Source organism: Biomphalaria glabrata, chromosome 10 (assembly GCF_947242115.1).
Source record: "Biomphalaria glabrata chromosome 10, xgBioGlab47.1, whole genome shotgun sequence".
In the NCBI taxonomy this organism is placed as follows: Eukaryota; Metazoa; Mollusca; class Gastropoda; family Planorbidae; genus Biomphalaria; species Biomphalaria glabrata.
Genome location: NC_074720.1, coordinates 28,118,957 through 28,191,045, shown reverse-complemented (window position 1 = coordinate 28,191,045; position 72,089 = coordinate 28,118,957). Strand labels below are relative to the sequence as shown.

The following is a 72,089-nucleotide window of genomic DNA, read 5'->3' as shown; positions in this document are numbered from 1 at the left end:
TGTCAATATAACTATTGTATTCAGTATCAGCCCTTGTTGGTGTGTCCCCTAATTCTAATTATGCTACATTGTAAAAAGAAATGTAATATTTATAAGAGTACTTTAAATGTTTGAGCCACTGCCTTCCATCCACACATCCTTATAATCTCTCTCTGTTTTGATCAGGGGAAACACTTCACCTTCTTTCTTTTTCAAATGGTTTGTAAAACTTGTGGCATATTTTAAAATGATTTTAACTTCTATTGCAGTGTTTTGTTTCACAATTCTGAAGGCAGCCAAAATAACAGCAACATTGATAACAAAGGCCATAGTGAGTTTTGATTTTCATTTTATCTTAAACACTGGCAATTGTTTGAGGCATAGACATACAGCTTCCCATGCAGTCATAGATATACAGCTTCCCATGCAGTCATAGACATACAGCTTCCCATGCAGTCATAGACATACAGCTTCCCATGCAGTCATAGACATACAGCTTCCCATGCAGTCATAGATATACAGCTTCCCATGCAGTCATAGACATACAGCTTCCCATGCAGTCATAGACATACAGCTTCCCATGCAGTCATAGATATACAGCTTCCCATGCAGTCATAGACATACAGCTTCCCATGCAGTCATAGACATACAGCTTCCCATGCAGTCATGATGTAATGTAGAGTAGGGGACACAGTTGTACAGCCTTGATATTTGTATACAAAAAAACCCAACTCTGTCCATTCTTATATCCCAATTGAAATCAGTTTGTTTTCCTATTCTTAACTTGTATCTAGACATTCTAGTTTACAATTGGCAGAAACTGCTGATATTTTAAGGTGTATTTAATAATTGTGAAAGACTTATGGGTATGTGAGCAAGATAACTAAAACATTTTTTTCATCTTTGAAAGAATATTTGTAATTGATAAGATAAAAGTTACAAATGTTAAACAAATAAACATATTGACAGAATGTGAGTCCTTATCAAAACTCTAAATGGTTTTCTTGTATACATAAACAGTTTTATTGATATACTCATAAAATAATCATCAGCATTTTCATCATTGTAAGAAGAACTGAATTGAGACTGCAGGTTGAGTCTCTTGTATAAAAGTTGGTAGATCTTGTCATGTCATGTTTCTTTTCTTAGTCCCTTTGAGTCATTCCAAAAGTGCAGTAGAGTCTGGAGGGAAAGAACTTGGCAGCAAACCTGGTGGCAACAAGGGCAGAAGGAGGCGGGACTCAAGCCCAGATGGTAAATGACTTTAATAATAAACTTACTAGATCATTTCTTGGCCTAATTGTGTTCACTTTAGGCATTTCTTGGCCAAATTGTGTTCACTTTAGGCATTTCTTGGCCAAATTGTGTTCACTTTAGGCATTTCTTGGCCAAACTTTGCTTTTTCTTCTTTAAAAATAAAGGGGGGGGGGGAGCTTATCTTTCAATGAATAATGTTCCTCTTTTTTTGTTGTTGTTGTCTACAGTGTTTGCTATGGATGAACTGGAGTTTGATGAAGAAGAAGAATTGGTTAGATCTGGTATGATTATTCATTTAACGCCATAAATACTATTGTGTTTCTTGCCTACATTTTCTGGGTTTGGGAGTTGTTCACAACAAACTCTTAATTTCTTGTCATTTTAAAATGGGCCCTTACCCTCAGTTTCACATGTGGGGTCAGCAACTGTGATAACATGTGTCAAGTTTGTAAATGAGTTCCAAAAGTTTCTGGACATATCTCTTGGATCTGAGAATATTCCTTAATTTAAAAATAATAGAATGCTTAAAAGTTGTTATGAAAATTAAAAAGGAGTTAAGTTTACACTACACACAACAATCTGGGGCCTTCAGACCTCACAGAATGAACTAAAACTCATAAATAAAAATTCATACAATACTTCTGATTTATTTCTTTAAAATTATGAATTTTTTTCAAAAGAAATAGAATTGTAATATATTATTAGAAAATGTATAGACTTTTTGTTTAGTGGAATGTTTTATACTTAGAACATTTAATAAATTATAAATATTTAATTTATAAGTGTGTGTGTGTTTCCTTCAGAAAATGATCAGAACAGTTCTAATAGTGAAAGTTTTGGCCGCAACAGAAGTTCTCATCTGGATTCAAGTGATGAAAACAATTCAGAAAATGACAAGGCACCAAGAATGTCAACCTCAGTGCCCATTTCTATGCCAATGCATGCTCGTAGTGTCAGAACTCTGTCATATCTAGATGATGACATTGAGGTTAGTCTTTAACATGAATGTGCATGCTCGTCATGTCAGAAGATTTTCTTACCCTAATGATGACACTCGTGTAACCTTATGACCTTGTCAGTGTATGTTCCTAGCCTCACAATCCTGGCTAAACTCAACAATATTATTTGGTTAGTCCATGTCTTTCCATTACATCTTAAGAACTGCTTAAATTCTCAGAACCATTTCAAAATGATACTGAGTTATATCCATGGCAACCTCTTTGACCTGGAATACATGTACTTAGTCTCCCAACCCTGACACAGAATTAAAAATCTGATCAGTTTTAAAAGCTTCATACTGATCTCTTTCTCTGCCAGTATCTTCAGTGATTTGTGTAGATCTTTGCATCTAGGGTAGAACTGTTTAACAAGTTCATTCTTTATCTACTAATCTTTTTTTTTTTTATTTTTTAAACACTGCAGACAATAACTTTCAAGATAAATTCAAGTCAGATTGATTTATTAAACAAAATTTGCAACAGAAAACTAAATCTGCTTCAAAAATTAAAAAAACAAAAGAAGAAAAAAAAATTAAAAATTTGAAACTCACTTCCATTTCAACTCTTGAGTGAATCGCCCTGAAACTCACTTCCATTTCATCTCTTGAGTGAATTGTCCTGAAACTCACTTTTATTTCTTGAGTGAATCTTCCTGAAACTCACTTTTATTTCAACTCTTGAGTGAATCGTCCTGAAACTCACTTTCATATCATCTCTTGAGTGAATCGTCCTGAAACTCACTTTCATATCATCTCTTGAGTGAATCGTCCTGAAACTCACTTCCATTTCATCTCTTGAGTGAATCGTCCTGAAACTCACTTTTATTTCAACTCTTGAGTGAATCTTCCTGAAACTCACTTTTATTTCAACTCTTGAGTGAAACTTCCTGAAACTCACTTTTATTTCAACTCTTGAGTGAATCTTCCTGAAACTCACTTCCATTGATAAACTAACAAAAGTGGGGAATTGATTTTGATAAGAAAGTAAGGTATCCCTTTCAAACTTTGCAATCTGTGGGGACAGATTATGTAGAGCACATGTTTCTATAGCATCTGGTTAATGAGGGTGTAATAGAGCCAGCACAATGACTAACAGCCAACATATGTCAGGTACCCATTAGTGTTGGATGGACTCAGGGGTGTCCTGAAATCTTGACAGAGATGTGACCTCAAGACACCTGAGTTCTGAAGCCCAGCATTTGACCACTCAACTTGCATGCCCCTATAGTTGGATAAATTCAATAAATTTAACATCCTGATTAGATCTAGATAGTTTCTCTAGAAAGATCTAAGGTTAGGTTAAATAATATGAAATAAAAAAGAACATTTATGTGAATCTCTCAAAAGATGTATATTTATGTAAATCTATTTCACAGGAAACTGCAGAGTTTGCAGATATTCCTAGGAACATGCAAGCTCTTTCAGAGAGTATTCAGGAGCGTGACAGATACATTTTTGGTGATCGGCCCCGCCAAAGAGTCCACACTGGAGACTTTACTCAAGTGAATTGGCACTGAACCAGGATTTTTCGTTGTTTCTCTTGAAATGGGACAATGTCATTACTTTAGTTAATGGAACTGATTTTTTTCTTCCTGACATACAGAAGCCATTAATTGTGGCTCTCTTAAGGTTGGAATAACCCCCGAATCCTATTGATGGTGTATACAGACAAAGAATCTTTAAGATTTTCTGAAATGAGAAAAACTTCCTGTCCAGAAAACTTTAGTCACTGCTCTTGCCTTTATGTTTCATGTTCTTGTAAGATAGGTTGTTGTTTTTTTTTTCATAAGATTATAACTTCAATGCAAAAAAAAATTATTTTTTTTTTTTGAGGACCCATTCAAAATTAAAAATGATTTAAAAAAAAAAAAAAAAAAAAAATATCTATATATCGATACATATATTAATACCATGGAGGATTAGTTTGGTTTGATGTAATGAAAGTCTGGAACATTTTCTTGAAGGCATTCTCTTGGTAGCTACTATTCATTCATAATAAGATTGTGTGATTGTTTATCAGTGTGATTGCTTAGTGACTGAAACAGTCTCAATTTTGGTAAAACTGCCAGGTTGGCTCTTATAGACCAAAGAAGGATTTAAGTAAAATCTTTACTGTAAAGTAGGCTACGCCATTGAGTCAACACAAGTAAATTTCTGAAAGTGGAAAGTTTGGTCTATAACAAGAGCACTCAATGATATCATAAAACATAAGTATTACTGTTATTTTGTTATTAGGATGGGTTACAAAACAATTAGCTAGTGTAACTTTTGAACCTACCTGAAAGATGCAATGAAATTATGTATAAAAGTAAACAAGTAAGGGCATTTTGACTTTAATATATTGATGTATTTGTTCTTGATTATTCTTGTATGTTTTACAGCTAGACATATTAACATTACCTTGTTTGTTAGTTTGTTTTGTTTTTACTTTGCTATGTAAAAAGATTTTACTGTGTATGTTTTTGTTACATGAAACTGTTTCCTTGTTATCTTGGTACGAGTCCTAGGCATTTGAAACCTTTAAAGCATCTTATAATATAATTAATAATAAATACCATTTAGGTTATAATAATAACATAATAATAATAATAATAATATGATAATAATAAAATTAGAATAATTAGCAGAAATGTAACAAAATATCATTTCCAGTTTGTCATTGAGAAAAAATGTATACCTGTTTCTTATAAAAGTATTTTTTTGTGTAACAAAGATTCTGTCAATACATTGTGTTCAAAGCACAAAGTGCTAAACTATAGGAATTTTTCATGGGTTTAATCGAGACCTATCGTTATAGATGACCCAAACACTGCCTACAGGTTGCTACATCACAAATCAGTGTTCAGGCCTTCTTTATTGATTGGTCTTGGTTTTACTCATCCATTACTGACCTATATATTACTGGCTTTGAGTAACCCTAGTTCCAAAGTGTCACTTATTCACCTATTCCTGGCCATTGTTTTTTTTTAGTGCTAGATAGCACCTTTTTTTTTCTTTTAAAGAATATATTTTGCAACTTTATTTAATTTTTTTTTTTTTTTTTTTGATAAAATTAATTATATCACAGAGATCATTATATATTTTGAAAAAAAAATAGATTTCTACTCGAATTCAAAGTTTGTAAAATACATCAAGGTGTTTATACAGTTATAAATGTTTTAGGTAAGGTACTGGAAGGATTAAATCGTTTTTTTAAAGGATTTAGAAAATGATTAAATTTCATATTTTAAACATTGACATGTTCAAAATATGTTAAGAAAGCACATTAGAGCTAAAAATACTTTCAGACAGTAGTCCCATTGTATGTGTAGATTTTCTTTTTTTTTTAGCTTTTACCCTAAAGATGTACATACTCTAGCTTTTATTGTTAAATTTTTGTTTGTTTGTGTAAATGCCTTATCATAATTATTTCTATGTACAAATTATATCAGGAGGGAAAACATTAAAAATAGTCTTTCTGTCAATTCTTTGTGTGTTATGAAATAGTCACAGTTGCAAATTATGGCTCAAGATAAAGCAAAAAAAAAAACTACTCATAATTGGGGGAGAAAAAAACTTAAATGACAGTGTATATATGTATACTGTCAAATATGGTAAATCAGAAAAGTTGCTTATTTAGACTGACTTATTAAGTGTTGCAACACTTCTAAAGCACAGATTAATGTTTGTGTAATTAGACCTTTCGGTTATGAGAACCAAAATGATTTTGCTTCATTGTGGTCCAATGAACCGAAATCAAGTGTATATATATTAATGGGGGTTTTCAAATGCTTTACTAAATCTTTAAAAAAAATAAAACTTAATTCAGTGAAATAAACTGTATAGAATATTTTGATTTTAAATGTCTGCTCATGACTCGGGACATAATATTGTTATGGAGTTTTTAATTTTGTTGCTAGTTTTTTATTAAAACTTCATAAAACTGAATAGGAAATATTTCATTCATTTCTCTTTACTTTCCAATATTTGTTCTCTAATTCGAATGGTACAGTCTAGCATGTCGAATCCCTTTGTTGTGTTAGGTTAAAGCATATCTGCAATACTTTGTGGCCATGTTAGTTACTTTGCGTCACATTGCCTCAGCTTGTTATGTCATTAACAGACAGATTTGCATTTTAAAGTTTAGTTTTTCTAGAAATGAATAGTTTGTAGCTTTGAGTTTGTATAGGTTTTCTGTGCGTGCATACTGTAGATAATTATTAGAAGAAGACTAATAGGGCTTCCATAAATCTTTATTAGATGTAACTTACAAGTATGTATTGATTGAATTAAGAATAAAGTATATAAACATTTTATGTTGGACCAGTATGCTTTTGTAAGATACTGTCAATGATTTGTCATATGTAAAATTAGCTGGGAAATAGCAAAAATTGAAAGAATGAAAAATATATAATGATTCTTTTTTTCTCTTGTAAATATTTGTAGACACAAAAATGTTACCTATTGTCTGGAAAAAAAATTGTGTTTACATTTAGCTGTGAAAGTTTTGTTATTGTATTTCAATTTTGCTGTTTGATAAATGGCAGTAATTGATCTTTTTACATTTAGAATATTTTAAAGAAATTAATAAATTTTTTTTAGTTGTGATCTATTAAAATGTAAGGTGTCCCACTACTATTTTTTTCCTATGTACAGATTTTTGTTTGTTCATTTAAAAGTGTGACCATCCACCAACAAATGTTTCTTATTGCATCTTTGTTTGTTTTGGTTTCGTCTAGCTGTGTGTGCCTACTTATTCATCCACACGTTGCAGATGTTAGTTGTTAAAAAGTGTTAAGTCTAAGACATTGTGTCTTTGGTTAAAAGTAATACTTCAAACAAAAACAGTCTCATTTAAATCCCATCTGTAGAGACACTAGTTCACTCAGAAACTGAATAATAATCAAATCAAAATGACTTACAGGTGCAATATGTCTCATTTTGTGGTGGAGAGTTATACATCTACATGTCCTTGTAGGATTGGTTGAGGACTTTAAAGTTAGGATTGAAATAGTTTGTGCACTAAGTGGATTGCTACCATAATGAATTCTAAAACTGAGTCCTGATTGGTTGGAATGAAGAAATGATACTTTGGTGTGGTGACCTGATTTACAATGTATGGTTGTTGTTTTTTATTATTATTTTAAAGATGGGCTGGTTTAAAGTTAAATTAGTGCTCATCAATGAACAGAAAAAAAAAAATAGCCTGCATATTGTGATGGGGAAAAAAAAAAAGCAGTATTCTTGTCATTGCTGCTATAAGCCTTCTGCTGACTGATGTGCTCATATAGCAGCAGGCAGTAGGGGGGTCAAGGTTTCGTTCATGTGTATGTATTTTTTATTGGTCAATACATAGTAAATAAATACATATAATAAACAGATTATTAGTCAACTTTGAAATTTGCAATATTAAAAAAAATATTCTTCACAGAAAATTTAAGACAATTTGAAATAAGATTTTTAAATTAGCAAAATTTTATTTTTAAATCAGACATCTTGTCAAATAAATCTTTTTAATGTAAAACACATTGTGGTAACAATAGCATATTAGACATCTTGTTTCACTTTTTTTTTTCCAAAGGACAATTTAATTCAACTATGAATAAATAACATCTGATTGAAATTCTATCTTAACGTGTTTGACTCCAGACTTTTCTGTTGAGTGGGTGTCAGGACTTTTGTTATGTGTTATTAGATATTTTGAATGTCTAGGTAGCTAAGTATAATTTGAAATACAATGATAGTATGTTTGTTTTAAAGAGAATTATTTGTCTTTTTGTGTTGTAATTCTATTAGTGCTTAGGTTCAGCCTAACAGACACACCATACATACATAGGGTAATGCATAGGGGTTACAAAACTATGTGATGGTGATTTTAAAATAAATATGAATTTAATATTATATTTATACAATATTGAAATGAATAGTGTGAACGTTAAGTCATAAAAATTAAATATGAAGATAATAAATCATAATTGCATTCATAGTAAATACTTAAATATTAATATAATTATAATATTCATATAATTAATATAATCGACTCTAAATATGCGAAAATGCCACTGATCTATCACGAGATCTTTTAACCTATCCGCATCAAATTTCGTACACAGCTTCCGTTTACCTCGTAGGTGCTCATTCAGAACGCTTTTTGACAGATACGCAACCTGACCGACGCAATTTGCGAAGAAAACGCAGGCTCTATCAAACCTTTGAATTGTATTTCACCTCTTGGCTAGTATTTTTCTTAATGGCGTGATTAGTGTCAAGTTGAGGGACTTGGCTGAATAAGCAAGTTTTACTTTGTCTTTGAGGTGTTTTTTTTAAACTTTGACTTGACCCGAATGTTACACCTTGTACCAGTGTCAATTTGGAAACTTAATGTCTTGCTATGTATGACTAGTTCTACAGTCCACTTGTCTTCAACAACATTGACGTTCTCAATTTTACCCTTTTTATACTGGATACTTGCAGTGCTTCTTGTTCTTCATTCTCATTTTACATGTCGGCGGGCTCAGATATATATCTGAGATGAATGGCGCAGTGGTTTCCAGATCAGGCAGTTCTTCCCATTTTTTAAAATCTATAACAGGGGTCTCAAACACGCGGCCCGCGAAACTGTTTTGTGCGGCCCACGACCACGTCCTCGAATGAAAAAAAAAAAAAGATAAAATTTACAATGACCACATATAAGCCGTGAAATAATTTACAACTGCACAAATCAGTAAATGAGCTGTCACTTTCGCCCACCGACCGCTAAGGCTTTCAGCAGAAGCTGGGTGAACGGTGGCCTGATTCTAACCGCTGGCCGCTAACCAGTGGCGGACTGGGTATCAAAATCGGCCCGGGCATTACCATATAAACCGGCCCACAAATGTCTTGTCATATATTTTCGGTGTGTGTGGGGGGGGGGGGATTTTAAACCTCTCCGCAATTTATATATATATATATATATATATATATATATATATTAGTGTGTGTCTATATGTAATTAATCTTCATTACATTCTGATCTTTCATTCTTTCAAACGTTTCTTCTACCCTAGAATACTCTCTTCCTATAATTAGTGAAAGGCAGTACACATCGCCAAGGAACAGCTAGGGAGTCTGGGGGAGCGCTGTAAGCTCCCCCAGTCGCCCCGGACCCAGCATTATTTTCATTATTTTAAGCTTTAAAAAATGCATATTTTGAGGTATCTACAGTGCAATTAGCCTGCTACTCTTCCGCTAAAAAAATAAAAATCTAAATCTTCTATTCAGTGGAGTCCAGCGACTGGTAGAAAAAAGGTAAAATGCTTTAGTTTTGTATTGGAGGTGGAAGGGAGACCACAAAACCCCTTTTGGCTACGCTCATGAAATTTGGTGACTGTAGTTTGCTTAAGTTGGCTGCACTGGGGAAGTAAGTAAATTTTCCCTTTCAGACAATGAGATCTGAGGCCGCTGATGGTTTGAACTCCTCCCCTCTCGGCTACGCCCATGTATTTTATCATAGGTGTAAGCCTAATTCTATTCAAAATATATAAAGTTTGATAACGCATCGAAAACTGGATGTATGCTTTCGTAGGCTTACATAATGTATTCTATTTATACATGTATGTAGTCTGAAAACTATAAACACTACAATAGCAGCCTTAATGAGTTTCAAACTTTTTGGTATTACTTATAGATTACAGACGTTTCTTCAAAAAAAAAATTAAAATAATTAGGTCCTACGCATTTCACGTGTCAGTCTAGTCATGCATGTTGATCTGTGACTTAGGGTTAGGGTTAGGAATGTCAAATGGCAAGACAAAAAAACAAATACTGAAGTCCTTCAAAGAGCGGGTCTGCAAAGCGTCCACACAATCCTGATGCAGTCCCAGCTGCAATGGGCAGGACACGTATGCAGAATGGAAGACCACCGCATCCCTAAACGACTCTTGTATGGCCAACTAAGCGAAGGAAAGCGCTCACAAGGTGGTCAAAGAAAGCGCTCCAGGGACACCCTCAAAGCTTCTCTGAAGACGTTCAGCATAGACCCAGCCACCTGGGAGACAGAGGCACATGACAAAGCATCATGGCGTCGCGCTGTGAAAACTGGCGCACAGGTTTCTGAGGAAAAGAGAACCAAGCTGGCAGAAGAAAAACGCCAGAGAAGAAAAGCAAAGCCAATGACACTAGCTCCAGCTGGAATAACCTGCCTAGTGTGCGGCCGAACATTCCGGGCTCACATAGGTCTCACCAGCCACACGAGGAGACATAAAACCCGAGTGCAGAGCCCTCAGCCCCCTGGATGACAAAGTGGTCATAATCGAACTACGATGGACGAACTATATATATATATATATATATATATATATATATATATATATATATATATATATATATATATATATATATATATATATATATATATATATATATATATATATATATATTCCTTTACCAGATAAGAGAAAGCATAACGGTTAGAGAGGTACTTCTAAATGTGAAAAGCTCTTGCTTCGTCCTAGTACATTATCAAAAACGCGATTTGTATATGAATATATTATTTAAAATATAAATGATTCTAAATCTCCTTTCATTAAATATCGGATATGACAGCGCTATATAAATTATTGCAATTATTGTAATAATTTTCATTATTAATGACTTCATACTAAGCATAAGTTTGCCATTAATCATAACGGTACAAATATTGATTTCGATCTAGATTTATGTTTTAATTATATATTTTTTTTTTGTAAGCCTTAAGTGTAGTATTTTTAGATCTATGTTATTACAAATAAACAACAAGACACTTACTTTTTTCTTTTCAAATCGCAGAAACTAGAACCTTATACCCATAATGAGCTATGAATAAGTTGGGTGGTTTGCAATTTCGCGGCTGTGTATGTGTTCAAGTTAACTTCTATTAAGTTTTGGTAAAGAGCTAATTGTCTCCCCTTTCGCCGCGTTATATTAATGTTTTCTAACTTAACCTCTCCCATCCCTCTTTTTCGTTAACTTTCAATGGAACCATCAAAAGACGGGGGAGGAAAGGAGCAAAACAAAAATAGAAGTGCCATCAAAGGCCCATGCCGACCAGCAAAATGATCAGGCCAAACACAGTCTTGAAGACATCAAAGTAGTGTTGAAGGCCATGCCGCTTGTGCATAGCAGAAAGTACGGTCTAACGTTTTACATATGATAACACGTACAGTGTATAGTGTACTTCTTGAATTTTATTCTTGTTTAATTTCAAACAAAATTAATTGTAATAATTTAAAAAAAAAAAACAACAACAAGAAAACGTGTTCGGGCCTTTGTGTCTTGCTGCTGTCACTTTTTTTTTTAAGTTGTCTGCATTTAATTTTTTTTTCTTTGGTCGCGACCTGATACAGATGTCCTGAAGGTCCGAGAACGTCCAGTTCCCTATTAAAGGACCTCTTGACCAAGGAAAGGCTTTTATCCATGGCCAGGATGAGGCATCGGCTCTTCACCAATCCCTCTGTCCGAAATCCCGCCTTATCCGAAACGATCATATATTCACGTCCGGTAAGTCGCTGGACACGACCCCCTTGAGCCCCGCACGAGTATCCCCCTCTCGTGCGAGGCCGGAGGCCGAGCCGAGTGGGGGCCTTTCGTATGCCTATAATGTCCCACCGAACCCGTGCGAGGGTCCATCACAGCGCGTATGGCCCCCGATGGGGAACGAATCGGTGGGGGGTTGGACGGGTTAGCGAGCCTTTGTTACATCCCTACCACGTGCAGTGTACAATCTCTCGACCGTACATGTGGTAGCCCACTGAGAGCTATGTGTGCTACCGTTCTTAGCCTATCCGCATCCCCTAGCGGACGTATCCACGGAGACGCCACGCTGAGGCGACGGTAGCTGGAATTTCCTCCGTTGGTCGCGACCAGACCGGCCCATTTGGTACTGGCCCACCGGGCATTTGCCCGTTTGCCCATATAGCCAGTCCGCCCCTGCCGCTAACCATGCGGTTACCGCTAACAAGAGAACGGAATCAGCTCAGCTTGGCGGGACCTTTTGCAGCTATACACTGCTTTCTGCACCAAGAAGCACTCTGTGGCAAAAGTCTACAAATGAAGAACGTGATGGATGCTGTCCTGAAGACGGTGATTTTTATACGTGCACGTGGTCTCAACCACAGACAGTGTGTGTCATTTCTAGCTGATTTAGAAACGGAATACGGAGGGTTGATGTATCATACGGAAGTCAGATGGTTAAGTCGTGGAAAAGTGCTGCAGAGATATTTTTTGAACTGAGACGGGAAATAGCATTGTTCATGGCAATGAAAGACAGACATACCTCAGCTCAGTGACCCAATGTTTTTGTTGGATCTTGCTTTTCTTACTGACATCACGCAACATCTCAATACACTCAATTCACAACTACAGGGCACAAAGCAGCTGATTACCGTGATGTTTGACCGCATCAAATCATTCAGATGCAAGCTGACTTTGTGGGCCACTCAGCTGGCAGATGGAAACCTGGCTCATTTCTCTTTTCTACAGAGCATAACGGTTGAACCACAGCGCCTGAAAGACTGCGTAGACATCTTCTCCAGACTACTGGAAGATTTTGAACATAGCTTTCAGCAATTCACTGCTCTCGAACCACAGTTTTTCCTTGTTGCCACTCCGTTCGCAGTTGACGTGAAAAACGTTCCAGAGGGAGTCCAGATGGAACTGCTGGACCTGCAGTATGATACTGTTCTGAAGCAAAAATACGCTGATGTTGGCGTTCCAGATTTCTACCAGTTTCTTCCCAGAGAGAAGTTTCCAAACTTATTCTGCGCAGCTGCTAGAATTCTAGCGATGTTTGGGAGTACTTACGTTTGTGAGCAGTTTTTTCCAGAATGAAGAACAACAAAACAACATTACGATCAAGACTGACTGATGAGCATCTGAGAGCAACCTTGCGGCTTGCCACTACACGCGACTTCAGGCCTAACGTCGATGGTCTGGTCTCTGGCAAACGCTCTCAGCTGAGTGGACAGGAACATGAGTGACGAGCCATCTGCAGTAGGCCTAGTAATTATAGTTTTACTACAGTTTCTGCTTTTTTATTAGTGACAGAGACAACGTCAACTTATTTTAGTAAACTAAACTGCCTGTGCATGTAATAAACTACACTAAATGTAATTAATAATTATAAAAACTTTATTATAGCATTTCACTGCAGTGACAATAGTAAAATTTAATCAAAAAACATTCTCTTTTCGTGGTGCGGCCCGCTGACTGGTTGTTACTTTCCACTGTGGCCCACATGTTGATATGAGTTTGAGACCCCTGATCTATAGGAAGGTTTTGGGGCCAGAGTCTTGTTCGGGCCTCTTGATATTGTATGTAGCTTTGAAGGACATGGTCAGCATTCTCTGGCGATGCTCCACAAGGGCAGGTTTCGCTAGTATCGACTTTTAGCTTCCGGAACATTTGTTGTCTCATTTTGTTGTGTCCGGTTCTGAGTCGAAAAATTATGCGTGGGTCATGTCGAGAGGACTTGTGGTAGGCATCCTTTTTCTTGTAATTGGGATGTGAGCATTTTCATCATTTCTTCTGGGTAGAGAGGGATTTTCATTTCTTTGTTCGTCGCCATATTTGACTGTTCTGCAATAAAACGTCATGTTTTCGTCGGGGCCGGTAGAATGGAAACGATTAGACCCTACCATGTAAGAGTCCAATCTCCTTTTTATCATTTGGGCATTACAAAATAGGGCCTGGGAAGTGCTAACAGGTAGGCCTACAATATTTTCCTCATAGTGGCTGTCATCTTCTACCAGATTGACGTTGTCTTTTTCTGCACATTTGAAACCAGTGATTCCTCTTTCTGCAGAAATTGCATGTGGTTCCTATTGCTGGACATTTTCCCTGTTCGTGGTTCTTGCCTCATTTACTACATAATTTATCTGAATTGTTTTTAACATTAGACTTCTGCTTGAGTAGGCCTACATTGTGTGACTCTCTTGATTGCAAACACTTGTCCTTTTAACAAGTTCACTTGGCTTTGCGAGATTTCATATTGTTGTCCTATTTCTATAGCCTTGTTAAGGGTCAACTTCTGTCCCTGATCAAGTGGTCGCTAATGATCAAATCAATAAGCATATCATCTGGATGTCATACTTACAGTCCATACTGAGAAGCTTTAGCCACTTTAGGTCTTTAACAAAGTTATCAAAACTTTCTCTTTCTACATGATTTCTCTGATGTGCTCTTTAATCTAGACACTCTTTTATTTTGTCTTGGCCTTGTGTAGTCTTCTATTTTCTTTAATAACCATTGTGGATTTCCTTCTTCACTATCATTAGATTAATAAAAAAAAAACTTTTGTCTGCACAGCTTTTTAAATTTGATTATTATGACACCATAGAGAATAGGTGTGTTTATACAAAAAACAAACAAACAAATGTTTAAAATGGAAGACATTTCTTCTTCTTCTTCTTGAAACTGTAAGGTAGAGTTGAGCCTTCAGCTCTTGGAACTTCAAGCCAGCAAAAGTGAACAAGAGCTCCCTCTCACTGGCCTGAAAGAGAACAGTGTATACTGTTCTGTCTGACGGGTGGGTCAGACTCGTGGCAAGAGGCCGCGTACATTAAGACACCCGCCATTTTCCTTTTCTATACAGGCTAACCGTGCGGGACACGCCATTTATGTAACGGCCCCTTGAGGAGCAGCGCCTGGATTGTGACAAGGTTGTGGGAGCTTTTTTTACAACTCCGCACAGTGCAATGAGGATGCTCTCGCACCCCCTTAGGCACCCCCACGGGAGTCTTGTTTTGCTACCCTTTAGCCTAATCGTTTCCTCTTACGATCGTTTCCACCCGGGCGCCACTATGAGGCAGGGTAGCATGCCCGGGAAGAGGGAAGGCATATAGAGGGTCTCCGTTTATTACGTACACACAAACCGTGTTGCACCGACGCGCTAGTGCGCAAAGGTACACATAAATGTACATAAGGCAAGTTGGTGCCTAAGCTGGTCTTTGAGGCGTTACGTTACGTCGACCACCTTTTAGCTCATCAAAAAAGACAGCCTTTGGCATACGTTCGTCCCCGTACGGGACACGTGCTCTGTCGGACCATAAGAAGTCCCTCTATAGTCCAGTGGTTCCCAAACTTTTTTGTCTCGTAGACCCTTGGCATGTTTTCTGGGTTTTGGTAGACCCCCTTCTTAATTTGTATTGCATTTTTTGCCAATTCATCAACATTTTGTTTTAAACTTATTTCTAACTTTAGTAAACTGAAGAGTAAAAAGTAATTTAAAGTTACAAATCAAAGTTATACAGATCTTTTTTAGTGATAACATTCAAATTTAAACTAATTAAAGTAACAAAAAATATGTATTGCTGGAATCATCAAACACAATGGAATTTTTTTTTCCGGGTATATCATCCGTTGCTACGGAGATTATGTTTCATATAGGAATTTGTTGTTCTATGAAGTAGTCCTTCAAATATTAAATATTAATTAATTTGCCTTAAGTACATTGTAAAAGTTTTCGCAAAGAGCAGTTTCTTGTTTATTTCTTAATCTTTCACGTGTGGCACAAAGATTGAGTCGCGGAACTGTAAAAGTCAAGACCTGCTTAAATGAAATCCATTATCGTAGATCCTCGTGGACATGTCATAGACCCCCAATTTATTTTTTCCCTTTCGTAGACCCCTTGGAAGTCTTCGTAGACCCCTAGAGGTCTATATAGACCACTTTGGGAATCACTGCTCTATACTGTCCATACCGGCGTTCGTAAAGACATCGCTGTTTGATGTAGTGCTGTCTTGCTACCGTATGTCCATTATAGAGCACAAGCATCTTTGGTGAAAGTGCTCAAGTAGTCTTGGTTGCTTTCTGTATAGTACCCAGTCTCAGATCCATATAGTTGGGTTGAGAATTGATACAGTTTAGCAAATAGCATGTCAAAAAAGGTAGTTAAACAGTAATTTCAGGTTGCCTCCAAGAATGGACTCATTCAATGTATTTTTCCAGGTCCCTATCAACACTAGCGCTATATGGTGATGTAATCAAGCTACTAGTGAGTGTGACGAACCGTTTTAGCTCACTCAAGGTATGACTCAGGTCTAAGCATTTAATTAATTTATTTGCACGCTATTAATCATAATCATCAATTTTACTAATTTAGCGATCAAGCGCTAAAAACACAGCCATCACCCCTCCAATTCAACCCCACCCCTTTGGCATCGATGTCACATTTTACTATCCCCACCTTGACACGTGCCACACTAGACTCTTGACAAGAGTACGCTCCCCTGTTCTTATCTTGGCAAACATCCGTTGCCCCCCCCCCTTTTTTTTTTGTGGGGAGCGGCTGGTCACTTCAAAGTGCCCATTCAACTCAACGCCTCGGGCAACGCTGTTCGTCTAGCACTAGCCATTATCAAGGTATAATCTCCCTTGATCCGGCCGAGCTTTGATAATCCCCCCCCCTTTTTTTATATCCTCTGACCACCTGGGCTGATTTCCTGGCCTTCGCGCAATGTCTATCTCCCGGACACTCTCGTCACGGTCAAGCGGGGATCCCTTTGTCAAAAGACGCCAGATAGTCCAGACCACCTTTGCACTTATCTCCCGCCACTCCACGTGTATATGGACAAAACTTCATCGTCCGATCTCATTCTCGCTGGAGAGCTGACAGGGAGCACATCTATCTCTTGCTTGGGCTCTGGACTATTTTTATTCCCTTATTTCACTTTGGATTGGTGGTATGTAACTTTGTAAAGTGCTTGAGAACCATTTTACTTAGTAATATATATATATATATATTTGTGCATTTATTACTACATTATTTGTGTACATATTTGTGCATTCTTATCATGGATAATGTAAGTAGATTACTGTCTACTATGTTTTATATCATGACTTTTGTGGTTAAATGTTCAAGCCATCTGGACTAGAATTTATTAACAATTCTTACCAGATGTATTTAGCTCTTTAACTGTTATTGATTTAAAAGAATATAATAGAAAATAGCTATAAAATAAAATTTGTTTGATATTGATAAATCTTTACAATTTATTAAACTTCTATTATTTTTTCCCTAATGTAATTAAAGGAACAATATATACTTTATAGGTTATTTTACTATAGAATTGTTAGGTCATATTTTTGTTAAATCTTTGAGCTGAATATTTGTAATAGCTATAAGATAAATAAAATATATTTATTCACTGTTTTTGTTTTCATTTCATTCCTGGTCACATCATCTCCAATTAATTTTTTTTTTTGACTTGGCTTTGACTTAAGCACTCAATTCAACATTTTTTTTAGGCCTATATACTGCTTGTTGATATTTTTTGACATGTGTTTACAATGTTCCCTCTCCCATCTCATTATAAAACTTAGTGCATTGAGGATGACTATAATAAAAAAGAGGAACTATCAAAACTAGGCAGAGGGATAAAAATGTAATTGGGGAGAATGGGGTTTAAAGTTTGTTGCAAAGCAATAGCATGTGTAGACACATAGTAAAATGCTATGTATATTGTAATGCTGAGAGTTTTTTTCATTTATGTTGATTCTATTCAATATAGAATAGGGGATATCAAAGTTTATTGTTCTCACTAAGGTGAAATAGGGGAGGCAGGTGGGTAGGATATATCCTACACAGGATTTTATAATCTAAGGCCAAGTTGTGGTGGAAGTAGTGGATGGATATCTTTGAGAGATAGTACCGCAATAAGAATCAATGGATCATGTTCTATACCTATGATCATTATCCAACCAATCTTAGCACCATTTCAACAAATAAATATTTCTCTCATTTGATGTCAGTAATATACTTGTATGATTTCTAGGTTTGAAATTTTATAAAATTGAAAACATACACATTACTTTGTACTTTGTTTTTTAAACAATTCATATACAGTGCAATGGGACTTTTTTTTTTTTGACGGTGCGATCCGATACGGTATACGATACCGGCACCTTTTTAAATGTGGGGAAAAATTCCCTTCCCCTGTACTTGCTATTCACCGTGATTGGTGAACGTCACTTATATTACTTATCATGTATCACTTATTACTATTTGTTATTTCCATTTATGGGAGTCCCCATTATTATTGTTATCTCCCTTGAAGGGACACTCATAGACATTAATAAATATAGACTGAAAAAGGAAATAACTTCATGTAACTTGAAAACATGTATATCTATTGTATTCGGATTTCCGAATTCTGAAAAATTGAAAAATTGCATGATCTTCAGTCTTAGAGATTAAACAAAACTCCTAGACATAAATAAAGTACACAGAAATGCAAGTCACAAATTTTCGTTTCATAAAACTCTATTATCGGCCAGTCAATATTTATTTATGTCTATGGGGACACTATATTCACTTGTTAGTTCCCTTTGATAGTTATGAAACTAGCTTATAGTTTCTCTACATCAGTCTGAAGATGTCCTTCACGGAAAGGCATCTACCTCCCCGTGTTATCATTGTGGCTAAACCGACGTATACATTATATCGTTGCAGCTTTTATCTATAGGCAACATCCGCCTGAAATCTTAGCAACCTAAAGCTGATAACAGATTGTTGGCACCAGATCTGTAGACATCAGTCCCACTCATCCTTCAAGAGTCCAAGTAACAACGCTAGCCACAGACTCGTCACTGGCTTGACTGAATGGTAGACGCAGCTTAGCTCTGCAACCATATAACGTTGGACTGCACCCGGAGGCTGGATCCACTACGCCAGCCCACCAGCAGACAGCATCAGTACCAGCCACACCCGTCTCATCAGTGCAGCACCGGACCAAAAGCTAAGCAACCAGCCTAATGACACTCAGACCACTTGGTTCTCAAAACTAATGATGATAGACCCCCACATGTAAATACGCTAGACCCCATTCTACATCTAAATATAGTATTTGTTGCCTGCATTATAACGCTGTGCTTGTAGATTATATGTTCAAGTGTGGGTTCTCAAACTATAAAATCTCCTAGACACCCAAAACGGCCAAATTTCAATCCAACTTGTCACAGTGAGATTGATAGTAATTAGGTTAAATAACACAGCTGGGTCCTAACACGTTACAGCACTAGACTCCAACACTGGGTTCTCCACACAGCACTACAGACTCCAGCACTGGGTCCTAACAACGTACAGCTCTAGACTCCAACACTGGGTCCTCCACACAGCACTACAGACTCCAACACTATCTAACACACAGCACTATAGACTGTTACACTGGGCCCTAACACACTACAGCTCTACAGGCTCTTACACTTGGTCTTAACACACACACGCTTATTAGTAACTTATTACACAGCTAATTACGACGTGTCTAAAATGTTACGAAGATTTTAATTTCAATTTAATTTTAAAATTAACGCAGAAAAAAAAAGGGGGGGGGGGCGGCGACTACCAAAAGTTTGGACAATTAATTCCCCAGATTAAGTAGGCCTACAGCGAAATTGCTTTCAATTGGCAACCGTGTATCTTTCAAAGTGCTGATTTTTTTGCTAATGTCTATGGTTCTACTATAATAATAATAATAATTAATAAGGTATTTATTTGAAGTTTTTTTTTTTAAATACGGAACTTTATAAGCTTTTCATTGAAAACAGCTCTATATCTAAATATAGATCTAGATATTTATAGATTCTAAATTATAATAAATGGATTTTATTTTTCGGGTAAAAAAATATTTTTGTTAATAGTAAAATCATGGTAAAATGTTTGACGTATGTTTGTTATTATTAGTCTATATCTTGAAATTCTTGAACTAATTTTTTTTTTTTATGTAACGAATCTAACATGTTAATAACTAGACTAGATTCTAGATCTATATATCTCAGGCCAAATATTGCTAGAACTAGAGAAAAAAAAATCTTAAAAGATAAATATATATGTATAATTAAAAATTAATCATCAGCCATAAATGACTTAACATGTTTAATGTACCTGGCAAACTTTTTTTTAACGCTGACTGCTAGCGATTTCTGTTTTTCTAATATCGATACAGAAGTCTTCTAGAAACGCAGTGTAGTCATTTAACTTAATCGAAAATGTGTTCTATTTCATTCATTAAGTGGAAAGGATTGTTTATTACAACGTATTGATATAACGTAGACTTAGATCTAAGTCTATTCGTCGAATAAGCCATGGATTTTAACGAGTTGATGAATTTGGCTGCTTCAAAGCACGAGAATTTAAATAAAAATGTAAGATTAAACTTAAAGAAATGATAAAGAAGTAAAGAAGAATAAACTAACTGGTGATTAAACTAGAATCTAGGTCTAAGTCTAGTATTCTAGTCTAGATCTATAAAAATTATAAAGAATGTCACAAGTCAAGATTCAAGTCACTCACTGACTCAGTATCCAACACCAAGTCTCAGTCTGTAAAAAAACGTACTACGTCTAGTCTAGAGTCTAGATATAGATCTAGTCACTAGTCATTCTAGAATCTATAGAATCTATTTTACATTTAAATTTTAGACATGGTGATTGATTTTGATCTCTCTAGAATAATTATAGTCTAGACTTAGAGTATTGTAGTAGAGCATCTCTATCAGAGTCTATCTAGAACCTAGATCTAAGTATTCTGTAAAGTAACTAGCTAAATCTAGTTACTTTACAGAATACTTAGATCTAGGTTCTAGATAGACTCTGATAGAGATGCTCTACTACAATACTCTAAGTCTAGACTATAATTATTCTAGAGAGATCAAAATCAATCACCATGAAAGATTAGGCACAGTACTAATGACAGTACCATTGACCCTCTCATTATTAAAGTAGTGACTAGAAAAAGTAGGTCTAGATTGATTCTTGATCAACTCTAGGTCTAGACTCTAGACTGAATACTCTTCTGCTATTGGCCTGCCTATAAAATACATTTTTGCTGCTTGATATTTCTATGATTATAAAAAAAAAAGAATAAAAATTTTCTTGTGGTGGGACTGCATGCATTTTTGAACTGTAAATTGTCACAGCATCTAAATCAATATAATTTTCAAATTCTTTCCTTAAAGCCATTTTCTTTGACAACAGATTTTAAAGACAATCATCACATTGTCACTTTTTCCACAGCTCACTAGCCTTTCTTTGTTTGTAATTGATGTCTCACCCTCTCCCAACTAGTTCACACTTATTTTTGTCCCCCCCCCCCCCCCCATATTATTCTTGTTGCTGCTGCCATTTTTTTCTTAGCTTCTCAATAATGACTATGGTCTTACCTATTGATCCTATTTGAGCTTTGTTAGTAGGCCAAGTGGTAGATCAACTCAGCCATATACCAAGGTCACTGAAATAGTAAGCCTACCTGTATCTGGTCAGTCACTCTTCCACCCTCCCTCTTCTCTCTAGTGGCAGTCTCTTGTATTACATAGAAAGGGAAGAGGGCTGATCCCGCCACTACCCATCTTTTTCACTTTTCACCCCCCCCCCCCCCAATCAGTTGTACCACTTGGCTAAATGTTTGCTGATTTATAACTTTACACACACTAACATGGGCTGCGCTGGGATCACTGTTAAAACATTTATATTTATAAATTTATTTGTATATATATTTATAGATTTATTTGTATATATATTTATAGATTTATTTGTATATATTTTAGAATTATTTATATATTAGGGCACGACATTGCCTAAATTGTGCCGATGTGCAAAAAACCCAAAACTCAAACAAACTCAATAAGGAGATATGGATGAAAGAAAATATAGTGAGATGTCTATGAACCCATAGATAATAGATTATTTATGTAGAATTCTAGAGAGAAGTTTAAAAAAAGTGCCGGTACACTGTACTGGTGCTTACCGTCACAAAAAAAAAAAGCCCTGTGTATTTATATATATGTATATATATATATTAAATTATTAATTAATGCTTGATGAACATAAACTGAAGGAGCTGAAACAAGAACTCAGATAGCGAGGATTGAAATGCAGCTTTGAAAAGTACACAGAAACTCTTTAAAGCACATCTTTGGTAGGCTCTGATAGAGGAAGAAGAAGACCTGGACACATGCCTATTAGAAATTAAACCTGGTATTGGAGAACTCATGAAAAAATGCAGAAACAAATGATAAGTTAAGGTCTAAAACATTCAGATCCAATTCATATCTAAATTTTCTTGATGAGCACTTAAGCTTATCCTAATGGTGTCTGTTTTTTTTTGTTTTTTTTTTAATTTATTAAATTTGCACAGAAGTAGAATTCCCCTTTTATTTTACAATGGACAGCATTGCTCTGAAATGTGCATGTTTCTGTTTCTATTTTTAAGACAATCCCCTATTGGTTGTGCATCATTTTATCTCCAAGGACAAAGAGAAGGACAGTATTGTACATCAATGAAATCTGCACCTTCCACAAATTTTGGGAAAAACACAAGCACTTAAAAATATAAATATATATATGTATATATTATATTACTAACTATATAAGTCTTCACTGTCAAATGTCAAAATAATCATACTCAGCTAAACTGCACATTTGACTAACCTAATTAAGAAGGTCAACCAAACAAGGTTCCATATTCAACAGAACTAAAAATAAGCTGTAGACACAATTACACCACCTTGCCCAAGACTCTCTTCTTAAGTTACTAGACAAGAATTAGACGTTCCATCTCGCTTCACGAAGTACCTTTGTGTAAACCATTCATTCTTCTCACAGATCATTTGCAAACAGTTGTTGAACATGTTGAATTTTATTTTTAACTGATATTAGTTAAGGCTAAAACAGGAAAAATGAATGTGTAAGCAGATCAGATACTCTTCCAAGATGTACTTAGATTGTATTATTGCACTATTTGTTACTTCATACTGTCAATGCCATTTTTTTTTTAACTTTCTGTTGATATTGATTATAATTTAATTCATAAAAATAATATAAACTATGCATTACTTAATGTTGACACATTCAATAAAGTTATTAAATAATTCTTTGTGAGCTATAAATTTGCATCATTTATGTCACAATTAAAAGATATTAAAATTTACTTTTCTTTTCACTTTGTAACTTATGTACTTTCCTGTACATTTCTGTAATAATCAAAAGAGATTCTTATTAACAAACAAAGTGTTTTTCACTATAACATATTTTGTTTTTGTAACTTTAATATTTTCTGGCTTTACATGGCAACTGATACTTGTACAATGAAAATATCTCGATATTATACATATTTTGTTTTGTAACTTGAACATTTTCTGTAATGTAGGTCTAGTTGCTAATATGTGTGTTACTCAATAGTACAAGTGGGATAGTGTCACTTTCCAAAACTTAAGTCAGCTAGTAGCTATTGAGATGGGTCTGTGATTTTTGTCTGTGTGGAGGATCAGGTCCTTCCAATATTAATTAATGTTATCAACTAGGCAGAGCATTGAATGACAAAAAGTTGTAAGGGTCAAGAACTGTGCAACAATCCACAAAAGCCTTACCTATTGCCTATATATAGGAAAACAAAGCTAGCTTTATTTATCAGTCAGGTTACTCTACTATTCAAAATATTTGTATGGTACTCTAGAGTGATTTATGTTTTATGTGAATTAGTCCATTGATTTAATAATTGTCGATTTGAATTTGAAGATATTAAACTTTAGAAAAATATTTTTAGTGTGTATTGAGACACCTTCAAACCTGTGGATGATATATTAGCTATAATTTATATTGTAGGCAGCATAAATTTCAAACAAATCGGGACTATATTTATGGCATTTTACGTCTCGAGAGAACATCTTTCCCTTTCCAAATTATTGTTTGACTAAACTGGCAAATCCTTGATTCACAGCTTTGGTCATAGGTTGGGCATATGTTATTATACCAATACTAATGTTGATTATATATATATATATATATATATAATCAACATTAGTATTGGTAGGTTCATTATGGAATGTGAAGTCCTTAATGTATTGCAAGAAAAAAAAATTCAAATAAGCTTTTATGTACCGTAATCTTAATATATACTGGTAAACATACTGGACTGGATGTGTTGAATCAGGCCAAAGCCCTCCACGGGCTGCAGCATCACTGGGATGGATGTAGGGATTCATTCACTGACCTATCAAGAGAACTATATAATATATTTACATGATATTTCATACACACGTTTCTTTTGCAACTTATGTGCTTGCTAAGAAACATTTTTGAAGGATTCGTAGTCTGAAGGCTGTAATTCCCCAAAAATCTCAAGCTTTCTATTAAACATATGTATTTTTTTTTTTTATATTTCCCCCAATTGCAGCAGTCTATGTATAAAGCATAAATACAAATGTTTAATAACACAAAATAGACTTTTGTTTTTATCTTTTTTTCAAATATACTTTTGAGCATATTCTAGTTTTTTCCCCTAAATAGCAGTGTGAATGTATTTGTACTAAATTTATAAAAACAAAATGAAATAAAAAATTCTTTGGTGCATGACTCACTATTGTTGACACTTAATACAGTTAACTAACTAAACCAAATTAGTATTTTCTTTTTTTTTTTCTCCTCAAGAACACCAATTATCTTGAGGGTCTATTAGATTAAAAGTGTATGTTTTGAGTAGGACATTTTGTTTATTACAGTTTGTTGAATGTGGAAAAAAATGCAAAATATCTTTTAAAATATTTTGATATTGAATTGCTAAGTCCAGAAATAGTTAGAGATTGTATTTAAGACTTTGATGGGAGGGTTTGGGGAGTGATATTTACTGGCGAAAAATATGTGCACATTTGAGGGGGGCATTATAAAGTGGGCCATTTAATCTTCAGCTTATGCCACCACTTCAGTCCTTTACAATTTCTTTCCCTTGTTCTAGATACCCAACAAAATAATTATTTACCAATAATTAATTAACTAATTGTTGTTTTTTTTTATTGATTCTTGTGTTGTAAAAGAAATAATTGTGCAAAATTTCAGCTTGATCTGAGATTGGGTGAGGGAGAAATAATGTGTACAAACTTTTTACCAGACAGAGTGAGTTGATATAAGCTTTGTAAAAAGGGGGTAGGACCAGAGAAAGAAAAGAAGACTATATAGGCGAGCATTAAGATGCACAGGGTGCAAAAGAAAATGGGGGAGGGTTGTCCAGAGAGAAAGGGAAAAGGAAAAAAAGATATGGAGACAAAGAGAGAAATAGTGTGCTGTTCAGTTCACTGTAACAGATTCTACAATTCACAAGCTTAAAAGTATAGTAGAGGGGATCTTTAAAAAGTGGACTGTTTTATTGGAAATGCAAAAAAAAAAAAAAAAAAAAAAAAAGCTGACATAATAAACTATACACAAACTCTGAACAAATCCACTAGCATAGCCAGTATTTAATGCTAGTGTCATAGATGGCAAGTCAGTACAAAGGTGATAATATTATTTTGTTCTATATTTCAGAAAAATGTCTCTCGCTACAGTCTGGATCTTCCTGCACCTAGGAAGGAAGATAAAGTCAAACCCAAATCTCTAGTCATACAAAACTTGTTGAAGGAAAAAGAAAGAGAAAAAGGTATGTCAAGAAAGGAGTGTAAATAAACCAGCATGAAGTGCTGATTAAATATATGCTTTTTACGTCAGGCCTACTTAGTAACAAACATTTTTAATACTTGAATTATAAACTTAATCAGTGACTTTTGTAGCTCCAAATGTTCCTACTGTAATTGTTGTATAGAATAGAGGGAGTCCTTGAAGGACTAAAGGAACAACATGGCCTAAATTGTGCAGATGTACCCTAGAATCTAAACCTAGACAGGTGAGTTAAAGACCATCTCTTCAGCAGACTCCTAGTTTGAAAGCTTCCATGAGTTTGGCCTATATCATGTCTGTAACTTTAAACTCACAGATGACAAACGTTTATCTTACAATTTTATAAAAAGCTATATTCTTCTTTATTTCTTCTTGAGCTTAGTTCCTCACAATGTTTTTTTAAAAGGTTTCTTACAAGTGGAATTGTGTTATTGACAGTTGTTGACTTGTAGCACCAAACTGCTGGTAGACAACTAAACCGCTGTAGGCGTTTTGTATTCTAACTAATAAAACTTGAAATAATTTGAATAACTTTGTTGTGAACAATTCTAAATATAACTTTTATTATAATATTGACTAAACTAACTAGACTTTAGTAATATTTTTTAACAAAATCTAACTCACTACAAAACAACCTTTCCGTCTCACATTCCGGAGTCTCTGTCCTAAGACCAATGACGATAATGCCACCTATCTTGCATCATTCACAACTAATCACTAACATCTTTCCACTGTCACCATAGAAACACCCCCCCCCCCCCTAAAAACTTGGCTACTGCACCTAGAGTTACTTATCTACACCATTTTGTGTTGTGCATTGTCACATACCTGAATTTTTGATGGAAGGGAAGGCAATGGTCATCAAGTTTTTGTTTTAATCATTGCCTAGAAATATTTTTACTAGTTTTAAAAACTGTCCTAAATGTCTGCAGCTAGGGACATGGGTTACAGTTTACACACTTGTATTCTATTCTTGGCATGTCAAGTCTTAAAGAGCTACTTTTCAGATGGGTTTTTACAAATATTAGGTTATTTCTAACAATTCTATGAGTCTTTTAACAAATATAGAAAAGTGCAAGGACCCATAATAGCTTGTGGGAAGTTGCTTTGAGGTTGAAAACAACACATTTTGAAAGTGTATATACATACAGGGAGTCAGACATGCAAATTTTGATCTGCTTGGGGTAACAGGCTGGTTTAAAGCTAACTATGAATATGGATAAATAAAAAACACATCACTAGGTTGTTCAGAACTATACACTGTAGTGAATATTGATTTAAAAAAACATCACTAATTTGTTTAGAAATGAATCCTTGTGAAAAGGATGAAATTATTAGTTTGAAATAATAGTTCTTGTACCCATCATTACTGTGATTTCAACACATAGGTCATGAAATTTAAAAGTCATACAGTATTTTTGGTTTCTGTTTATCCCACAGAGACTGCAGAGAGAGCTAAGAGAGAAAGACAGGAAGAAGAGAATAAGAAAAACAAATTCAAAATCCCTAAAAAGAAACCCGAATTGCCCATCATAGACAAAGAATCTTTAATTAACTCTTTGTTTGATGATGGTGATGGTGCTAAAAATGACATTCCTGGTGTACCTCCTAGTGCTATCAACAAACATTCATCTAAACACAAAACCCAAGATTCACTTTCCACTTCAGGGAAAGTACATAGTGACATAGTACATAGTGACAAAAAAACAGAAAATACTCAAAACAAATCATCAACAGAAAATTCTCTTAGAAAGCATGACAAGCATCACTCTAGTTCTGCTGATCCAGTTGGTGCTAACAACAAGCTGAAATCTCAGAACCAATCCAAACCTGAAACAAAATCCTCTCATTTACCTAGCTCTAGTTCAAAACATGGATCAGTTCCCAATGGAGATGCATCTGTCAACAAAGCAAAGTCACACAACCATACATCTGAAACCAAGTCCTCTCACCCATCCTCTAGCTCAACAACAAAAAGTGGCTCTATCTCTAATGGCCTTGATAAGAAAAAGCCAGCCGATTCATCAGCTAAACAAAGTGAACAGAAACCCTCAGAAATGACAGAAAGGGAAAAAATCCTAGCCAAGCTGCAGGCAATCAAGCAGAGGACACTTGAGGCTATTCAACAGGAGAATGCTGCTAAGGGCAGACGTGTGAGAGGGGAGAAGTCTCACAGAAAGTCCAAGTCTGATGAAAAACAAGATGAAAAACTGAAGTCAGTTGAAATAATTAAAGATAGAGATGATTCTGAGGATGATAATGAAGTCAGTAACATTCCATCTGCTTTGGACATAATGCTTTCTGAACACAATGCCAAGCTGGAGAAAGAAAAAATTTCTCGCTTGGCTAAACAAGCCTGGGAAAGGGCCACGAAGAAATCCTCAGACACAGAAGAGAAAGTGAAGAAAAAAAGTCTTAAGTCTGCCAGCAAAGGGTCCCATTCTTCAAGCCACAAACACAAATCTAGTCACAAAGATAAGAAAAGTAGCTCTCGCTCAACCGATTCACACATTGCCAAAGTGAAACATAAAACAAAGATAATCAAATCTTCCGCTAGTGCACCTCCTCCCCTGGACTTTAAAGCTATTCTTGCCATGGCAGAGGAAAAGCAGAAGGCTCCGCCTAAACCACTGTTGCAGATTCCAAAAAAGAAAAAGGAAGAGGAGGAGAGGCCATTAACTCAGGAAGAGAAGGACAGAAAGGAGAGACAGAAATCCAGAGAGTACCAGGAATGGCTAAAGAAAGGGGGTCAGAGGCCAGGTACCAAAGACAATGCAGACCCTGTAAAAGCTTCTTCAGCAGTCCCGACCAAAGCTAAAACTGTTGCCAGCACTAGCTCATCTACCTTGCCTAAACATTCCCAAGCCAAGCCACCCCAATCTTCTATGAACAACAAGGCCAGGAGCCCACCTGTTAATGAAAACATTTTAATCTGTGGTCCAGAGGCAGAGAGTGAGGAAGAAGAGAATCCAGCAATGAGAGGCTCCAGTAATCCATTTGATAAAATTGTGCAGCAAGTTCATAAAAAGAGACAAGGCCCAAAGGAGAATTCAGGTAAGACAATAGCTTTACTTCTTCAGCACATTTTCATTTTTTTGGGGGTTTTTATGGCGGCTCTCTAATTATGCAGTTTTACCTGACATAAATTGGAAAACACTAACCATAGATAAACACCAAAACCTTTAGGACATAAATGAGCTTTTCATAGAAACTTTACACAACCTAAGTTTAGATCAAATCATTAAAAAGCCAACTAGATTAAACAACACATTAGATCTCTTCTTAACCAACAGACCTGAATTAGTAGTTGATTATGATATTAGCCCTGGTCTATCAGACCATGAGATCATAAAAATACAGTCAGATAAAAGCAGTAGCCAATACAAAACCCAAAATAAAAATCTTACTCTGGAATAAATGTAACCTAACACAACTACACCAAGCTGCATTAAACTTTCAACAAACATTCTTATTAGAAAAAGATATTAACCAACCAGTCGATGACCTCTGGAATTTCATTAAAAACCATCTTAAAAGCATTATAGAAAATTATATACCAACTAAATACACATCAAACAAAATAAATAAATGCTGGTTTAATAATAGACTAAAGAAGCTTTGTAAACAGAAGGAAAACCTATATAGAAAATTTAAAGAAACTAAGGCAGAAAGAGTTTACAAAAAGTATATAAAAATTAAACACTTACCCAAAAGTAAGCAGACAGCTGCAGAGTGAATACATAAACAATGTAATATCTAAAGATAACAACAAAAACCTATGGTCATACATTAAGTCTAAGAAAATGGAAACATAAATGAACATAACATAATACATAATGATAATGAAACTAAAGCAAACATTCTAAACAAATACTTTGCATCAGCTTTCTCAGCCCCAGGAGACAAAGACATATTACTTAATTTGAACCAAGTAGACAACATAGAAGATATAGTAGTACAAGAAAATGGAATCCAAAAACTATTAGCCAACACCAAACCAAATAAAGCGTCTGGACCTGATGGTATTCCAACTAGATTACTCAAAGAACTAAACAATGAGCTAGCCCCAGTGTTCAAAATACTCTTTCAGGCATTGCTTAACCAGGGCAGAGTACCAAAGGACTGGAAAGTAGCTAATGTCACCCCCCTATTTAAAAAAGGAGAAAAATCTGACCCAGGAAACTACAGACCAGTATCACTTACCAGCATCACATGTAAAATCCTTTAACACATAATATGTAGCAACATCATAAATCACTTAGACAAACATAATGTCCTCACCCCATATCAACATGGCTTTAGGAAATATAGATCATGTGAAACACAACTAATAGGACTAATTGATGACTTTTCAAAAGGTTTAGATAATAGTGAACAAATAGATGCTATCTTACTAGATTTTTCCAAGGCTTTTGACAAAGTTCACCACCATAGTTTGCTTAAAAAATTAAAATATTTCTGCATTAATGGTCCATTGCATCAGTGGATTAAAGATTTTCTGATAGGGAGAGAACAAACTGTAATAATAAATGGCTCTAAATCAACACCGATAACAGTAAACTCAGGTGTACCTCAAGGAACTGTCTTAGGTCCACTACTATTCTTAATTTACATAAATGATTTACCAAATTGCATTACCTCAGGAACAAAAGTCAGATTATTTGCAGACGATTGCATAATATATAGAACAATAAAAACAACACAAGACACAGGTATTTTACAAAGAGAATTTGATGAATTACAGAAATGGGAATCAAATTGGAGCATGTCTTTCCACCAAAAAAAATGTCAGTTGTTAAAAGAGTAACAAAAAAACTAAAACAAATTAATTCCACTTATCTTATTCATGGCAAACCAGTAACACAGATTAAAAACGCAAAATACCTAGGTGTTATAATAAATGAAAAACTGTCATGGAATCCACATATTGATGAAACTATAAAAAATCAAACAAAGCATTAGGATTTATTAAAAGAAATTTCTATAAATCAAATAAGAACATAAAACTAAAATGTGATTTAACCTTGGTTAGGCCAATAATAGAATATGCATCCTCCGTTTGGGACCCCTCAACTCAAGATAACATTAAGAAACTGGAACAGACACAAAATAGAGCAGTGAGATTCATAACAAACGAATATTCACACTTAACCAGAGTAACACCTTTAGTAAAATCACTAAATTTAGAAAGCCTTCAGGACAGAAGACTCAAAAGTAAAGTAGCAATTATACATAAAACATTGAACCATAATCTTCAAATACAAAAACAAAATTTAATAAAATACTCTGAAAGACACAAAGATAAAGGCACATTCCTCGTCCCATATGCTAGGACAAATTTGTACAAAAATGCTCCTTCTTCCCTAGTGCTATTAGAGCATGGAATGGGTTGCCTGAGCTAGCCAGGAAAACCAGTGACTTGGCAGAATTTAAGTCAATGGCTAATATGCATGACTAAATGCATGACGCGTAGGACGTAATCATCTTCTTTTTTGAAGTAACGTCTGTATTATATAAGATAAGATAATTATACTGGGGTGGTCTGGCCTAACATTGAAACTTTTCTATATAGAATCTATATATAAATATGATTTTATTACTGACTGACCATTAAAGTCATTGTTTTTGAATATATTTATATATAATATATATATATTTATATATGGGGTCATATAAAATATGATATAAAAAATTGTTGATTTTGGAATATATTTATATAAATAGTTTTATACATTAATGTGCATCAGTCTTCATTATAATTAAATTCTTTAATCTAGAAATATTGATGTTAAAACTTTTTGGCATTACTAACTAGGGATCCCCTCAAAGAAACGCATTATTGACTCCGAAGAGGAAGAGGACTCTGACATGGACAGTTTTATTGATGATGGTGATTGTGAACTGGACTACTCTAGTGAGATACAGAAAATGTTTGGCTACAATAAAAACAAGTAAGTATTTTTTTTATTTGGATTCAACACTAACATAAATAAATAAATAATAATGAGCTTTTTGTGAACTCATTCAAAGAGTTCAAATTAAGTTTTTCTAATCTATGGTACCACGTACATCTAAGGAATGTTCCAAGAAAAAAAAGGCAAAAAAAAAACAAACCCATTTTAACTTCTGCCTTTATATTACTTTATTTCAACAATGTGTACTGTTACCATTGCTTGAGTGTAATGTACTTAGCGTGTCTTCTCTTAAAGAAACATTCCATACTTAGATGCAGTATGTCTCTAATTCAAAGTAGAATCTTAAAGAAAAGCATCATGTATATTATTTGTTCACAGACCAACACATGCACATGAATCAGTGATGTAGACAGCTCAGTATGTCTAACATTTAAGTTTTGCCTGTTATAAAGCCCAATTTAAAAAGATACAAGAAAATTTAAAAAAAAAAAAAACCTCTAGGATTTTATTTGCAAGAAATCTATTAACTCTTTCTCTCCGTAATTATTTACCACATTCTGATGGAATCAATGTTCGTATCGTCGGTTAGGAGAGAAAGAGTTAAGAATGTTGGTAGCAACATTCTACATAAATTTATCTTTATAAATTGGATGTGTTGGCAATCTTTTTTTTTTTATTTGATTCGTTTCTTCAAAAGTAATGTTATTAAATGTAGTTGTATTGTTGAAGCAGCATTGATTTCAACATTGTTTTCTTACACGTTTTTTATCATAACTAATTAGATAATTAAGAAGCTAATTAGCCGACAGCAATAAACAATCATCCTTTGTGTAGCTGTGAAATTGTAATAGTATTTCCATTGCACTGTGTGCTGGTAGTCAACCATCTTTTGTCTTCTCAGGTACAAGGATGAAGATGAAGGTGGCCTGTCAGACATGGAAGCTGATTTTAAAACTGTCATGATGGAGGAGAAGCGTAGCGCCAAACTTGGTCTGCTGGAAGATCTGGAGGACATCAAGAGGGAGCAGGAAGAGTTACGAATGAAAGCTTTGAAGAAGAAAATGATGAAAAAAGGAAGATAATTAAAGAGGATCACATTTTAATCCTAGCAAACAGACTCTGCCTTAATTCTTAGGCCAACATTGAAAGGTTGACTTTGTGATATATCAAGACTGCATTGGTCTTGGTGAAATGAATTCATAATTATTTACTACTCTGCATTCTCATCTTCAAAACAAAAATCTCAGACTATTGGTCCAGTCAGCAGAATGAATTGTTTGAATGTTCTAATTTATTTTTTGTTCACTGACACTTTTGTGATGTCTTTCATGTAATGCAACGTTTATTCACTTCATTGTTTGAATGTGGAATTCTTTTACTTTTATTTGAATAGAAATTGTATTTTCTTAATAAAAGTCTTTTAAACAAGTAAGGTCATTTTAGAACAATTGGTCTAACATAGTTAAGTGTTCTCAAGTAGGAAACTTGGCTTGAGTTGTACAGGTTAACATAATGTCTTGACTGTTGTATTTGCATCACACTTATAGTCTCAAAAGTTTATAGAGACTTACAAATATTTGAATCCAGTAGTTACAACACAAATCCACCAGTTTTGTAAAGTTTGTCTTGTCAAGATTTTTACTCCTGGATGCTTGACATGTTGCTTGCAGCTCTCACTTTCTTCCTATGTAGGTGACTTGTTTAGTAACTACTGAGTGAAGAGAGTTTAATATGTCATTTTCTGTGCTGAGGATCTCACCTGGAGTTCCTGACTATACTCTGTGTTGACATTAATTAGACATGTCTAGAAACTTGGTGATTGCACTAGCAAAAGAAAATCCTTGGATATGATTGGCTGAAGGAAAATTTCTAATACTGTAATAATGCTTAGGTGTTTTGATATATTTGGACTTAGTAGTCTTTTTTTTCTTAAATTTACAAGCATAATATTTTATTTCAAGCTATGCACTTGATTGCTTCAACAAAGTGAAAAGAACATTATTTCTGAACAAAAAAAAAAAGGAATTGAGTGGCTCATCCAAGTTTCATTCATAAGACAATTGGTTTTTAAAAAATGTACAGAGGAATCATTTTAGTCTTTTCAAAAACAATCTGTAAACATTAGATGCTTCTATGGCAGTGTGGTATTTCCCTCCACTTTTCTTGATTTAATTTGTATGCTGCAATATTTTTTGTTGTTTTTACAATGAGATCATTGGTATCTAATAACTGTAGTCATCTGTGGTTGTGGTTTTTATCAAACTTAATTACCACTTGCTTTACTCCATGAGTTGATAGCCACTGTCACTATATGGTAATAGCTGTAATGTTTACATTTCAGCTTGAAAGAAATAGTTCATTTTTCTGTTTTACAAATAGGGTTTTAAATTTAACAAGAATATCAAAGCTTTCAGCAGAACATGGCATACAACTGATTTAAGGTCATTTAGTATAGTTGAACTTGTGGCAACATTTATTTTAGTTATATTGTCCTTAGTTTTTAAAGCTGTTAGACATGATATCAAATATGTTACAACTAGGACCCTTATTCCCCATCACTAGTGTCAAGTACATAACCAACAGAGTTTGGACTTGTAAAAGCACAGATTGAGATCTCTAGGGCTAACTTGCTTAATACTCCATTGGAAGGTGTACAAGATGGTTGAAATCTGTGTGAAGTGTTTAGTGTTGTTTTGTCTCAGGATTATTCTGTGAATGATAATGGCTGAGATATTAAAAAAAAAAAAGTATCATTGATTAAATCATATTTGTAATTAGCTCAAGCAAAATGTGAGGGTATTTGAAGTATGTTTGTTTACACTGATTTGGAAGAAGAGTGAAACTAATCACTCAAGTGAAAGAACCTCTGCTTTATTTTATAACATGGATTGGTACATAATAGTTTTGATTGCCCATTTGTTGTGTTGGTGATCCATGCAACAATATGGAAACCAGGAAAGCTCATTAACAGCTAGTCTATAAACCCTGAAAATATATTTTATGAAATATATAAAGGACAAATAATTATATCCTCAGTTGTGACATGCATGCTTTTCAAACTGTAAATTAATATCTTAATTTGAGATACTTTCAACATTTAAGATTATTATGAAAAACTTCCTGATTCCATGGACCATCTTCACAAATATATAATACAAACAGTAAGAATGGAGTGTTCAATTGTAAACTGAGTATCATAGCTATTGGCATTATACGTGTATCATAAGAATCAGATCAACTATGTCAGTATTCAGTAGGCCAATTTCCTAATTAATAATCAGCTTTTAAAAAGCTTTTGTTAGGAGTCTTAATAAAATGAAATGTTATCAGGACTGTTTTTGTCTACTTTATTTTGTTATTTGTATTGTAGCTTAATAAGCCTTAATATTAACTATTCATTTGGTTTCTTTTAAAATGGTTGAAAAAAGCAAATTAAGACAAATGTTGAACAAAAATGCTTTATTATATACAATAAAAGAACAATTGATACCAACCAAAAGAATACCATAGTACACACATTCTGCAGACATCTAACCACAGAAGAAATTATTCAACTAAAAATCAAATCTTTCCAATACCTGAAGCTATCCCAATCTTTCCATTAGAGATGGTAGACTAGTTTTCACATTGGAATCTGTAATAAAATAATACTACAAAAAAAAAACAACTGTTTTTACATGGAGACATAATTTCTAGGTTAGTGAATTCTTGTTAGCTCTTCAATAGTCTTCACCAGGTCATCTACTGTGGCATCACGCTTCATTTCTCCATCATCAATCTGAAATAGCAATGAAAATAAAGTTTGAACTTACAGAATTTCCACAAGTATTAAACAGAAATTGGTTTTTGTAACTACGGAATAAATAATATATTTATATATATAAAAATTTTCATTTTTGGTTTGAGAGACAATGAGAAAGTAATGATGTCAAAGAACATTGACAATCTGTTTTTAAATCATGTTTTTAATCATTGTTTGACACATAACCCAAATAGAATTATGAATAAGCCTAAATTAGTGTCATGTAAATGAATAATAGTGGACCTTCCCCCCTCTAGGTGCTTTTTGACGGAGGTCTGGATTGCACTACACCAGACTCTAATACTAGATATAAACTCATCATTAAGTTTTTTTTCTGGATCTGGTGAATGTGATATCGTGAAGGGGCCTGGATCCACTTTAAGCTTTCTAATGCAGAAAAGTTCCATTAGGAGAGCTCTATGGATGGCGGAGAATGGACCATTGGCCAACCCCACCTTGTCCCATGGATATTCCGGTTACAGTCTTCAGACCTAGATGTTTCCTTTTATGTCAGTATTGGAGAAAATTGCCAAGACTGAAAACTCCCTTAAAATGCGGGGACTATATATTTAAAAAAAAGCCTGAGGAAACACCCAGCCTACACTAAACAAGAACATAAAATTAAAATGATATTTAACCTTGATTAGGCCAATATTGGAATATGCTCTGTTTTGGACACCTCAACTCAAGAAAACAAAAAAAACTAGAACAGATGCAAAACAGAGCAGTGAGATCTATAACAAATGAATATTTATGTTTGAGTTTTTGGCACATCGGCACAATTTAGGCCATGTCGTGCCCGTAATCCTTCAAGGATTACTCTCCTTTACAAGAGCTAAATTCCATACAGTTAAATCATTAAAAACAAGGTCTATTCACAGTTAAAATAGTAAAGGTAGTAAAAATTTAATAATTAGTAACATTTTAAGTAAAATCATCAAACTTAGAGACACTCCAGGATAGAAGAATAAAAGGTAAAGTAGCAACAATACTATAAAACATTGAACCATAATTTGCAAATACAAAACCTAATAAAATAGAAAGACAAAAGGATAGAGGCATATTTCTAGTTCCATATGCTAGGAGAAACTCGTACAAATTCTTCTTCTCTAGCACCATCGGTGCATGGAATGGGTTGCCTAAATCAGCCAGGAAAACCATAAGCTTAGCACTGATTAACACGCATGACTAGATTGATATGGATCCCTGGAGGGTGTAATCATCTTCTCTTTTGAAGTAATGTCTGATGTCCAAACCAATAGTCATCTTTGTATTAATATAGCAGACCTTTAACATTTTTTTCTGTTTTAATACTTACTGATTAGAAACATTATCTTTCCAGGACCTCAAATACTATACCACAGACAGAGCAATACAAATTTCTTTAATCTATGCTCCTTTTTAAAACATTCTGTTGACCAACTCTCACTGTCATATAGCTAGGTACTAGCATTTCATTGAGGAATTTTCCAGAACTTGCTTTAAAACTTTTGCCATGGCTGAAGAAGCTTTACCAATTCCTTTTGTCACTACATTGTCTAGGTTTAAATAGCTAGGGATAGTTGACCCTAGTTGAATAAATCCCTACATCACATTTAAGTGCATGATATTCAGTTTTGAGATGGATTTTAAGTCTGAGATTTTAAAATGCAGCTGTCCAGTTACTAGCAAACTTTTGCATCCAGTTCGTTAAGGAATTCAGCATTGTGTACTAACCTTTCAAATATAAGGCTATGGCTTCTTGTTATGGCCTTAAGTCTAGTCAGGTTAAAAAGTATAACATAAGGTAAAGTATGGATATTGATTCCAAAGTGTGAAAACAAGCAAAATATTTAAAAATTCTTAAAAAAAAAAACAAAAAAACAAAAAACAAAGCTTATCTATGAGGAAGAACTCAGCACTAACAGTTTATTTGATATTAAACAAAATTATGAATTACCAATAAGTAATTGAACTATTGGTTAATTTTTATAAATTGATTCATGCCTTGTTTATGCCAATCAATATTTGTGTGAAATTTCAACTTGATCAGAGAAAATGGTGTGGGAGAAATAACAGTTACTAACTTTATACCTAAACAGACAGAGTTGATATAAGCTTTGTAACAACAAACTATAGTTTTTTTTTGTTTACATAATGAACAACAGATCATGTAAGATTACTAAAGACTAATAAACTAACAAAAGACTAAACCAAGATTTACCTGCAATCCCTGGACAACTTCCTGCATTTTATCTCTGGTCAGGTCCAAGAAACTTTCTAATAAATCTCCATCAATAAATCCTAAAGCTGTATCTCTCTTTTGCTCTGTGAAGAATGATCTCCAACTAAAAACCATGGTCAAGGAAATTCCTCGGCAGATGTAACTAACCAAACATAGTTCCTTTATCCAAGCAAACATTTGAAAAGCAAACCTATTCCATAAAAACCTCCTGTCCCTACAATCCCATACAGATTTCTCCTTTCTATCTTTAGAATGTATATACATATTACTAAATAATGTGTTTATAGCATACATATACTTTTCTTTTTAAAAAAGAAATAATGCATGTATGTACATAATTTAGACATTTTTTAAAACAATACCTAATAAACATAGTTTAGTGTTAGCACTTTCATACTCATGGAATTTTGAACTCTTTTGTAAATAACAAAGGGAGGACCTCTTCCATAGGCCATGAATCAGAGTTTGGCCCTTCAGCAACCATGTGATAATTGAATGACATCCTTGAACCCTTACATTATCTCATAACAACTTATCAGCTCATTGAATACATAGGAATAGTAACAATGTAAAACTACTACTAACATAATTAACCTCTATCCACACCCTGTGGTATCATGCTGGCAGCCTGCAATCATAGTGACAGTTGTTTTATCCCACATTCGTCTATTTTGTATGAAGGGAGGAAGGATTTGGGTTGTTGATAGTTTATACTTTAGAGCTTCTGGTATTTGTGCAGAAAATGTTGAAATCTGGCTGGATGAACCATTTTTGAATAATCTTTGTAATCTTGTTTATTTATTGAAGAATATGTGTATATGCACATAGATAGACTCATTGAATAATTTACTCTCCACTTGGGAGCCTAAAAAAAATAATTTTTCTTAACATATCTTTGCAATATAAAATCACATTTAATGTTCGATGGCATTCATAAGTCTACTCTCCAATTCAAAGTTTATTTTGTTGGTTTACGCCAAGTCTATTACAATTTTTTCTTTGCCCATTATGTTTGGGAAATAGAAAAAAAAATCATTTGCATAAACATTTTTTACTATAAAAATATACAGTAAAATCACCTCCTATACATAACATAGCCTTCCATGATTTTATTATTAAAAGTAAATCTTTTTTACAGTGGTGTACTTTTTGTGAAAAATGCCTTAGATATTTAATTTCAAAACAAAACAATTCGCTTTCAGAAGATAGAACTGTGCTAGCTGCAAAATGTCATAATATTGGATATTCAATATCTTTTCTCCTGGTAAAGACTGGGATTTTTAATTTTGGGATCTTTGGGCCCCACATTAATTGGAGATGACCTTTACATCATCTGCCCTATAGATTGCAAGGTTTATCTAACCGTGACATGGACAGACCACCCAAAACTTACAGCAGCCTTTCTTCTTTCAAGGTCCACTAAAAATGGTACTGATGAAAAGAGTGCATTAAAACCTATTTGAATGAAAGGATACAAGCTGTGCTCTATTTTCCCAACACTCTTGATGACTTTGCTCAATCTATTCTGTACCTCCAATAGGAAGTTAAAAAAATCTTGAGGCAGCTGAGCAACCATACCTGTATAAATCAGTCAGAAATAGAGATATATGGATATACTACCTAAAAGTAATATCTAATAAAACTAAATATATTCACACAAGTTCAAGGACACACTTTCAACATAATAAATACTTTTTTGCTGAAAATAAAATAAATTTGTGTAAAATGATTCCCAGAGGAAGAACTCACCAATGGCACCATTAACAGTCCCATAAAGTACCGATCCTAAAACAGGAGTTGTGTTCTCACCCGCATGATGCATCACTAAGGATCCTAATGAGAACAAGAAACATTTAATCAGACTTCAATTTTTGTTTGATTATTAAAAGAAAATTTTATTGCATTTAATATTTTCATTATTTAATTTTCTTTTTAATTTAAAGACTTGGACTGAATAAATTTAAGCCATTAAATTTTATTAATGATTTAGCCTTTTATGATAAATGTTATTGAAATAGGTTTTTACATTAGGAAAAAAAATGTTGTAACTAATTGAAGTTCAAATGTAAGTATATGCATCAAAAATTTAACTTGATTGATAGAACAGATGCAAATTAAATCATTTAAAAACTTTACCATGTCTAAAAACATTCACCATTTCACCAAGATGATAGAGGCCTACTTCCTGCATCTGTGATCTTTCTTCATCCGTAGTAGCTGCACTACATTGAAAACACAACAGTAATTCAAACTCACAGAAAATAAATCATCTAGATTAGAACGACATCATTATTTACAGATGTGTATTAATACATTGGCCAAGAATAACAATTTCTTCCCTACCTGTCTTTTTGGCAGACAAAAAGATTGTGAAAATTATCTGCCCCTAAGAAGTTATCATCATCTAAGATTTCAATAGCTGTCATCCACTTGACATTACAGTCTCTGGCAATCTCTTCAAAAGCATCTTGCAATGGTTTATATCCCAGCAGAGCAATAGATTTCATCAAGTCAGCTACCAGCACAAAGTCACCTTTAGACTTGAGGAACAATGCCAGAATGTTGTTGAAATGACTGCACTCTAAACGCAGTTCTTTATCAGGTGTCCATTCAAACAGACGAACCTAGAGAAGTTAATTTTTTTAGAATAACTTTCTTTTGAAATCAATGAAAACATTCTGATCCCTCGTTCTTTATTAGAACAGCCAAAATATTTTTTTTCTATGACTTTTTTGAAATTAATGCTTTCCACAAGAATGTGCATGGTGACATTAAAGATTTATAACCAAAACAATCCAATCCTTATACCAGTCGTAAACTGTTTTCATCAACATGAAGCTTGTGATTAGGCTGAGAAGATGTCCATGTATGATGAGGATTTTATTGTGAGAAACTACATTCATGAATCTAGATCCAGGACAGACTATTTATTTACAATGGCCAGCCTATATAGTATGAATATCAAGTTGTCAAAACAATCTAAACTTTTGACATTTAATGGTTTATAGCTGCTTTTCTGTTTGCTAGCCAACGTATGGATCAAGATATAATGTCTACAAAATTCACTCTATAAAGCATGATATTGTCTTTCATCACCCAACGTTTGCAACATTTTTAATGTCCTTGATAAAAGAGGCCACGGTCCATCTTTGGACTCTAGGTGTTAAATAATGTCAAATACTTTCAGTATGTAGAACTTTGTTTTGTGTCCACTACAAATGAGTATGTCAAATAATTTTTTTATAGCAATTGAAAAACATAATTATCCATCAAAACAGACATTTCTCTTATTCACAAAGAACAGTGAATAGTATAAGCAGAACTTGCACATTTTTTTGGGCAATTAAAGGTTCCATTGAGAGGAATAGAGAAAGTCAACAGATCTTGTGTGGTGCCCCAATGGTTCAACAGACTAAGTAATAGGTGAAGGTGAAATTGAATCCTAATTTTCTTTTAGAGAAATGAAATGATTAAAGAGTCCATTCACTTTGCTCTAACTTTTAACTTCCCAGATTTCAATGTGTGGGAATATTGCCAAGTGTTTTAAGATGTTTTCATTTCTTGACAACTAGACTCATACAAATGATTTCATTAAAGCTTCTATTTCTTTTTTCTAGTCTATTGCTTATTAGATTGTATTTCACAGTTACTTATGAACGTAAAAATATGCAGTACAGCTGTGTTGATTTTCAAACTCAAAATTTGAAAATAATGTCAGATATATCAACTACAGGAGTTTAAAATAATATCTATGAGTCCTAGGCATGTGTTGTGAGATATTAATTGAACTATACCACTCTTTGCCACTGGAAATAGTTAACCAGAGACAGAACACATAGGCTGAGAATGACATAATCTCAGGTGTCACTCTACTGAGGCATGTGCTGATGGTTTAAAATGGTTTTTAACATCTAATACAAAAGTGTAATGCAATTTAAAAAAGTTTGGCTACACCTAGTGCCAGCTGGATAGGGAAAAAAGAAGATCATCTAGTGCTGGTCTCTAGCAGAGGAAACAGGGATGTACTTTGATCTCTACCCTGTAAGGGGAGACAGAATATAACCCTCTAGCAAGGACCAAAAGTTGAATCTTGGTCCATACCCTAGCAGACTGACAGGGTGTGTAGTAACAATGTTAACACATAAACTAATTCACTCAAAGTGGAGAGCTTCTCAAACTTACTGTACTATTGACACTGGCAAGAAGTTTCCCATTAAAAGAGACCATACTATAAGCAGCCCCTTTGATTTCTTTCTCGGCCACCATTGTTAGTTTACCTGGGGAAAACAACAAAGAATATGCAAACAAGACAGTGAATAAGAAAATATGAATTCAATTATCAACAAACTGTTGGTGTAATCTTCCTTTTTGTTTTTTATGTCTTTGAGCAAAAGTCTAAAAACTAATCATCTCTAATTATATTATTATAAGTGATTAAATTCACATTTGTACACAAAAGATAAATGACAATTTAAAAAAAAAACTTTTCCAAAATGTGAACATCTAAGAGATCATGTGCCATTTGTTTAGAATGATTTAATTGATAAGGATATGATTACTAAAAGGGTAACTGTACAGAAGCAAATGTTCTAACCTTCATTGTAATGGAATACAATAATTCTCCCAGACTTTGGTTCAGCTTCTTCTGTACTAATCAGTGCTGTGCCTACAATGTAATAAGGTGTAGGATCTTCTCCCAGTGTGGTAGACAACAAGCTGGTAGCACTTTCATTAGGCAGTAATGTGTGGGAATGTAGCACTGCAGGCAGGAGATAAAACAAACATATCAGTTTGGTCAATCAGAAACTTCATTCAACACTTATTAATAAATAAAAACTAGCCTAACATTACCCGTGGGCTGCGGGCCTTAGTTTGTGTTCGGTACGTGACGTTTTGGCGCCGCCGTTTTGGCCCCGAGGTGTTTTGGCGCGAGATATCATTTGACGATAATTTAATAAGCATGTAGCTTTTTTTAATGAACCCTTGAATTCCAGCAACTTAGGCAAATAACCATGGTGTCTATGTTTACTTAACTTAAAGTATTTTGAGAAACATGGTACATGTATTATATTTTTACTTATTATTAGCAAGTGTTTGGTATGTATAGCTGGAGATACCATACAGTCATTAAATAAACCAATGTTAATGTAAACAAATAATTGCATCAATTCTATCATCGTTTCATTTTGTTTTTAATTTTAAAGTAATATCTTAAAAAACTTTTTTGAAAATAAAAGTGTGCCTCTTAATAAACACACATACACTAGCCAAAATGTTTATTAAAGAAAATGATGTGAAAAACAAACACACATTTACATTTAGTACGTGAAAAATATGTCTTAACACAAACACTCATGCAAAACATAGATATAAATAATTCTTTTAAAAGAAATAATACAATAAACGTACATAATGTATTTCGCGCCAAAACGGCTTGCGCCAAAACGACCTTCGCACCAAAACGGCGGCGCCAAAACGTCCTGCTTCGGTTTGTGTTTACTAATCTAATGGATTGGATTTAGATGTATGTTAAACTTAGCTAATGATCCTTTCAAATTTTTCTCTTTCGCTACGAAAATAAAAGTAGTTTTGCGAAAATGGGTTTACCCGAAGCCGATAATTCATATCTATTAAAAAACAAAAGGAGCGATAGATGAATAGGATATAAAGTACAATTAAAACGGGTTTACCCGATTTGTTAAATGAAAGAGATTATAAAGTAAGTCAGGACGTCTGAATTCGCAGATATATGGAACGAATTTATGTAAAAATGCTTTTGAAACACAAAATTGAAGGTTAATTTTATTACGTAATGAAATCAATAGACTATATTTTGTATTTTCATGTGTCAAAGTAAAAAACTATCTGCGCAAAGTGTAGTTCTTAAAATTAGATCTAGATCTAGACCCTTTCGATTTTTTCTCATGTAAATATGGCCTAGATCGATGAAGCTATAATGCTTTCATAGAGATGGTCAACATTTTTTTTTTTGAGGGTCCTAAGTTTGTTTTAGGGCTACAATACATACACTACGGTCTAAGTAAGCACCAAAGGAACATTTCTGCCAAGTTTTATCAAGATTGGTCAAACGGTTTTGATTTCTATTCATAACATACATACATACACCTTACTTTCTACTTTATATATAAAAAATATGATAATCATCAAATACTTAGTGAAACACAGAATTTTCAGCTAAAGTATCACCTTCACCTCTCCATTAGTCTGTTGAGCCACCTCACAAGATTTGTCAACCATCCTTCTCCATTCCTCTCTGTCTTTTGCCTTGGATAGAACCTCTTTCAATGGCAGGCCTATCCATACTTTGTGTTGTCTTCCCATCACTTTCTCTGTCTGCCTCTTCTTTTTCCAGGTACTGTTCCCTGAAGGAAGGTCTTTGCAAGCCCAGAAGACCTTGTAATATGGCCATAAAGTTTTAGTTTGCAGTTTTTTACAATAGTTAGCAGGTCATCTTGGGGTTCAAATGCTGTAGTAACCCTGTTTCTAATCTCTTTGTGATGTGGTCTTTAAATGTGATACCCAGGATCCTTCTGTAGCATCTCAATTCCATGGCTAGGATCCTCTCTCTAGCTCTGCAGTCAGCAATGACTTGCAAGCTTATAAGAATGTGGCCATGACCATGGAATGCATCAGTCTGACATTGGTGTTGAGGACTATGCCTTGGTCTTCCTATTATTTTAAGTTTTGAAAGTGCTGCTGTGGACTGTGCAATTCGAGCCAGTAGATCGGGTTAGGTCTATTCATCTGAGACAAGAGCTTCAGGATATTTAAAACTACTGACACTAGTCAGCTTTTCACCTCCAATGCAAAAGCCCCTGTTAAAGCCCTGTTGGCTATTGGTCATAATTTGAGATTTTTCAGCATTTATTTGCATACCATATTCTGTGGAATATCTTATTCTTCGCTTGGAAGTAGCATGAACAGTGAAAGCCCTGAAAATCAGCGGGAGTTGACAACATTCCTGGTGAACAAGCTGGAGGAGAACCCATGATAAATGCACTAGTTAAGATTTGCAACATTCAAGATCTGGCAGTCAGGAGAATGGCACAAGCCCTTCCTTCCACTCTTCCAAAGAAAGGCGATGTACAAAACTACCACACCATCATCCCCATAAGCAAAGTCCTGTTAAATATTATATTAAACCAGCTAAAACCGATAGCAGACAAAATTATATCGGAAGAACAAGCAGGTTTTAGACAAGGTCACAGCACAACAGCTGAAGTATAACTAGTAGCAACCCTAATTGCATTTTAATTTTTTCCTCAGACTCTCCAAGACACCCACAACCATTTACAGTTTTGTTAGAGTATTTTTTCAAAGGAGAATAGTTGATATTGTGTTAATGTTAGTTAGTATGTTGAATTATTCCCAAGGCACATCAGATTGGATTTGTGTGTGTCATGTATGTAAAAAGAGTTTGTTATTAAAGAGACTCATGAATCATTATTTCTTGTAATCCAGTGCATCATGTCTAAGCTGACAAGAATTTCAGAACATGTTTCACAAGGTCATCCCACTTTCCAAACTGCTGTGACATTGCATCATTATAACATTTACTATCACTCTCTAGTTTTTCTTCTATATTTTTGTAAAAGAAAACAAACAAGGCTCATATTGATAAAGAAAACAATTATTATTTGACATGAGATTGAGATGTGATTAAAAAAAAAAAAACTTACCTTCAAATGTGCTCTGTCGAAGAATGTTCAGAGAATAAACTTCTTGCTCATCACTCAGAGCATCACCAGCACTACTTGCACCTCCCCCTCCTGATAACAGTTTGGATGTAGCTGAAGAAGTGTTCAAGGCAGTCAGGCTGGCTGGAGGTGGCTGGGGATCAAAACCTGGTAATGTACGGTCTCCTGAATCACTTCTGTATGTGATGACACCAAATGTCTGAGTCTGCTCTTGGTAAGCTATACGCCTGTTCAGCAGAATTGTTCATGAACAAATGTCCAACAATAATGTGCATAATAGTTGAAGAATGTAAGAAAGAAAAAGTCCAAGATACTGAGTTAAACTACTGTTACTAACCTAGGAGTTTCTCTCAAAGGAATTGTACGTATGTGAAGTTTTTGTATTTCATCAATTGTGCCAATCATTAGAGTTGTGTTATTAGCCAAAGCAAGACTAGACAAGAAATAAAAAGTAATCGTCTTAAATATTACAAATATAGTTATAAAAACAATGGACAATCAATTTTGTTTCAAATATTATACAATGTCAAACAATATCATTTGAAAATAGATGAGTTTTCTCATAAGTTTTGTGATAATAATATTTTTAAATATGATAAAAAAATATATATATTTTCTATATGGATCATAAAATTTTTCCAAGATTAGGTCTAGATCCTGGAGACATTTTCAGTCAGTAAGTTTTCCTTTTTAATTTTCAAACAGTAATATTAAATACATTTTTGCTATATAAAAATGACTTTGTGCTAAATAGAAAAGGCAAGCATTCTCTTTTAAGTTTTCAAAAGAAGATAACAACAATCTATATGAAGCTAAAAGTCTCACTGTGTGTAAACACAGGGGAAGTGCTGGCAACATTTTTTTGTCAGCAGAAGGATAGTTACTTCATGAGTCTACCCAAGAGTCTAATGTGTGATTAATATTGTTATAAACCTGGTGGTGGCACAGATGGGGGGTAGTGGTGTGTGTGTGTAGTCAGCCGACGCAAATCGCCCCAGGCCAGCGCTAGACGAGCGGTCAAGCGTGACGAGTTACGACTGTCAGCCGAGTCGAGGGTCAACAGGACAGTTCGGGAAGGATCGCCGACGTGAACAGAGCTCAGGGGCGTCACGAGAGTTGTAGTCATCTGACCACCTAGAAACGTCGAGCGGCGTTCTGTCCGGTTCTAGAAGGCCAGTAGGGACCCTATATAAAGAGCGGAGGTGTCGCAGTCAAGACGGTTCAGAAAGCGGGTTTACGACAGGAGTTCAGAACACGGTCGACTACAGCACAGTTCAACGGTGTGGTCCTGTACGGAGCATTACGACGGTTCAGTGCGGAGTACTGTCAAGTACAGTTGAGATGAACGGCGTCTTGATCTTGGTCTCTGATCGAGTCCGACACAACGAGCCCAAGTGTGTGAAGTCAGTCCCGAACTGTTGAACCCAGTGCAAGCCCGGAACGAGACGGAGAGACCAGTGCAAGACTTGATACGGCAGAACGGTGTTATCGGAGAGATATTTGTTATCGCAGAGCTATTTGTACTGTTCTACGTGCTGCCAATTGTACAGTATTGGCTGTTATTTATGGACATTAAACCTTTACGTTATTTTGGAGCCCTGACTTGTCAAGTTCTTTGAGTTGGTGGTGTATGGTGCAGTTTGCAGAGAGCCTGGATAGTGAGATTCGTAACAATATTGGTGAGATTGTAGCAGTGCTGGGGTTACATACAAACATTCTTAGCAACCACCAACCTCTACTTCACCTGCCCTATAGTGCTGGTGTTACATACAAACATTCTTAGCAACCCCCAACCTCTACTTCACCTGCCCTATATATCTTTACAGTTAACTTTGAAGTCAACTATCTTATTTCAGCCCACCTGTCAGGATAGCCATCAGAGTTGAGTGGACACATGTGGTTGACTTCCTTCAAGTTCACATTAGAGAAGACCAGCTTGTGGTTGCTGCTGTAGATGACAGTGGGCCTGTCTGAGCAGGCAAATACATTGGTTGTAGACAGAGACTTGAAAGTCTTCAACATGGTGGGCTGTGTTCCCAGAGTCACCTTCTTCTTCTCTGAGAGATAGCCTGCACAATAAAGTGGCATAAAACAATCAAATAGTTTTTAAAATGTTGTTTATTTACAGAACCAGACCAGTGAATTGCTTTTTCAGTAATTTTCAAAATTTACTGGTTTTTCTGTATTGCCTATTTCTTGAAGAAAAAAATGTCTAAAAATAACCAACCAATCATAATTAAACCATATGTTTAGCTTTGAAAATGGCTGTGCCCATGTTTCACATGGAAAATGTGATTTTACATGAAAATGTTCATAAAATTTGCCATTAACATGAACCAGGCACATAAAAGGTAGATCTAGGCCTGTAATAAGCCTATGGATTATCAAAATTTGAAATGATTTTTAGATCCTTGGGAGTCAGAATTTTACTAAGAAGACTGTTTTTACTTCTACTATAAGATACTATAAGACAGTGATGCCCAACCTAATTCGACCTGCAGGCCATTTTAATTTCGACACTCGTGTTGCGGGCCACATGTCCGAAAAGGAACAAATAGGAAAAGAAATTGACCTGAAACAATGTTATTACAAACTCTGGATCTAGTACTTACATTAATTAATGGGATATTAGATGTTTATTTTTTTTACTCGTCGGAAAATTGCATTATTTCTCTACTTAAATTGTGAGCAACATTGTAGCTAGCTTTACCAACGACTCATTTTCTTGTCTCTTTTTGGTAAATATTGCCATTGATACACCAATTTATTAGAGTAGTTTAACAATATTTTTATACGCCGCTCAAACCAAGTATGCAGTCGTATTTGGTTTATAATGCCGTTTTTATGATGTTATTTTTTTTTTTTAAACAGCCTTAGTTACTTTAGAAAACAATTATGATGGCTTATAATCATGTGCCACAACATGTAAAGATCCGTTCACTTTTTCTGGTAGATTCTCATTCAGAGTCACCTTTCATAAACACATAAATGGTGTGTGTGTGGGGGGGGGGGGGGGGGGGGGGGAGATTTTTCTACACTTTGTTGTGACGTTTCGGCTGGCCCACGGGCCGTACTTTGGGCATCACTGCTATTAGAGATTGATTTTCATTATATATAGAGTTTGAAAGATAAAAATGTAAAAGGAAGGACATAGAGAAAAGTTTCAGAGGCTGAGGGCAGGTAGGGTTAAAGTAACAAAGAAAAATGATATCATAATGGCATGGTTCACTTTCTGTGAACTGATTTGAGAGTCTTCTTGTAACAGGTTTAGTTTTTATATTCACATTTTGAGAAAAGCTTTGCTGTATGACATATGGAAAAAGCAGTTATTTATCAAACATTTAACTTATCATTAATTTTTCTATTAGAAGTTTTGAATATTCTTTCAAATATGAAGATTATTTTGTCATAGTGGGCATGGTTCAAACTTGGGATGATCTAAAGCACATACCACCTGATGAGGCAGCCATCCAAGCAATGTCTTAGAATAAAAGAGAATCAGTGTACCTGTGGTAGGGTCCAGTAAAAAATAGAAGAGAGAACCATCTCCCAGCGCACAAAGTAAGTAATGAATGCCTTCAAATGTTGTCAAAAGTATGGACCGGGGGATAATTTCTGTAAACAAGAAGAAAAAAAAAGAGTTTAATGCTAAATATCATAGAGAGAAGAGACTATTAATTAAATATAGTATATAGAAGCCATTATCTTGGGTTCTAATTTTCACAACTGATGCAGCAGAAAAAAAAAGAAAAAAAAAAGATAATACACTTAGATCTATATTTAAAATTAATATTTCAAAAAATTAAACAGGAAGAAAAATGATACCATTCACGCATAAAAAAAAAAAAAAAGTTCATAAATAAAATATTAATTTCACAAGCAAGACAAAAATACATTTAATTCAAACTCTTGAGGTTGGCATGATTAATAAAAGCAAAAACAATAGTGTCACAGTCTCAGTTGACATTGCATGATTTAATGTTCACGTCATGTTAAGAGTTTAAAAGACACATGGAATTCCTGATGTAGAAAACAGGAAGTAGAATGAATAAAGTTGACTTTGAGTTCAGTCAAGTGGTATACTTTGGACCGGGTGGTCAAGTAGAGTGTTATCCTCTGTACGAGGCGGTCAAGTATATTTTGGTCCGGGATGGACAGTAGCGACTTAGAAAAGTCGAGCAGTATTTACAGTTAGGAAGTATCTTTTGGGCAGTTGATGCCAGTGTTCTTTTGAGATATGTATTTTTTTATTATGGATTATTCTGTACAGTGTTACCCGCTGAGATGCGGACATGATTTGTAATATACTCTAGAGAGTTTAACGTATTGGATATTCTTGATACCGCTGTTATGCGGATAGGATTGTTTATTATTTCTTGACTTGTAGCACTAACTAGGAGTGCAGTATTATTATGTTGTAAAATAAACTTTATATTTGTCTGCTGAAACGGACTTAAGTCAGTTTGTAGTGTCTATATTTATCACATGTCAAGAATACTCCAGGAAGCAAGAACCCAGCATTCCACAACATTCACATTCTTCAACATTACACCATTTAACCTTTTACAAATAGCAATTAATGTCTTGACTTTTTTAAATAAAAATGTTTCAAAACAAAAATATTTGTGTATAATTAGATAGAAAGCATCATCTGCCCTATAGACCACAAGGTCTGAAAGGGGAACTTTCCTTTTTTAAGGTTCCACATGACTAGTGTAAAGGCCTACAAAAAGTGTTTTGTTTCATCAAAACTTTGGGAATGGCTGTGGGAATGTCATTTTCCAGTTTAAACAAACACAAACATGTTAAAACATCTTATGGATTTATGGAGCATACACACACATAACAAGTCCAAGTGTTTACCTCCACCCAGCATCTCAACATGAAGACTTTCAAAGTTTGGCAATCTAAAAAGTCTTGCTGAGATATCTGTCCACAGACCAACAGCCAGAAGGTTGGATGGCTGTTGGCTGTCCTGGAGTGGGCTGATATCTAGGCATGCTACTTCATGAGCCACAGTGGTTTGGCTGAAACAAAAACAACAAGTTTACAAAACATTCTTCAATGAAACAAAAAATAAGTCAAACAATTTTGTTCATTATAGTGTTTTCAAGTTCTGGTCTTACAAAACAAATAGTTTTCAAAGATTGTATTCACTTGCTAAATTTCTAACATCAATGATTTCTATAAACTAACAATCAAATTTTAAATTGCAACTCTGGGTAAACAGCTGACCATTATTACAAACAAAATCTGCAGGCAGTTTATGCATGTTAAACTTGTTTATAACAAACATTTTAAACATTCAGAAATCAATTTACCCTTTCAATGCAAATTTTCCTGATTCAATTTCAAAATAAAAGAGTTGGCTACCAGCTGCAATTACCACCTGGCTATTGTTGCAGCATGCCAAACTGATCTTCTTGCCTTCTGGGTGGAACCATTCTTCTGCTAATCCTCCAGGACTGCAGCTAATTAATCTCATAGATGCCTGTGTGATCTGAAACACAATATTGATAAATGTTCTCAAGGGTGTGCTAACCCTTACCAGTCATTTTTATTTTTTGAGGAGTTTGCAGCCAGGTTTGAATTAAACTCTAGCTGATTCATAGTATTTTACAAGAAATTAGAAAAATAAAACAGACATCCAGTTGTTGTTTTTTTATATTTTATTTATAGCAACAAAAAATGTTCCAAACATGATGTCTGAATGTTTAGTTTTGAAAATTTATTTGTGGATGGTACTTTTTGAAGCACTCCCGAGGGTGCACTCCAGGGTGACGTAACTGACCAACTGAGAGTAAGTTTCACACTAGAATACTGTCTTACACCCACTGCCTGGTGTTTTTCTGTTACTGCAAACAATGCAGTCTTTAGTCTTTCTGTTTGGAAAGTTAGCTATGAAATATTAGAATTTTTTTTAGTCTCTGGTCAAACCTCCCCCCCCCCCCCCCCCCCCCCCGGCACCGCTTTTGATGCTGTGAAAAACGATCTTGGTCAAGCTATTTTATTTATTTTTTAGAATAATTTCACGATTATCATTTACTTTCTGCTTTATAAAATAGTAATTTAAAATTTAGGAATCAGGAAGTGGAACAAAAAGTTTGATATTTAACTTAAATTCGAGCCAAATTATTATGGCCCACTGGGTGGGACATTCGACCAGAACAGGAAAAAACATATGTCCCACCCAGTGGGACATACGACCGGAAAGGGCTAAACATAAATTCACATGGGAATACACATGAAATTTTCCACCTACAAAATCATACAACTTTTTTTAACAGATAAATATTCTGTTTCTACTTAAAAAAAACAAAAAAAAACGTACTTGTACAATTTGATTGAAGCAAACATTGTTACAGACAAAAGTTTGATTGTCTCCATCAAAACCTGGCAACTCTGTCTCTTCTACTTCCTCTCCAGACAGCTGGAGAACTCTGAAAAATCAAATGTATCCAATTATGAAAATCCTACTTTAATAATATATATTCCTAATGCAATGATATGAAATAACCAATGATCCTAGTTCATCACAGTTGCTGTGAGTTGCCAATGGAATGATCCTTGTATATGCTTAAATTTGTCAAAATTTAAAATTGAGAATTCAAATTTATGATTGTTTTAATAAATTCAAATTTATATACAAACAAGGTTAGAAAAGACAGTTTGTGTGGAAACACAAACTCAAAATCAGCCCCCGAAGTAAAATGTTTTACATAATTTGGATAATCCTTCAGAGTTGAAGATACTTTACTTCCTAGTCCAAACCTCCCGCAGGACGATGGGGGATGGGAGCAGGCAGGGTTTGAACCTTCGACAAATCCGAACGACAGTCCAGGGCGCAAACCGCACAACCAGTGGTCCACCCAGGTAGGCTTCAATATTTTCAGAAAGAACATCCGAATGAAATTATATCAAAGACAAATGAGAGATAAGAATGGAGAAAGACGGTTAACAGATCTTGTGTAGTGCCCCAACGGTCGCGCAGATCAAAGGATAGGTGAAAGTGAATGTAAAGTAAGATGTGAACCTGGCCTAACTAGTTTCCCTTTCAGACCTTGTGGTCCATAGTGCAGATGATGTTACGAGGGTGTCGAGTAGCCAGCACTACGACCAACCGCCTTTACTTTTCCCCAACTAATGTCAGGTACCCATTAGAGCTTGGTAGAGCTTTGTAGACTCAGAAGTTCAAAATCCCAGTCTTCACCAGGATTCGAACCCGGGACCCTCGGTTAGGAATAAATAAAGTAATTGTTTTGAAAAGGTTCAATCAAAAATTTAAAAAAATACAAATTTAGGCTATATAAAAAAAAAGTTCACGAAAATGAAGTTTATAAGATAAAAATTCGTTTTAAATTAGGTCTAACTTATAATGCATACTGATTAGCTTTTCTCTTTAAAAAACTGCTTGCATAATTGATTTTAAAAATTAGAATTTTTGCTTTCAGGAAAAAAAAAAGTAGCCGTTGCATCAGAACTTTGAATGGTCTAAAATATTGTGAAGTCGGATTTTCAATATCTTTTCTAGTTCACGAGATCTTAACGGGACGGACAGACAGACATTTCACACAAAACTAATAGCGTCTTTTCCCTTTTCGAGGGCCGCTAAAAATGTCAAGAAATTGAATGCCTCAGTCTGAAACATTCAATTCCAAACAAGACAGCTGTACACACCTGGACTGACCAACAAAGGACATGACCATCATGTTGTCAAACTTCTCAGAGTTAACACACAGTGGCCAGATACCTACAAAAAGTTAAATAAAAGTAATTAACATTAAAAAAAAAAAAAATCCTATAAAATTAAACTTGACTATGTAGTGGCATGGAAAAGGTTTTAGTTTTAAATGATACATAACCTTTGATGCCTGGAAGATCTATGCTAGCATGTTCATTGATTCCAATGCCATTTCTGATGATACGTAATGAACCTTCTTTGAATGCACCTGAACAAGTTACTAACTGCAAGGTGAAATATTGTCACTTAAGATTAACTCATAATGAAAAACTGCTCCTTATTCTTAGTTAAAACAGAGCTAAATAGAAAGAAAGAACATTCAGTAAATGGGCTTGTAAATGATTGAGATAAATAACAAAGCATTTAATGTTTAATTTAATGCATAAGGACTGCTCTAAATATGGCTAAATGATTTCAAAATCACTTGCTAACATACATATAATGACATCAGCTTTCAAATTATTTTCAAACATTTTTTTCAGCAGGTATACAAGTTTCACTTGTTCTGTGCAATGACAGACAAGCAGGTATACAAGTTTCACTTGTTCTGTGCAATGACAGACAAGCAGGTATACAAGTTTCACTTGTTCTGTGCAATGACAGACAAGCAGGTATACAAGTTTCACTTGTTCTGTGCAATGACAGACAAGCAGGTATACAAGTTTCACTTGTTCTGTGCAATGACAGACAAGCAGGTATACAAGTTTCACTTGTTCTGTGCAATGACAGAATTGTCAAAATACTTCTTCTTCTTCTTCTTCTTCATCGTTCTCATTGTTATGTTGGAGTGTTCATATGACTAGACCAATACATGAGATGAACTGCGCAGTGGTTTCCAAATCAGGGAGCTCTACATATAATTTTCTTTCTATTAAGGTGATTTGGGGCCAATGTCTTATACAGGCCTCTTGGTAAAGAGAGCAGTTTTGGAGGACGTGGTCGGCATTTTCTGGTGATACTCCACATGGGCAGATTTCACTGGTTCCAATTTTGAGCTTCCGGTACATGTGTTGTCGCATTCTGTTGTGTCCGGTCCTGAGTCGAAAGATTAGACGTTGGTCTTGTCGGGATAGCTTATAGTAAGCGTCATCTTTCTTGTGATTTGGATGGGAGCTCGTCCAATTCTTATTTATTTTATCTACAATTAATTTCTTCATTTCTTCTGGATAGAGCGCAGAGTTTACTTGTGAGTTTGTTCTCCCACTCTTGGCGAGTGTGTCAGCCTTCTCATTTCCTGCTAGTTGTATGTGAGCTGGTATCCATTGAATAACAGTTTTTTTTGCTGTTGTTGTTGAGCTTTGTAAGTGCTGTTCTGAGGTTTTTAATATAAGGGGAATCAGAGTTTTGCAAGCTTTGGAGGGTTGTTTTCGCGTCTGTTAGAAAGACAATCTGACTGTGAGGGGAACTTGGATGATTTGCTAGCATGGTAGTAGCTAGTGCTAGTGCTTCCCTTTCTGCTCTGTGACTGTCAGAGAGCTCTCCAGTTGCAATGGATTTTTCTAGTTTTCCTCCATCTGGCCATTCGATAAGTATTCCAGCTCCTCCATTTGTGGTGGCTTTATGGGATGAGACATCCGTGTAAACTCTGATCCACTGATTGCTAGGGTAATTGGTATGTAGTCAAAATACTATTAAATACCTACCTGGCCCTGACCTTGGCGTTCCAGATCTACCACAACCATGTCTACAATAGGTCCAAGATTAACAAAAGTTTCCATTACTTGGACATAGGAGCCATTGGAATCTCTCTTAGAGTTCAACTGAAACAGCAGAAATGAAGCTAAAATTTCTAGGAGTATATAAATAAGGTGATGGTGAACTACACAAAATTATCACAATCCACAACAGCATAAGAATACTAGTTACACACAACAGTCAATGTAAACTATACAAAATACATTTCTTCAAATATTGGATTATGGCCCACCAAATCATGGGCGTAGCCAGGATTTTTTCTCTCCCCCCCGGGGCAAAAATTCAAATGTGTGTGTATGTGCCCGTGTGTGTGTACATAATTAATCCCTTCATTCTTTCAGAAGATGTTTATTGTACCCTAGAATAGGTTCTTCCTGAAGTTAGTGGAAAAATTGTAGACCATAAGGGAGTCTGGGACCTCCCTCCACCCTGCCGCCAAGCACTATTTCCGGTATTAAAAGCCAACAAAATGCATATTCTGAGGTATCTGCAGCTCATTATTCTGCTATTAAAAAGTTTTTTTTTTTTAAAACCTTATGTACTATTCTTACTGACTTAGATCCTCCCGCGTCGTATGGCGCATTGGGCGGCAAGCTGCTTTCACAAAAATCTGTCACTGGCAATGTCTGAAGCCTCTTCCCACCTGCTCTGAGACCTCCATAATTGAGACCCGATCTATATAACTGACTCCTAAAATCTGTCTTAGCCATCTTTGTTGAGCCACATTTCATTTAGACTTTTTCAATTTCAGCAAATGACTATTCACGGTACTTTATTAATGGAGCCCAGCCACTGGTAGAAATTTGTAACCTCTATGACTACGCTCTTGGAATTAGGTGACTGTAGTTTGCTTTAGATTTTATATCAAAAAGGGAAGTTTTATCATCAAAATCATTGGGGGGTGGGGTGGGGGTTAAACTAAAAAATCTGTGGAGTTTTTTTTAAAATTCAAAACCCCATTAGCTACGGTCATAGAATTTGTAGCTCACTTTAGAATAAAATGGAAGAGAGAGGTTTTCAATCTCAAAACTCTCAGTATGGGGGTATTTAAACAAAAAAAAAACCCCTTGGCTTGGCTTAGCTCATAGCATTTTGAGTGTGTAAATTGCTTTTTTTTTATATTGAAGAGGTATTTTTTTGTCTTTAAACCCTGCTGAAGGGGGGTTTAAACTCAAAACCCCCTTTGGCTACGCTCATAGAATTTTAAGTGCGTAATTTGCTTTTTTATATTGAAGAGGTGGTTTTTAGCTATAAACTCCGCTGGGGAGGGGTTTAAACACAAAACCCCTATAGCTACGCTTATGTATATATATATATATATATATATATATATATATATACGCTGATGTATGGATAGTCTTTTATTGAAGAGGGGGTTTTATCGTAAATTTCGGAGGGGATTTTAAAATCAAAATTTTCCCTAGCTATATGCTCTTGGAGTTTGGGGATTGTCAATTGCATTCTTTTTTTTTGGTTTTGTTTTATAGAAGAGGGAGTTTTACACTCAAAATCCCCTTGGCTGCGCTGGGGCAAGTGATGGTTTAGTATTAAAATCTCACCTAAAATAAATAGAATCAAAGTGAAAAATCAGTCACTAAATTCCGACCCTCCCCCCGGTTTTAACCCCAAAATCCCCCCTGGCTACGCCCATGCACCAAATGGTAGAGAAAAAGCTTGAATTTGTAAGAATATTGGCATGAATTTGTAGAGACATTAGCAAAACTACATTCCAGCTAGGAGACAAATAAAGATTGTTTCTCTGGGTTAACTAGAAATTACTTGAAAAGTAAAGACTTTTCATACAAAGGTCCTAATAGTAATTTTAAATTCTATTTTCCCTTCACTACCACCATCACTTAACTTGACCTTCTGTTTGACAGAATCACAGCATATTCTATTGGTTAACACTAACTTTTATAGAACAGAAAGTTTTTCATGTTAACACTAAAAAACAATATTTCTTTTAGCATACTTTTTTGTATCTTTCCTGTTTAAACATAGACCATTGTTAGATATATAGATAAACAGCACATAACAAGATAACACATTGCAAGTCCCAAGAAAAACTGAACACATAATTATAAACCAAACTAAGTATTCTTACCTTGACCAACTGCGAGTCTCCAAGATGTGACCCAAGAAACACAACACCATTGTCCAAGTAGAGAATCACCTCTGGTATAGTTGTCTATGTCAATAAAACCATTTGAATAAAAATACAAATTTTTAGTAACATAACACATTATAAAATCACAATTTTTTTTGTTTGATTTGTAACATTTAATCATAAACAAATTAGAATTTTAAAATTTTTTTTTCAAAATTGTTTTCCTAATATTTGTTTTTTTATCATTATAGATTCATTATAGATTCATCCATAAAGTTATTTAGTTTCTATCCATATCCATATCTATTGACTAGCGCAATACTAGCAATCTGCTTATATCCACTCTTAGATCAAACTATTTGAGATAGAAACATCTTCAACTCACCACACCAAGGGTCTCTACTTTGAGGTCTTTGATCACCACTGTGCCATCCATCTTCTCCTCCTTCTCCAAGATCAACATAAAAAGATCTCCGGCCATGTTGCCTAGCAGGTACCGAGACCCATTGGCATCAACTTTGCCATAACAGTTTATAGGGCTCAGCTGGAGATTCAAACAAAATTCTGTCTCAGCACAACTTCAACATTAAAGAGTAGCATGCATGGTTACAAAACAATATATAGCTGCTAATGTCATCTAGTGTTGTCACCAAGAACTTATTAAGTAATGGTCAACCAATAATTCATTCCTAAACTTAATCATCAATATTTTAACTTATTTTACCTTCACTTGCGCTGGTGCAATGGCAATATAGTTGTCACCATTGTGATATGTGATAGACTCCTGACCAATAATTACAGTGCCACCAAATGGAGCAGGAACTGAATAAACAAACAAAAAAACAGCAATATAAAATATAAACATTTTATATCAAACTGTACAGTTAAGTGAAGAACAGGTTTTATTACAAAATTGTGTCTTTTCAAATGACTCACTAGGAATTAGCATTGATGCCATTGTTTCCACATTATCCTGTTTCCAAGGACCTTTGAGGAAATCTTTTTCTCTAAGTGATACTTCGTAAGTTTTGACATGTCTCCCACTCTGGTCCTAGAAGTTATACAAATATTAGAGAGATCAGTGAAATTGTAGTTAGTAACATCTTGACACCTAACATAAAATTATATATAGCTAAACAATAGGCTAAATTTAGAAGAAAACTAAAGTCATTTTTATATCAATGGCAGCTATCGAAATCTTTATGATACACAAAACCTTGTTTATTTTTAACTTGCAATAACAAAATAGATAACAAAATACAATTTGTTTAACTCTAGACATATCCACCTAGTAAAAATCTTCAAATTAAGTTTGACACAATGAAGTTGACTGCAAAAGGGAATGCATGAAGCGCCCTGACAGCACTTCCCCGTGGTGGAGGCTGTCCAGGCCTGAGCAAGCTATTATAGCACAGTGCAGGACAGGCCACTGTCCTGTTGGCTCATATTTCTCACTGCTATGGCTAAATTTTGATTCACGGTGCCCCCGCTGCGGGGAAGAAGAGGAAACCGTGCCTCATATTCTGTTTGACTGCCCCAGACTTGCTGATCTCCACCTCGACAGGTCTGGGAAACCAAAAATTCTCGAACTGTATGGTGACGTGTACGCACTACACAAGACAGCAGGGTTTCTGTCCAGGGCTTTTGCAAGAGAGAATTTAAGCCTCTCAAACCCTCACTCAATTGGAGTTTGATGATGATGATCGAAATCTTTATGATACACAAAGCCTTGTTATTTTTAACTTGCAAAAACAAAATTGATAACAAAATACAATTTGTTTAACTTTGAACATATCCACTAGTAAAAATCTTCAAATTAAGTTTGACACAATGAAGTTGACTGCAAAAGGTTGCATTATACATAGCCTCATGAAGGGCGAAAATAGCAAGCTATTTTAGGTCAGTGAATAGTACTTACATGATGTATTAGAGCTACAGTAGGTGTCTGACAACCATATAGAAAAGCCATATCAATCACGCTCAACTCCTCCATTCTATAAAAAGAAAAGGATAATAATAATTTAAAAGAGAAATTAAAAACCTTGTGAATGTTATTGTTTTAACGAAATTCAATAAAATTCAATTATTTTTATTTGTATATTACCATTTAGATTTACATCAGCTGGGAGATTAATTGTAACAAGACTAACACTATTGAAAAGAATAGTTGATAACAAACCTAATACTAAAAGCTTTAAGCTCCCGGATATCTTTCTCTAGTGGAATTACTTTAAATAGCCCATCATAGAGGCGCAATCCAATCACTCGACACTCTGGGTCAATAATTCCAAGAATTCCAGTCTCAGAAACTCTGCCAATACGATCCTAGGCTCACAAAAAAAAAAATATTAAAAAAATACTTAAATGATTTTACATAACAATCAACTGTTGATTAGTTAAAAAAAAAAAAAGAAAAAAAAAAAGTTGATAACAGTAAACACAGATCAATGAAAGAGAATAAGCGTGTGCTAGTATAAATTATTAGTGCATTGTAGTTAAACAGAAGACTCTTGATTGAGATCTGACATACAAATTTTAAATTAAAAAAACTGAGGATGTTCCTGGGTCCACCCATCTATAAATTAATGTAATCCTGAATCTGTTATGCATACTTAAGGCAGTCTACCCTAAAACTAAATCTTCGTTAACCATTGAACAAAAAAAAAACAAACAACTAAAATGATACTAAATGTCAAGATGAATTTAGTAAGGTATTTTTCCACCATCAACTTTCAAATGTTATAAAACTTGAAAACATAATATTTTGAATGACTTCACTAATATAAAAAAAAAAGCCCCAGAGGAATTAAATATCTAGTATGGCACACTACCTGTACATTGCCATGAGCACGTGTTATAATTTCAATATTTTCTCCATCAACTTGGCATTCTAAGATCATTGCGTTATATCTATGTGTCAACAAGAACATCAGATCTTTGGTTTCACCCTGAACAAAAAAAATGAATTATTACTAGTAAAGAAAATTAGTGTAATTCTTATATACAGTTTAAAAAATGTATAAAAGTATAAAACATGATTGGTCCATTTCCACATAGGATCACAATCAGAAAAGAGATTAAGGGAAATGACAATTGGGTCGCTGTTGGTAAAGGTTTTGGAAGTTTTACTTAATTGTGTCATACAACACACCCATAGAAACATGACCTTATAATTAACTAAATAAAGGTTGTACTGCTCCATGAAACAGTAGTTTGAATGGAAACTTATGATTTACAAAATTAAAAGACAGCTTTACATCATTTGCCCTATGGATCACTAGATCTGAAAGGGGTACTTTACATTTTTGTTTTCTAACAGGATGAGGCTACTCAAAGATTAAGATAAATGGAAATAAATGGAACCTAATACCAACCTATTAAGAGGAATGACTGATGTGGATAAAATTGATATGATAATGATATACTTTGGTTTACATCTATTTATTATATATCAAACACTTATATTGTAAGTAACTCACCGGAGGTCTAAACAGCTCAAGCACAGCGATTCGACCATAGATCATAATTTCTTTAATCGGCCTGAGCCCTTCCGGTGTGACCACATAGATCTCTACTCTTGTGTTTTTGGCTATAATTAAGTTCAGGTCTGTTGGAGAGGTTAAATTGCCTGTGAATAACAAAAGAGATTATATCAATCTCCATATTAAAATTTAGAAAAGGAGAGGTGCACAAATTAACTCAAAAAATATTTTAATGTCTCCAAAATATTTTCAAAATGCCAGAGTAATTTAGCTTTTACAGTACATTTGTATAAAACCAAATTTTTTAAACAGCTTTATGTAATTTTGTCAATAACAATAAAAGCGTATGAAAGGGAGGTAATGGAGGGGGGGGGGGGTCCCCAAGGAGATGAGTAATCTCCTCATTAAAAAAAAAAGGGGGAGGGGAGGAGTGGTAAAATAAGGAGGCAGAGATGTTTTTCTTTACCAAGCTTGATGTGTGAGAAAATGAAGTGAAAGAATAGATCCAGGTCACAAAACAGGTGAAATGGCCTATGGAGCACCTATACCCCTCTCAGGAGTATGAGATCACTAAATATTCATACAGATGACAAAAGACTCTGGTTATTTCAGTCACAAAGAGAGAAGGAAGACCATGGTAATAGTGACAACAAAACAATGACCTGAGTGTCTTTAGCAAAATAAATAGTTTTTCTTGTCCTGATTCCAATCAGAGTTCATCTCACGCGTAAAAAGAAAATATATTTTGTTTGATGTGTACCATTTTGCTCCAAGACGAGGAAAAAAATCTGTCACATTACAGTTTGAACATGCCAACCCTATGGTCTACCTCTTTTTGACTTCAGATATACAGAGTGCAAAACAATACATTGTAATCAAGATATTATATTTATATTTGATTGTCCAATGGATGTACTGATGAGTGCTTTAGAGATTTTCTTTTTTTACTTAGTTCTAACCATTACAGAGCTAAAAAATGTGAATGTAAAAATGGTTTAAACTTGGCACATATATGTTGATGTATTCCATTAAGATGCTTTACTCTAGTAGTTAGCTTGATATCAGTCAATGTAGAAATGACTAGACAGTTTATTCCAAATTTTCATGAACAAACAAAAGCTACTGTATTTTGTGTTTGATAAAAAGTAAGTGTCTCTTTGTTTGGTATAAAATGATTATCTATGTGGAATTACAAAATGTTTAGATTAATATATAGTGTTGTTGTTATTGCAATAAGGAATTTTTTTACATTAAGGAATTTGTGAATATATATATATATATTGTTACAAATGACCAGTGACAGGAAGAGGTTAACGTGTGACCCCGACGAGATAACACAGCAGCGGGTGTTCCCTGGAATATACATGTATAAACAGAGACAGGATGTGACGTGTCCTTACATGTTATTCCAAAAGGTACTAGCAATGTCCAGTGACAGATAGAGGTCACAACTTGTGACCCCGGCAAGATGACACTGCAGCCGATGTTTTCTGGAATCTACATGTATAAACAAAGACAGGATGTGACATTTCCTCACGTGTTATTCCAGAAGATACTAGCAGTGTTTTTGCAATATTGGACAAGCGATTAGGGACTCTATATAAGCCAGAGAGTTAATGTGAAAGTCAGTCGTATGGAGTCGCGAGTGAGTCGTCGGTACTGTTGTCTACTGTGCGAGACAGTAGAAGAGAGATGTGTACGATTCGATACAAGTTAACTAGGGTAGAGTTAACTGGAGTGGACAACTGTCGTTAAAGTCTATACAGCGAACTACAGTGGACTTGAGCCGTTACAGTCGATACAGTCGATGTAAGACGTGTGCGGCTCTGATTCGTAGACTTTGAGTACGACTTGGTTCAGCTTTGGGAGACCTGGAGCGACACTGGGAAGTGTGTCGTTGGTCTGTTCTGTGGAATACGACTCGATGCAAGTTGAGAAGACATGAATTGCAACGAAGTGAAGAGATGAATTGCAACGAAGTATAGCTAACTGTAAACTGACAGATATTGTACAGTCTTCTACGCTACATGTTACAGTAACAAATTGTTAGAGTTAATAGTTAATAAAGTTATATGAAGCTGAGAGTTTAGTCGTCAAGTTCTTTGCAGTGTTTTTTTATTTGTGTGCCTACTAATACATTTAGCCAGAAGATTCAGAAATACGTAACAATATATTTGTTTTGAACTAACTTGCTTAGGAAATGTCTAATTTACATATCAAATATCCCAAGCACATTATAAGCTCTGGAAACAAAAATGAAAAGATAAAGAAAGTGAATTGAAATGACACACTGATGCTCATCATGTTAATTGTGAATGTGATCACAACTGCAACTAACCAAAGACTATTTGTGGGCTTAACAAAATGCACATAAAGTGCAGTCAGATCTACTTGACTATAAATTATTATACTTTAGAATCTAGAGCATCAGATGACATTTTTTTTCTAAATAGACTAGATCTAGAATGAAACTTGAGTGTCTTGAAAAGGCTCTTTAAAAGCTTTAATAAAGGCTTAGTCTTAAAATATTAGATATATATTATTTTACATGGGCCCTTTTTATAAATTAAAAAAAAAGGTTTTTTTATAAGTCAAGTTATTTCTATCTAAATCTAGATCTAGACTAACTATATGTCACTCGCCAGTGCTAAATATTTCTTGGGGTCCAAATTAGCATATGGCCCATGATTTATCTCTATATAAGCAGTTATAAACTAGCAGCTATGGACTAGTACACACTAGATAGTATAGTGTATAGCTTAGTGTTGCCTATAACATATAATACTATTTTACTATTTAATCCATATATAACTCTTTTATTTTTGTAAGTCGGACTAGAGTTAACTTTTGTAACGAAAAAAAAAAAAGAGGAAAGGGGGGGGGGGGGGGGGGGGAGACAAGTAATCTTCTCTGTTTTCACCCCTCAGTGAATAGCAGGGCCGGACTCTAAACCATTGCGGGATCCTATGTGAAACGGAAAGGGCCCAGTTTGGGTAGGGATACAGATAATAAGGGAAAATTAAGAGTTTGTATTAGAAAATAAATTAGTCTTTTTGCATTTATTCATTCTTTACTACGTGCAGAATTACTTTACGAGCCTTGCATGTAGCGAAGTCATACAGTATATCATAAAAATTCTGTTTCCTACATAGATCACGCTCAGTAGCTAGAATAACCAAATGTTTCAATCTATCTTCGAGAATTGTTGACCTCAAGTAATTCTTAATTGGTTTGAGGCATGAGAAGCTTCTTTTTTTTTTACGCACGTAGGATTGACATTTTCTATTTATGAATGACACCCAAAACTAGTAAGTTATAATTAAGTAAAAAATCTAATTTAGATCTAGAGTAAAGCTGCCATAACGAACCAGTTAAGCCGAATTGTGTCAATTTTTTCGCATTTGAATTATAGAAGGTACCGGTATGTATTGGCTAGAACTAAAAAAAAAATAAAATAAACCATCTATAAACTCGTTATCCATTTGTCTATAAATTAGATCTGTTGCAAAGTTAACACGCATAGTTAAAGTAAAGTAGTTAAAATAAAATATGATGTCAAAGAGGGGTGGGGAAGGTATGACAAAATGTAAACTTCATCGGACAATTTTTTTTTCCGTGACTACGATATCGAACACCTTGTAAACCATATGAGACAATATGCATTTAAAAAATGTAATTAATAGTAACAAACACAAAAGGCTATTTAGTAAGGGAGATGATGTTTACCATATTTTTAACACATTTATGTAAACCGTTTTAGATTTTTTTTTTTTTAAATTGTTTTTACAAGTGTGTTGAAGTTACATAAGTTCTATCAAACTTACTACAAATCTAAAAAGAAATTTTTACTTTTATTTTTAAAGAGAAAAAATCTATTTAGTGTATGCATATAAATGGAACATAATTTTAAACAACAATTAATAAGTAGTTTTTCATATTATCGCGTGAACTGCAGTGCTGCAACATGTCCATGGAAGACTGAACTAATGGAAGGGGAGATTTTGTTTTAGATTTTTTTTTTACGGAAATGTTTTTTTTTCCTTGAGGCTTTGAATAAGAGATTCACCCTTTACAGAACAATTAGATCAATTAGATTTGTCGCTGGCTAAGCCAGGCGAGACACATGCCTAGCTAGGTCAAAAGTTAAAAAGTTGAAATTTAGTTTCATAAATGATAGAGCTACTTATTAAATAAGAAATTTAATAGTAGATAGAGATCTTGTATTAGTACTTATTAGTAGTAAATTTCAAGCTCACAAATCTGATTTCATTTATATTTATTGAACTTCACTAGTTAAGAATGTAAATATTGAAGGAAATAAACAAATTATGGGGTCTAGATCTACAAGAAATGTCAAAGAGGTGTGGACAAAATGGCAGCATTGTGATGGCAGAAAATAACAAAATATTTAAAAATTGGGATCAAAATCGCCTGAAACAATTTGTTTTCAAATGCGCTTTTTAAAAAATTGCAAGGTAAAAACTCTTTAAACAGTATCTAGATTTATAGCTAATTTAATAATATCTGCTACAAGATTATAATTTCATTTGTTAAGGAAATACAAGATTACAAAGACAGTTTGTGTGCAAACATGTCCATCGAGGGCAGTGTTATTTAGTTTTTTCAAGTTTGTAAGATGTTGACAATGGATCGATCTAAAAATTGGAAGGAATATAACCAGACACATGTACTGTTAGCAGAAAAATAAAATCAACACTTTACGACTTACCTGTAATGAGTATCAGTAAAAATAAAAATGCATATACTTTCAATGCAAAATATTTATGTAAAATATTTTTTTTTTCAAAAAAATTGTTAAGATAAAAATGTTTTCCATCATAAAAACTTTGTCAAAAGTAATCGAATTTGCTCCTTTTAGCAATGATATATTTACATATATAATCGATTCAAACAAAGACCTATGTCCTGCCTATCCGCTATGGCTATGTAGCAGAAAGGAAAACTCTGTGACCTGTCTCAAGATTTTAATATTTTAAGCCATTTTTGGATACTGGAATTTCCAGAATTTCACCTCCCTGCCTAAATTAGATAATAATCATTATACGACATTAGTCAGGCCAGGTTCACATCGAACTTCTCCTTCACTTTCATCTTTCCCTTGGTGTGGTCTGCTGGACCGTTGGAGCACAAGATCTGTCACTGTCAACCTTCTTTCTCCATTCTTCTCTATCATTTTTCACATTTGCCTTTGATACTGATAGAATTTCATTCTGATATTCTTTCAGAAAATATTGAAACCTGCCTTTTTTACCTGCCAGGGTGGACCACTTCATGGCCCTTGGGCTTAGGCTTAGGCAGATTTTGAGTTTGTGTTTCCACACAAACTGTCTTTCAAGTCTTTGTAATCTTGTAGATTTTACATAACTTATTTTATAACTTATAATAACAAATAAGCAACATTCGCACATTGCCAACGAAACAAAACATTCAATACATTGATGATTGTTAGGTTACTGTTAGAAATACTAGTAGTGACTAGAGTATTTAAACGTTTGGAAACACTTTGGCACGATCTTTTGTTTTTTATTTATAGTTCAGTAATGGCAATACCTAGAAAAAAAAAAGAAAGTACCCAGAAAATCTTCAACTTTTAATCTATAATAAAATGTTTGTTGCAAGTCTCTGCATTGCATTTTTCATATTGAAATTCATGTAAACTTACTGTAGGGTCGTCAACATTTGAAAACACTTTTTCTCGAGGTGCAACAAATGAATACACTGAGAAGAATTTGTAAACACGTTAATTAAAATCTTTTTAAAATTAATTTTAATTTAAGATTCCTAACTAAAGTCATTTTTAACATTTACTTCAGCACACTGGCGGATCCAGGGGGGGGGGCGGTAGGGGCGATCGCCCCCCCCCCCACTCGGCCGACCCACCCCCCCGGAAGGGGGGGGGGCGGACGAACTTTAGTATAGCATTCACACAATTTGTATACGAATTTATTACTTATGTTAAAAATATATACTAATTATTTATATTTCAACCTATTTTTAGATTATTTCGCCCCCCCCTCTAGTATGTTGGCCGATTTGGTGGGGTCGGGAGGGGGCGATGGTATCAATCCCGCCCCCCCCCCCTTAAATTTTGAGTGGGGGGGGCGGTCCAATTTATTTGTAGAAATCACAGCCTGCTAACAAAATCAATTAAATATCTATATCCTTGTAACTTGTTATTGATATTTTAACCGATCTTTATATTATGTCGTTCCCTGTTTGCCGATTGGTGGGGGGAGGGGACGAATACCTCTTCTGCCCTTCCCACCTAAACCCTTTGAGTGGGGGGGGGCGGTCCGTTTTTATTGAGAAATCATAGTTTGTGAACAAAATTAGTTGAATTAATATATAAATTTTATATTATGTCGCTCCCTTTCTGGTATTTTGGCCGATTCGGTGGGGTGAGGGGGGGGCGATTGCATGTACTGCCCTCCCCACTCTAGCCCTCTGGGTGCTGGGGGGGGGCGGTCCTATTTTTGTGGAGAATCATAGTTTGTGAATAAAATTAGTTGAATATCTATATAATATAAACTACGTATTGATATGTGACCCATTGTAAATATGTCGTACCACACTCTAATCTCAAATTGTATCATTAGAAAATTTAAATGAAAAAGGGTTGTACCAGGTGGGAGGGGCGATACATGCAATCGCATTTCCCCCATCGGACAAATCAATACTTTTTCTTTTTGTATTATAGTTAAGAAATTACAAAATTAAAAAAATCTGTCAATAATATAATTTATATATACTATAAATTAAATTCTTATATCGAGTCGCCCCATACCTATTCTTTAATGCCAAATGCAATCTTTAGCAGAAATTAGTAAAGGAGCGAGGATTAATCGTTTTCACTCTACCGCCATGTCTGGAAATGGGAGTTTTTGTAATTTCACATGAAGTTATCATAAGTATTTTAAGAAAGACTTTGCATTGGAAAAGTTAGAATTCAAACGAAATTTTTCAGTATAAGAGTCATGATTGAGATGAGTTCTAAACCGAAAAAAATACATTTATAGTCGCCTTTTCCCAACCTTTAACTCAAACTGATATTTTTCTAGCTAAATAAATTTGGGACTATAACTCACAATTTATGCTAGAGTTTTCGTGAATACTATTTATCGAATAAGTTTTTTTTCCGCGGCGATCCTCAAAGCAAAAATCTAAATACGTGGGGTATCCTATCTTTTCAAGGAACAAATCGGTTTTATTTGCAATGTATTATGGGTCTATAAATTCAAATTAGAATATTTTTCAAGTACAACATTATTCGAAAGGTCGTTTTAATAGTATGAATAATGAGCTTTAGGTAAGGAGAATGCGTTTCTGCAGTGAAGAATGCAAGAAAACGCTTTTGGTGTTGGGGCTTCGCCCCGAACTCCATTTATGAGTAATGAGTTGTAGATGTCAGGAGAATGCGTTTCTGCAGTGAAAAAAGCAAGAAAACGCTTATGGCGTCGGGGCTTCGCCCCGAACTCCATTGATGAATAATGAGCTGTACTTGTCAGGAGAATGCGTTTCTGCAGTGAAAAAAGCAAGAAAACGCTTATGGCGTCGGGGCTTCGCCCCGAACTTCACCAGAGAACCTTATAGCGCTGCCCCAGTTGTTTTGGTTTTCGCCGAAGGTTGAGAAATGCTGCTTTTTTTATTCTCATATATACATATATAAGTGTGTGTGTGTGTGTGTGTGTGTGTGCGCGCGCGCTGTATGCACGTTTATGCGTAGGGTTAGGGTTTACTGGGCGTTAGGGTTAGGGTTTGGAAAAAAATCGCCCCCCCCACTCCAAAGTTCTGGATCTATTATTTCTTTTTATTTAGTTTGGAGTTTAAATATGGTTGCCTAGAGTGCCTAGACTTTGTAGTATTTTAGGTGATATCAATGCCCCCTCCCCCTTATAAAAATAGATCTACATGTTCTTTTTTTTTTTTCTTTTTATTTTTTTTGCTTGATGCAGGAGATGTTTAATATTTAAATTCTGTTATAAATATTTTGGTATTTTTATTAATTTGATTTCAAAGAAATAAAACAATAACAACACAATGTTTTTTTTAAACATATATATATTTACATTTATATATATATACAAATATACAGCCAATATTTACAATGGATCTTTACAATTTTACAAAAAAACATTTACATATTTATATACATATTTAGCCTTTAAGTATTTATTTAGCTGCAAAGGAAATGTTTGTTTTAAACATATTTACATTTAGATATTTACATATATACATTTTATACACATACTACATACATTAATACAGACATACAGCAGATGTTAACTCATTTTATACAATTAAAATTTGCATATTTGCATAAAGGTATGGAAACCGCCCAATGTCAAGATCATTGATCTGGGCAACATAATTGACACACAAAAGAAAGATCTTCAAGTTCTTCAGTTGTCAAATTATTTGACATGTGAGTGCATTCCACATGAAGCCACCGATCACATATTTCACAAAGGATCTAAATATTTCCACCTTTTTTGCCACAATCTGAGCAAGTATCTTTTGTGGTTTGATTTATTACTTGGTCAGCACCATCAACACCTGCAGCCAGCTCTTTTTCCATCTCTCCCTTCTTAATAATGGATTGTCATCGCTGTCTTCATCTATGTCTTTTGAAGTACTCGGTTTGTTCATTTTCTTAGCTTCTAGTTTCTTCCTTTCTATGACTTGCTTGTGCATATGTTTTTCTACTTTTTCCTTGTCCTTCACAACTTTGTTAGTTGCCTTTTCTTAGAGACATTTCATTTTTATCCATTGCCTCTATGGCAGCTTTAACAATTTCAGGCTTGTGGTGAATATATTTTCTTTTCTTCTCTGAAGCCATATAGTCTAAACACTTATAGATGATCAAATATTGGATACGTGTATCTAGACTGTCACAGAGAAAAAAAAATATTATAAACAAATCAAATTAATAAAGCAATTAGATCTAACTTAGTCATAGTTAGCTCTACTCTTATATTTTACTACTGTTTCCATTTGCTTCTGTATGACATTTGTAAATAATTGTAATCACCCCCCTTTTATTTCTAATTCTGTTCAGTGAATAATCTGGGCTGTTTAGTGCGTGTTTTCCAACCATTTTTAAACCCTAAAACACAAATCTGCTATAGTTAATACGTCAGGATGCTTAAAAATAGCAATCATCCCTGACCTGGTTTCATTTTCCCTACGTAGGAGAAAAAAAAAAGTTCACGTACCTGTGGTCTTTGACCCCGTGTAACCTCGATCGTCTGGATAGCAACGAATAGCAGACGTGCAGGAAAGAAACAGAAATGATGCATGCGCATTACTAATGTAGTAGTTTTCCATTTCCTTTTACAATAAAAGCGCTGTGATTAAAAAAATACGATGGGTGTTTCCAAACCGTTCGTGTTTCCAAACGTTTAAATACTCTAGTGTTAGTACTCAATCATAACTCAATGATCAATCATTGTACTAGTTGACTGTTTTCAAGTTAATTAACCGTGTCAGAATACAGATAACAATAAATTTAGCACCCTACCTGTAACACCATTAGTAACAGATGTTGGTTTATGCGCAGTAACAACATAATTATAAGCCATATTTCAATTTTTATTTCTTTATTTACAAACAAACAAATACAACAATCACCAATGCGGCAATTTTTTGCCTTTTTTTTTTGTACAGGAAACAGTGGCATAGGTAGACTAGATCTAGATCTAGATACTGTAGCTAGGAAATATCCAGATTAACATATAATATTGGTCATTTAGACTAGTCCAGGTCTAAAAATGTCACCATTAAGAATTACGCAGATCGATATAAAAAAATGCAAAAAAGTTATTGAGTTTATTTTTAATGCAATAATTTAGATCTAGATCTACATTTCTTTGATTTTGATCTATAAAGATTTTTAAAAAATATAATTCAAACAGGCATATTTTCTAAAACAATAAATAAAAAAGATAAATTAGTCCACAAGCCTATATATTTTTATACTGGTTTATAATTATATATAGGTCTGTATTATCCGCCTGTTGAGGAACTCCCCCCCCCCCCCCCCCCCCCGCCCGGGCGGTCGGGGAATCCCGGCGCCAAGTGTTTTTTCCTATGTTCGGAACATGAAAAAATCCATTTTCTGAGCTGTCTACAGTGCACTATCCTGCTATTCTTGTAAAAAAAAATAAACTAAATAAATAAACTAACAAACAGTGCAGTTCAGATATACCAAATTTTCTGTATTAATCATCCTTATTATTTATTGGATCACAGAAAGAGATCAATGTGTCAAGTGTTTTACTTGAGGAAGTGTTGAAAGTCACTTAAAATCCCCTCCCGGACTACGCTCATAGAATTTGGTGACTGTAGTTCGCTTTATTTTTATTCTCAGGCTGTTGCTAGAATGTACATATTTTTTTTATACCAAACTGTGAGTGGGCAGGTATGGTGTGGGTGAGAGTGAATTTATTTCTTTGTTGTTATTTTTGGTTTGGGAGATGTATATCCCTTTGTTTATATCCCCAGGTATAAATGTGAACAGAGATGTTTTTGAATGTGAGTTTTCTTTGTATTATATAGAGAAATTGGTAGTCAGTTTTTTCCTGGACTGTGTTAGTTGTTATAGATTTTTGTTTGCTATTACTGAGTGTTTTCTATAGAAAAAATTAACTTGTGATTTCACGAGAAAGTTTTCCTGGATTCTTTTTAAAATATATTTGTTATTAATAAGTGTTAACTATAGATCTGCAGTAATCGTTCGTAACCACTAATGGGCCAAGAAAAGAACCTGACAAAAGCTTATATCAACTATGTCTGTCTGGTTTAAAGTTTGTATTTCTCCCACACCCAATCTCGGATCAAGTTGAAACTTTGCATATTTCTTTCTAGTACCTGACAAAACAAGAATCAATTTAAAAAAAACAACAACAACCAAACAATTAGTTAATTAACTATGATTAATTATTATTTTCGTTTGGTATTGAACAAGAAAAAGAAATTGTACTTGACAGATGAGTTGGTATAAGTTGTATAATTCCCCTTGAGGAGGCTTGCGACCTGAGTTCGAATTCAAGCCGTACAACTTTTTTATGCATTAAAAAGCGATAACGGTAGCATTTACATAGATACCCCCTTCTCTCCCCCCCCCCTCACTTTTCTAACTGGTAGGCCTATAGTCATAGACAAGTGATAGGATCATAGCACTTTGAGAAAACATGAAATTGCACTTAACAAAAACAAATGTTAAAAATATTTCTAATCGCACAGATTTATTATTGTTAGTCTATATTTTATATCTATTAGGCCTACACATGTAATGGGCTTTGTTGCTGAACATAAAAATTATATATGTGTCAGACGCGAATAGCCCAATTTTTCAGTAAAAGAAATTACAAAAGTCATTTCTCTGTTGAAAAAGTACATATGTGCCAGTTTTTAGTTTAGAATTTTTAACTCAGCAATGGTTAAAGTTATTTAAAAATTGAAAATATCTGCGGACTCCTCAGCTATTGGGCGATAAAACTAAATTTGACTCTTTTTTCCATATCAGCTATTAAATTTATAATTCGAGTCAACTTACGGTAGGGGTCGGACCTAATCAGCGAACGCAATTTTCGCTGGAGTCATAATGAGCGAAAGGCCGTAAAAAATAGCGAAATAGCATGTTAAAATATAGGAAATTATGCTTCAAATAGCTCTATCATCTAACTTCTTCCATGAAGCATTATAACTATTGTCCTCCTTGTGGCATTAGGCCTAATT

At 34.6% G+C, this 72,089-nt stretch overlaps 3 protein-coding genes across 9 annotated transcripts in view; 2 read left to right on the top strand and 1 right to left on the bottom strand.

The window, feature by feature from the left end:
* LOC106052813 (uncharacterized) overlaps positions 1–7,840 on the top strand; it is a 16,730-nt gene extending 8,890 nt beyond the window's left edge. For all 6 annotated transcript variants that reach the window (XM_056044932.1, XM_056044934.1, XM_056044931.1 and 3 more), the window contains exons 8-12: positions 249–310; positions 1,129–1,233; positions 1,464–1,517; positions 2,040–2,224; positions 3,610–7,840. In XM_056044932.1, coding sequence (XP_055900907.1) covers positions 249–310; positions 1,129–1,233; positions 1,464–1,517; positions 2,040–2,224; positions 3,610–3,750 — 547 coding nt within the window. In that variant the 3' untranslated portion in view covers positions 3,751–7,840. The remainder of the gene's footprint in view (positions 1–248; positions 311–1,128; positions 1,234–1,463; positions 1,518–2,039; positions 2,225–3,609) is intronic.
* Positions 7,841–20,124: 12,284 nt separating this feature from the next.
* Positions 20,125–34,892, top strand: LOC106052812 (protein SPT2 homolog). Of its 2 annotated transcripts, none has more exons than XM_056044910.1 (5): positions 20,125–20,368; positions 25,520–25,631; positions 27,089–28,702; positions 31,464–31,599; positions 31,942–32,265. In XM_056044910.1, the coding sequence occupies exons 1-5, from the start codon at positions 20,309–20,311 to the stop codon at positions 31,970–31,972; spliced, it is 1,953 nt and encodes a 650-aa protein (XP_055900885.1). In that variant the 5' UTR covers positions 20,125–20,308; the 3' UTR covers positions 31,973–32,265. The 2 variants fall into 2 exon arrangements, with proteins under 2 accessions (XP_055900885.1, XP_055900884.1); XM_056044909.1 differs by lacking the exon at positions 31,942–32,265 and adding an exon at positions 32,465–34,892 and having other exon boundaries at positions 20,127–20,368.
* Positions 34,893–35,007: 115 nt separating this feature from the next.
* Positions 35,008–70,029, bottom strand: LOC106052815 (DNA damage-binding protein 1). Its single transcript, XM_013208275.2, has 27 exons — positions 69,871–70,029; positions 60,330–60,478; positions 59,682–59,798; positions 59,030–59,175; positions 58,769–58,844; positions 57,787–57,901; positions 57,575–57,672; positions 57,236–57,394; positions 56,848–56,931; positions 54,692–54,808; positions 53,170–53,272; positions 52,985–53,057; positions 51,639–51,747; positions 50,629–50,807; positions 50,171–50,334; positions 48,815–48,922; positions 47,169–47,376; positions 45,645–45,740; positions 45,290–45,534; positions 42,184–42,348; positions 41,772–41,866; positions 39,933–40,213; positions 39,726–39,811; positions 39,339–39,422; positions 39,065–39,167; positions 37,569–37,692; positions 35,008–35,341 (listed from the first exon to the last, which is right to left on the bottom strand). The coding sequence occupies exons 1-27, from the start codon at positions 69,929–69,931 to the stop codon at positions 35,261–35,263; spliced, it is 3,426 nt and encodes a 1,141-aa protein (XP_013063729.1). The 5' UTR covers positions 69,932–70,029; the 3' UTR covers positions 35,008–35,260.
* Between the last annotated feature and the right edge of the window lie 2,060 nt (positions 70,030–72,089).

What these genes read in the sequence shown, in the direction of transcription:
- LOC106052815 (XM_013208275.2), bottom strand. Translation starts at nt 69,931, where the DNA reads ATGGCTTATAATTATGTTGTTACTGCGCATAAACCAACATCTGTTACT. An exon ending in TGTTACTAATGGTGTTACAG is followed by an intron (nt 60,479 to 69,870) that starts GTAGGGTGCTAA and finishes TGTTATTCACAG; the next exon opens with GCAATTTAACCTCTCCAACA. An exon ending in GGGAAAATAGAGCACAGCTT is followed by an intron (nt 37,693 to 39,064) that starts GTATCCTTTCAT and finishes CATGGTTTTTAG; the next exon opens with TTGGAGATCATTCTTCACAG.
- LOC106052812 (XM_056044909.1), top strand. Translation starts at nt 20,309, where the DNA reads ATGGATTTTAACGAGTTGATGAATTTGGCTGCTTCAAAGCACGAGAAT. An exon ending in ACGAGAATTTAAATAAAAAT is followed by an intron (nt 20,369 to 25,519) that starts GTAAGATTAAAC and finishes TCTATATTTCAG; the next exon opens with AAAAATGTCTCTCGCTACAG. An exon ending in GGAAAAAGAAAGAGAAAAAG is followed by an intron (nt 25,632 to 27,088) that starts GTATGTCAAGAA and finishes TTTATCCCACAG; the next exon opens with AGACTGCAGAGAGAGCTAAG.